Source organism: Thermobia domestica, chromosome 7, assembly GCF_964235325.1.
Source record: "Thermobia domestica chromosome 7, izTheDome1.hap1.1, whole genome shotgun sequence".
NCBI lineage: Eukaryota > Metazoa > Arthropoda > Insecta > Zygentoma > Lepismatidae > Thermobia > Thermobia domestica.
Window position 1 is genome coordinate 83,358,626 of NC_137460.1, and position 60,948 is coordinate 83,419,573.

General features: G+C 34.9%; 1 protein-coding gene across 1 annotated transcript; it reads left to right on the forward strand.

Annotated features, from left to right (window-relative positions):
* The first annotated feature begins 25,921 nt into the window (after positions 1 to 25,921).
* Positions 25,922 to 59,621, forward strand: Cog6 (conserved oligomeric Golgi complex subunit 6). The gene is made up of 11 exons (XM_081764966.1): positions 25,922 to 26,168; positions 28,691 to 28,801; positions 30,557 to 30,720; positions 36,675 to 36,903; positions 38,681 to 38,805; positions 41,283 to 41,503; positions 46,039 to 46,199; positions 46,714 to 46,941; positions 49,324 to 49,485; positions 49,977 to 50,138; positions 59,251 to 59,621. Exons 1-11 carry the CDS (start codon positions 26,058 to 26,060, stop codon positions 59,476 to 59,478), a joined length of 1,902 nt encoding a protein of 633 aa, XP_081621092.1. The 5' UTR covers positions 25,922 to 26,057; the 3' UTR covers positions 59,479 to 59,621.
* The last annotated feature ends 1,327 nt before the right edge of the window (positions 59,622 to 60,948 follow it).

Sequence of the window (60,948 nt, forward strand, 5' to 3'; positions counted from 1 at the left end):
ATAATTGTTCCGGATGTTCAGCTCCATAATGGACACTATTTTCACGTTCAATAACAAATTACAATTTATTGTAATGATATTTTCATGCACTAATGTTAACTAACTAAGTCTATGGCCTATGGAACCCGGAGGTTCAGTGCCGCGTTCACAAAAGCTCTCCACTGACTTCTATCCTTAGCTAATTGCATCCAGTTTCTACTTTGTATTCCTATCTCTGCGAGGTCCATCTTAATATTGTCCTCTCATCTGCGCCTAGGTCTTCCTAATGGTCGTTTTCCTATGGGTCTACCAGTCAAGACTTTGAAAGCGTTTCTACTTTCTTCCATTCTAGCTACACGACCTGCCCACCTAAGCCTCCTAGACTTGACGACCCTAACAATGTTGGGTAAACCGTATAAACTATGTAGTTCCTCGTTATGAAGCTTCCGCCATTCCCCATTCTCGTTCCTCTTGGGTCCGAATATTCTTCTCAGGATCCTGTTCTCAAATACTTTGAGTCTATGTTCTTCCCTCAGAGTAAGCGACCATGTTTCACAATCATACAGAACAACAGGCATGATTATCGTTTTATATATTTTAAGCTTCAAATTCCTCGACAGAATTCGCGACGACAAGAGATTTTGAACCGAAGAGTAACACGAATTCCCTGCTTTTAGTCGACATTTAATTTACTAATGTTATGATGCACTAATGTTATGATTCATTAATGTATGTTGTAACTGTTAAGGAAGAAAAGTCTATTTTATCTCTCTCTAAAGTAAATCTTTTCATATTGAATATTAACATGGTAATTTACGCAAATATCTTTCGAACTTCAAACTCTATTCTCTATCATCATTTTATTATAAGAAAAAATCTTCATATTATTGTAAAGCAATATGTAAAGTACCGAAACACAGTCAACACAAAAATGATTATAAAAATATTTAAGGTATCGAAACAAAATTACAACAGTAAGAACATGCTTTAGTCACACAATGAAACAAAGGCAATGTGGAAAATAATTAAAAAGCTCAAAAGTATCATGCAAACGCATGGTACTCATATAAGTAGCATAATTTGTGAGGGCGTTAATGTGACACATCCCAAGCAACATCGTTTTAAAAATATTTCATAAATGTAGGACAAACCATTATTAAAAGCAAAGGAACTAGTAAAACTAACTTGATGGAACTAAAAAATTTTAAAATGTGATAAATCGATATTCTTAAAAGCTCTAAGAGAAAATGAAATAATCATCATAATAAAACAAATGAAATATTTGAATACGGTCGGGACTGATGAAATACCTAACAAATTTGATAAAAAGTTGTTACAGATATTTACTTAAAGTATTATGTTATCTCTGAAATATTTCACTCGTTATATGAACTTTTCTCATAAAGTAAAAATTCTTAAAATTAAACCATTACACAGAAAAGATAAACGCAATGAAATAGAAAACTAGAGACAGATATGAATGCTATCCCATAATAAGTAAAATTCTGGAGAAAATATATTCAATCGTGTAATGAATTTCGTTTATAAATACTCTTTTTTACCCAACACTCAACATTGTTTCTTGAAACGTAAATCCGCTGAGAACTGTGGTGCTTCACATGCTGCGGATTATGAACAGTGTGCGGAACGACACAGACAGAAACAAATCATGCCAACTGATGGCAATACAACGACTTTCGTTCAATGAAGCGAATAAACTTTTTAGCAAGATCACCACAATAGCTTCAAATACTCCGTCCTTCTCCGCAATACTGCAGGATCCTTCTACCGAACCTAAGGAATATACCAACCTTCCTTCATCTCATCCCTCAGCTGGTAATAAAGTGTCTACCACACACATGAAAATATCTGCTTTAACATTTGATATTGATACACCCCCAGGAAAAAAGAGAAGAAGCTTGGATCATCCATCGGGATCTTCTGGGCCATTGGCTTTTAACTTTCCTACTCTGCATTTCTTACCTTCTTCATCCACTGTAACGCCATCTCGTTTCAAGAAGGATAAGCCATTTCAGCTCGATTTACCACAATCGTATAAAACAAGAAATAAACTGGCATCGAATTTCCACTTGCTTTATCCTCAGAAGCCTTATGCTCCTCAAAAAACCCCTAAGACCTCAGCCGACACTCGACCCTATTATATTTCCAGTGACCACGCTAATTTGACTTCTACCACTCTTATATCTGATACTACTAGTAACTTTAAATCTCTGAAATGTTCATCTTCCCCACCACAATTATCCCCTAAACATACCGAAGCATTGAAGAAATTGTTGGCTACTATATTACTCTCTCAAAATATAGACGCTTCGCATACGTTCTTGGAGAATTCGGTTACACAAATCTACAATACTTTAAATCTTTCATAGATACCCAGTATGGAAGTGAATGAATTTCGTCCACTCTTCATCATTCAATGGAATGTTCAAAGCGTCTATAACAAATTATACTTTCTATATAATCTTATAATCTTTTTTGATCCTGATATCATTATATTGCAGGAAACTTGGTTAAAACCAGACATACCTTTTCGTCTCAAGAACTATCATATTGTAAAACAAAACCCAGCAGATGGATATGGTGGCATTGCCTTCTGTATCAGAAACAATCTTTCTTACATCACCAATCAGCTTTCCATCCCGTGTCCGGATTCTGATATTCAACTTTTCTCTTTAAGTATTCAAGATATCAACTTCATGAATATCTACATACCTCCACATATTGTTCCTCATGCAGATTTTTGGGAAGCTATTTTTTCTGATACTCATCAGTTTGATTACATAACTGGAGATACTAATACCCACTGCAAGAAACAATCTTCTCCAAGCATTACCTGTTTCTTACTATATTGCAATGAATGATGGCACTCCCACACGCATTACCCAGTATGGGACGAGTGTTCCGGACATAACTCTTGTGAAAAATTCGTATTATATTCACACTATGTGGTCTGTATATTTTGATCCGGGGGGAAGTGATCATTATCCTATCTTATTCTCCACTCATCCGGTAGCCATCACACCTCCTTTTTATAATCCTATAGCAAAAGATTTTAAGTCGAAATTACAATCTATTACCCTTCACCTTGAATGGGATTCATATCAACTTACTATCGAAGATTCTTGTCACCTTATCAATAAAGAGTCTCTGTCAATACCATACATACTTTTATCAAACATGCTGTATCGGTCTCGAAGATAACTTCCACTACTCCTCCATCTAGGAAACTATCAAACCGTACCTCTACATCTCATCATCCACATTGGTGGAATGTAGAATGTCAACAAGCAGTCAATAATTGTCAAAAATCTTTGAAATTATTTTTAAGACCAGAACAAAAGACGATTTTCTTCATTACCGTAAATGTAAAGCCATTGTTAAAAGGATCACCTTATATTACAAAAGGAAAAGCTGGGAACATTTTTGTAATAATCTCTCCTATCTCACTCCCAAATATAAGATTTGGAGTTTCTTCAAACATCAAATTCATCGTTATCATAATTCACGACCTCAGCCTATGCATCACTTGGATGACCAGAAATGGATCACAGATTTTCATCAACAATTGGCTCCCTGCACTGTCAATAATTCTCGGCGTCATCTCTTACCTTTTATTCTGCCACAGGGATCTTCTGTTTTGGAAACTAGTTTTTCAGAAGTGGAACTCGACGTTGCTTTTCAGCATCTTCGCACCAACACCTCTCCTGGCATAGATGGTATTTATTATAAACATTTTACCACTCTTGCTGTTCGTGCGAAGGCTCTATTATTACAAATATATAATAAAATTTGGGACACTGCCCATATTCCATCTCAACGGAAGCAAGTTCTTATTGTTCCTATTTTAAAAACCAAACAACATATTGGCAAAGCAGCATAGACCAATAGCATTACTTCCTTGCTCTCTCAAGATATTTGAAGACTTACTTTTATCCAGATTACAGTGGTTTTTGGAAAATAATCAAATTTTTCCTCCTACTATCACCGGCTTTCGAAAAACCACCTCAACATACGACGCACTTGGGCCTCTTATTCTTGACATTTATCAGGCTTATCTTGAAAGACAATTTGTTATTGCAGTTAGCGTTGATTTGAGATAAGCATATGACTCAATTATTTTAGATCTTCTCATTCAAAAGCTATACCTGTTACAGATACCTTCCAAATTTATTACAATCATTCATAACTTACTTATCAACAGAACGATTTTTATCAAACTTAACAAACATTACAATAAACCTAGAACTACATCGGTTGGCTTACTCCAGGGTAGTAAGTTAAGTCCTACTCTATTCAATCTCTATATATTGGACCTCATAACAGAACTTAACCATGAAGTAAAACTGTATTCGTATGCTGATGACATTATATTCATACTAACTACGGATGATCTTGACCGAGGGACAATTCTTATTGAACAAACCTTACAGAAACTATTACGTTGGTCTATAAACAATGGTATCGACATCAACTGGGAGTAAACTGGATACTCCGTCTTCACGCGAAGACGTTGTTATACACGCCCTACCATTCATATCGACGATCGTACGTTACGCTATGTTCGACACTTCAAATACCTTGGGCTTTATTTGGACACAAAAATGACTTGGAAACCTCACTTAGCTATGTTGTCAACCGCATTGGATTCATACAACAACATTCCCAAAAGCTTAAGTGCAAAACGTTGGGGACTCAATCCAACTTGTCTATACAAAATTATTACACATTGTATGGTGGCAAAAACTCTTATATTTTATGAAGAGAAGATGAACTATTTTTTACCAGCGAATAAACAAACTTTTATATGATGCACTTAAGATCATCCTTTCTCAGCCAACCTTCTGCCCGAAAAATGCTCTCTTTGAGGAAACTGGTATGATTCCTATTGACTTACAAATTTCCAAATTAGCAGAAACTTTTCTTTTGTCACGAATGGCAAAAAGGAATAATCCTCTTATAGCACAGCTTCACCAGATTAAACATATATTGGAAAATAGACATCAGAAGGTGCCGTATAGAAATAAATCACCGTGGATAGTCAAACTTCACACGTATGAAGGAATGATCCTACAATCTCCATCACTGCCTTGCTACATATTTCACTATACAACGAGTTTGGTACAAATAAAGACAATTCTTCCCCACTACGTCTCTTCTTCGACTTCAGGACATTTACCAAATATCAATAGTTACATTTGGCAGTCTTGTGTGGATCAGCTATCTTCAAATTGTACACTTGTTTTTACAGATGCATCTAAATATATTCATCAAAATGTCGGCGCAGCAGTTGTTGTTCCTACTCTTCATATTATCAAAAAATTCAAACTTCCTCAATATTTTACCATTTATGAAGGTGAGGCTTTTGCCATTCGGCAAGCTCTTTTATTAATAAAAAAAAAGGTACAACTTTCTGATGCCTGTATCTGCTCTGATGCTCTCAGTGTTCTTAACGCTCTGAGACACACCCATTGGAATGTTAAAACAACTTGGCTTCTTTTAAATATAAAATTTTTATACCATCAACTTCAAGAACAAGGATATATAATACATTTTTTACACACGAAATCACATTCTAATATAAAATTCCATGATGATACAGACCTAGCTGCAAAGTCTGCAAGTAATGATGGTCAATCAGTTTTTATTAAAGTTAGTCACAAACTTTATTCCTATCATCAAACGAAATCAAGTCCAGATGTTACATGCTTGGAAATCTGAAAATAGGCTTGGACCAGGGCGACATTATTGGCAAATCATGTCTATCTCTCAACCCAAACCATGGCTTACTATACATAATTGGTCTAGATACAGAGTAATTCTATTATATCGCCTTCTTTTTGACACCGCCTTAACGCCTTATAAATTATATCAAATACATAAATTGACTACACCTATATGTTGGTGTCAGCGTGATATTGGATCCTTGAATCATTTAATTTTTGTTTGTGAACAATTTATTAAAGACAGATCTTATATGATCAATAAACTTCACAGAGCACTTGGTTATGGACCTTTTTTCTGTTGAACAAATTTTAACTACGACCTCTTGGAATCTCATCCAATTATTGATTGAATTTTTACAGATAAATGGTATCCCGCTCTAAAACTACTAAACCCGATGCAAATATATTCTTCATTTTTATATGGATACCTTAAAAGATGAATAAAATAAATAAATAAATAAAAAAGGAATAACTTCAAGGCATTTGATAATGTATCTGGCGAAAGTGCTACTATCGACTTCACCTGTGATTTTTTTCTCAGTTTTTACTTTTAAAGCTTATCAAAATACAAAAAGGAAAGAACACCAATGAATAATAATAATAATAGTGGTAGTGGTGGTGGTGATAATGGTAATAATAAACTGACTCAATCCTCAGTGGAAACATGATATTGCTTGACAACCTTCATGATATATATGTCCTGTTATGCATCACTCTCATCACCAGAGAACTGTTCGAAATCCATTTGACATTTTTCTTCTTCCCACTAGGATAATTTTCAAGATCATTATTAACATAGTTATCTAAGTTCAACTATTCTCTTGAGGTCTGGTCTTCAGTGCACGCAACATGTATCTTCTTCAAGGTTTTTACTGGACGCAACGAGTTACAAATGTACATTAAGTAATGACTTTAGTAGAGATTTATCATTTTTTATTTTTTCAGCAATTCCAGGGCCATAGCGGATTTAACTACTACAGTACAGCATCTCCCCCTATGTATAACCTCTATATGAGGTTACAAGAACAAGAAATCCGCTGAGACAGCAATTTTTCATTTTCTTGAACCCTGTAGAAAGTTAGTGTGTGGGAAAGAATTATTGGATTTAACAAAAGCCTCTGATTACGTAAATCATATATTGCTAGAAAAAATTTAGTATTATAGGTTTAGCAAATAAAAGTTTTGAATTATACCCTAAAGATGGGAGTCAGGTAACTGAAATAACATTAATAATTAATAATAAAATTCAGAAATGTGTATCAAGTGAATAAATTATTAATGGTTAAGTACCACAGGATTCAATTCAAGGACCACTTCTCTTCATTCTCTATATAAATGATATTTCTGAAAATATTAACAGTTCTGCCTTGGTATATGTAGATTATATAAATATAATAGTTTGGGGGAAAGATGGCGGAAAGGGGGGGAAGATACAATTAGCTTCAAATTAGTAAACGGCAATGAAGCAACTTTCAAGTGGATGCATAAAAATAACCCAATTAATAATGCAGATAAAATATGTACCTTAAATTTTCATAAAGTTGAAAGTAATGAATCCAATACAATAATAGGAATAGATAATAAAACATTTTATCTCTCTCGGAGTTAATGAGGCCGCGGTGGTTCAGTGATAGAGCGTTCACCTCTGGAACGTGGGATCCTTGGTTCGTTCCCAGCTCGCGCCAAGTGACTTTTGAGGTGGACAAACACAGCGTGTGTGTGTTTCCTCGGGGTTCTCAAGTTTCCTCACATTTTCTTTATTCCACAATTTCATTTATTTAACATTATCACCGTCTTCTTTAGCCTAGCTGGCATATAGGGATGCGCACGAGACGAGTCGAGACAGAATTTTTCTGACAAAATTCGAGTCGAGACACGGCTCTTCCAATAGAAAAATATATATTTTTCGAGTCGAGACATCACTTTTACAGCACATTTTCGAGAGGAGACAGTCTCAAATCTTGTCTCGTAAGCATCCCTACTGGCATGACGTGGGACGTAAAACTCAGATTTCCTTTTTATCGGAGTTAAAATATCTAATAAATTTAATTCGGAACCGTATGTAGAACATGTAAGAAATAAGTAAACTGTAGGTCTATTATGCAAATAGATGTAAGATATAAGATTAATGTAAAAGTAGCTAATTGTATGTATTACTCAAATTTCCATTCTATAATAAAATATGTCTTGATTCTTGCGGAGAACTCCTAAAAGTGTTGTCATATTTAAACTACAGTGGTAAGGTTAAGGATACTAGAAGGAATAGAATGGAACTCTCCTTGCAGAAATGTTTTAAGGAACTTGAAATAATGACTCTTCTCTCAATGTATTTGTTCGAAACAGTAACATATGTGAAAAATAAAGTACTGAATTTATTGTTAACAAAGACATTCACAGATACAACACAAGAAATAAAGAAGATATTCATTCGCATACACACAAAACATGCATATAAAATAAATGAGTTACTCACAAAGGTCTCCATTATAAGTCTTCCATCGTATAAAAAATCAGGTTCTCTTAAACAGCTTTAGAATCATACTTAAAAGGTACTTGATAGAACAATGCTTTACTCTGTTGAAGAATGTATTCAAAATAATTCTTATGAATAAAATTACATGTATATTAAGATAAATTAGTGAATCTAGGAGAATTCATAAGGAATAATTGTATATATGTTTATGTATGACGATGAACGGATGCACTAAATTGTGATTATGACTATAATTACAACAACTAAATTTCAAAATATAGAAATAGTTTAAAATCAATGCCGAGGGCAGGTCACAATCACTATTCTACATAAAATATGTCTCACAAAATTCTATACCATCATTACAACAAAAGAAAAACTCTACAGCTTTAAATTTACCAAATACGTTTCATGAATACCAACTCCTACGATACGGTCCCTTATTACATGTAAAAAAACAGAGCAAAAGAATTTGAAAAAGAATAAATACCCGGTGAGACCATTTCCTTTATATGATAGTCATGTTTTTTCTTCCTTCGATTCTCCATTTTCACCTTAACACAAACCAAAACAACAGGGGCAGGGGTAAAAGATATATGCAAATATCTCGGTCATCACAGGAAGTATGTTCAAAGAAGAGATTAAAATGATAGGATGCAACAAGAACTGGTCAGAGACGGAGTACAAGGATGCTATCCCATCTCTCTTCTATGAATAAATTGCATTCTTTTAAATCTCTTTCGTATGATAATAAACTTACTTCATGATCAAAATACTTGTTAATCAATGACAGCTTGTTCTTTCTTTCAGTAAAAGCAAAATCGTGATCAACATGTAGAGTAACATTTTACTTCTTTTTGTTTCTTACAGGATACATCTAAAAGACTGAAAGATTTTACGACCAGCTCTCTTGTTGTTACTCGTCTTCAGGATTTCGCGCTTACTACCTTTACAATCCTACGTATTGTATATAAAACAAATACTGTATGAAGAAGCAAATACTTTTCGTCAAAATACATTACGGTACTTCTTGAAACCCCTTTCCCGAAATAACAATAACACTGACTTTTCCTTTAGTTTTTAAATTCTTGTATGAAATAAATTTGTAATCTTTTGTTTAAAAAATTTGATTTCAAAGTACTCAGTGTGAATTTTTTAATTTGAAAATGTTTATTTCGATACTTTTGATTTCAGAATCTTTAGTTTTCCAAAATTGCTTTGAAAGTTTTCAGTTGGAAAATTATTTTGGAAATTCGTTGAAAATATTTGATTTGAAATTTTTGGTTTAAAAAATTTTTAGTTTTAATATTCAGTGTTCGAAATTTTGGTTTGATAATTTTTAGTTTTTTAAAATTTTGGTTTGAAAATGTTGAGTTGAAATTTTTCTTAGTTTGAAAACTTTGTTTGAAATAATTGTACTCATTGAAAAATTTACAACTGTAACAAAATAGAACCGGGGCAGTTTGGATAAAATCTGGCTACTCTGTACATTAAGTACATTAATTAAGCGTTTATTGAACTGAACAAATAAATGTTGAGCTTTAAAAAAAACGCTCAAACCATTAACAACGTTTCATAATTAAATAACACCTCATTGTTGTGTCGCGTGCTGAGTATGATTAGTCATTGATGTACAATTAAACTTGAGCAACATTTTCATAATTTCGCAAACGGTAAATGTGACGTCATAATGACGTACTCCTGTCCAATGAAAGACAATGGAGATAAATATCCATATATAATGTAACAAACTTTCATTGAAGAAGACAAAAACCTTCCCAATTTATATTTTGATAATTCTATACTCATGATCTTGAATAAGGTGGATCACGAAGTACATAATATGATTCTGTGCTACCATACCATGACAACATACGAAATTATTGATCGATCCAAACATTACCCTTCAAGATGAGTGATAATGCACATCTATCTTAAAACTCTGTATTCACTCATATAATATAAGGTAAGAAAACACCATAAAAGAAACAACCCTCTAAGTTCGTTCTTTTCTGACTCGGATAGATATTCTTGGATTCAGTGGGAACCCTGCACAGTACAACATTTGCTATCGCGCATCCTCTCTACGGACGTACTCTGTTCTGTCGCACTTGTTTCATCCTATTCTTACTCGTTTAAGGTTAATGTTCCCTCCCCCTTCTCCGAGTACTTCGCCTTTTCGCCACCAGATGCTCAATTTTTCATTTAGGAATCACTGCTGGCGCTTCTACTGGGAAGAACTGAAAGATCTAGCGCTCAGTTTGCCCAGGATATCCACACTTGAAGTGAGCGGGGAGAGGAATCCAACAGTATTTCTTTCGTAAACCTGCAGTCAGTCAGAGTCTATTTTTACAAGCCGTGTTGTTCAGCCGTGAGGCAAAACCTCAACCATTGACGGGTAACATAAATCTTTCCTTTTTGCAGGTAGGAATAGAGTTTTTGTACGAAAAACGGGAATTAGGTTGCAGAGAACGTCATTCGCATCGCATTTACAAATTTTCTTTCGTCCGTTTATCACATGAAGCTCTTTTTTTTCGATTGTTACCATAATATGAGATTAAAAAACCCTAAATGGTTCTTTGTATACAGAAAACAAACAAACAATACTAATATTTTCTTACTTATCAGTATTATGTGATTTTTTTCTGAAGTTTATGATGTATGAAAAATGGACAGAATGAATTTTGTCTTTTCTAGTTGTCGCTATCCTTCTGAGTAAAGAGAATGCTGTGGCGCAACTAAAGGGCCTGCAGGGCCCGCAACACTGAGAGGCCCAAAACAGAAAGAGATCCATTTCAGTTTCCAAGTTAAACTTTATAATGTTAGGATGTTATAAAGTATGTGATGTTCCAACTATATCTCATTTTTACCTGTGCAGACGGTAATACCTGAGCAATTATTTAGTAAATTAAAAGCCAACAAAACTTATACTGACCAGCGAAAACATTATGACCACTTGCTACATTTTGAACGAAATCATTGGGCTGAGATAAGTGCTACGAGACGTAACACAACCGCGCGTCAAACGTCACAAGAATCTCACTCGATTAGTCAGTGTGGTGCTTGTGCCTTGAATGGGGAAGGACGACCTTATATCAGGGTGACTAAATGGCTAGGAGCTTCATTTCGGAAACAGCGCTACTTGTCGAGTTTTCGCGATCTGCCGTGCTTAGTGTATTTCAAAGGTGGGAAAAGGACAGTGAAACCAGCATCGAACCAAACAATAAAAAGAAATGGGGCGACCACACCTCATTAAAAATGTCGGATATCGTAGACTCTCGAGGTTTTTTGATACAGCAGAATAAGCGAAACTATAGCACAATATAATAATAATAATAATAATAATAATAATAATAATAATAATAATAATAATAATAATAATAATAATAATAATAATAATGTCCATTTTTTGCATATGAGCAAGTAGGACTCACTAGATAGAACATAGAAAGTCAAAAACTGTTCTCTGCAAATTTTGCGTGACTCATGAATGTGGAAAGAGGGGGTCCGTTTAACATTTTTGTGGGGAGGCCCATTCGTCCTTACTTACGCTACTGAGGCGCAACAGTCCCTTGTGATCCGAGTCTGCAGCGGGCTTATGTTAGTGGTCAGCCCAACTACACCCAACATCACCGGCTGTCTAAATTGAAGTCCGCTATCTTTTAGTTTCCCAACTTTTCTCTCGCTGTTCGGTTAACACAGCAATGTTTGAGTGCCACACCGGGAATTAAACCCTGGACGACGCACACCGTATCACTTTCGCTAATCATTTGGTAAAATTCAGGTTAGGGTGGTACTGAATTATTTTTGGAATATGCCATTTCTCATAAGGTGAAGTTCAAAAGTATTATGACATAATTAAAAAGTTCATTATCAACCACGTATTCTTGCCTCTAATATCTCTAAAAGTTTTCGAGATATGTGTCAAAAATGGTTGAAACATTTGAAGTTAGTTTAGTAACTTGAAGAAGATAGTGGACTTATACATACATGATTAAAATTGCTCCAATATTTAGTTTTATTCTTCTTTCTCGTAAAGAAATACAAAATCATAATTTCAACCATTTTGGTACATTTTTCATAATTTGAAGCACGAACAGTCGATTTCTTTCCTTACGTTTTGAACTTGATTTATATTCTACTTGTCACTTATCGTGAAAGTTATATAATGACATCAGTCCCAAAACTAGGATATATTATGCGACAGAGGCAATGACAATTTTTGCCATTTCATCTCTCAAGATCTGTTAAATTTGACATTTATTGGACGACATTGCTTTTATACGAATAAATTTTTCGCATTAAGGTGCATATAGTGGTCGTAAGAAATGACAAAAGCTACCATTGACCTTTATAGTTTGACTGATGCTTTTCCAATCATGTTCTTCCACTTAAATTGTGTAGAGGACAGTATCATTTTAATTATCTTGACCTAATTTCCTAAAGCCTCTCATTCGTACGCTAAAAGAAGGATTTCTATTTTTTATGTACGAATTCAGGGAATGCAAATTTATTCAAAATTCCTTCACAATTAGAGTCAACTAAACAGATATTCCTTCGAGATTTCTGTATTTTGAAAACAAATTCGCGATTTCAGTTCTTTGTCTTTACTTGTTTACATATTTTTGTGTCAATACTGTATGATCAGTTAATAGAATTATTTTAGTTTCCCGGTAAATCCTTTTATAACAAGCTCCAAATACTGCTACAATTTTAATGTGGTTTCAGGAGGATCTGCATATCTCATCCTTTTTTTACTCACCTAATATGTAAACAAACATCGGTGAAAGAAAGAGGCTGAGAGCTAACACGTGCTCCGTGAGAAACGTTGTCATTCCTTTTCCTGTATATCTAGAGAGTCTAGTGTTGCCACGAGACGAGACGAGACAAGACGAGACTTCTGGCTGTGTTGTCTCTTCTAGAAAAGATGCGACCGTCTCGTCTCGTATTAAATGGTTCTGTCTCGTCTCGTGGCAACATCAGAAAGGCTGAGGCCCACAAAAAGAGCTGTTAAAATTACAACTCTTAACCAAGTTAGGTTTGGTTAACAGAGCACAAAACACAGCACGACTGCAATCTTCCAGCAACAACTGTTTAGTTTCGACTAACCAGTAATTATTTCGATAGGAACATTTGTCAATACCGTCAGTACAGTCGAAAGGCAAGATTTCCCCATTTATACTGATATTTTTTTTTCAGAACCCCTGGCGCCACTTCAACAAATAAGGAGACCTATGTAACTTTCCCATTTAAAAATGGTTTAGCTTCGAATAACATCATAAAACAATAAAAAAATAAATTTTATTGTCAAATCAGCATCTTTTCAAAATTCAGTATCGAAAAAGGCTGACACGTTTCTCTCTTGGTTCGGAACGAGAAAGACCATGAAACAATAGTTAGTTACTGATAAAATTGCCACTTCTACTTGTACTTCTAGAACAGGATTTTTATATGTAGATATCTCCACCAGCCCCCGGAATAAAATCTTCTGAAACACTGTTCTCAATGAATGCTTTACATTGTATTTGAATCTGGAGCACTATGACAGAATAATTAAACTTGAATCGGTTGAAAAATGGAAGTGAAAGCTGTTTGTAAGAATCATTTTTAAAAAATGCTTTAGTTATTCCGCGTTCTTTGTAGGATTTGAAACATTGAATCATTTGGATCATTTGAAATAATAAAAGATGATATACATTTCGAAGACAAATAATTTATTCCGAGTTAATAAATTTTTAAGCAAATTCAAAAAACTGTGTGTGTATTTTTCGAGACACGAGACGAGAAATTTCACAAAACGTTTCGCATTGTATCGTGTCTCACCTCAAATATTCGTGTCTCGTCTCGTTGCAACACTAAGAGAGTCTTACGCATTCTCTTTCCAACAAAATGAGCTAGAAACTTGAAAAGTACATTCAGTCAATTGTTGTCATAGAATATACTATGGACATAACCACTGATGTGTAGAAGGTGACACAGGCGGTATTTGTTCTTATGGAGCCCCTGGCGCATATATATACGAACATGTGTGTTACATATACTTTAATTAATGTGTGGACCTACAGACAAGGTCCGGTTCGCCCGCCCAAAAATACGCCTCTGGGAGGTGGGTTGGAAGCGCACCCCTGAAACATAGAATTATGCTAATCGTAATCTTCTGAGATAGACTACGCCCAAAGAATAAGTAAATAAATAAATAAATAAATAAAATAGTTTCGTAATGTTTATCTTCCGTATACGAGTAATTGAAAAATTTGAGTGTCTCAACAATGAGAGCCGTATACAGGTGATCCAGCGTTCCTGGCGGAAGTTCCCTAGTTGCGCCCCAAAATTTCACAGTGTTCCCTCTTTCGACCCTCTCCCCCACGGTAATTTTAAGAATTTTTATCTATTACCTACCCTCTTGGAGTAACTGTTGCTCTGCATTTTCACGGGCTTGCAACCGTCAGAATGAATATCCTGGCTGATTTCCCAGCTACCCATTCAGCATGCAATAGATACATGCAATAACAATCAAATCCCACACAAACTACTCTACCTATCAAATATTTTAACATGGAAAGTTCTTTTACACGACGTACTACGTTTGTTTAAAATGGAATTGACCTTAAATACAACTTCGTTTTTTTTAATGTTCTTCTGGAGATTCGATAGCGAGATCGCTCACATCAAGAAATGAGAGAATTAGTGCTCTAACAATCTGGTAGAAATACAACATCCCATATATACATTACTGTGATTACATTGCTATTTATTCAATGATTATTTCGCTTAGAGCTTTCTTACTCTCCAGGGTGCTCTTCAAGGGTATACAATTACTCTTCACTTATGTCGCGAAAAAATATTCAGCCTGTAAATTTATTTCGAGAACTTCTCATTCCCTAATAAATGTTTATTTTCTCAATTTGTACGTGCGTAATCTAGCCTAATAGCCGACAAACTTACACAGAATCTCAACAGAGTTCAAATGTGCTGTGTCTGCTGTGAAACAAAGGTCAGTTATATGGAAGGGGCTTTTAGAGTGCAATTCTAGGAACGCTGTAGGGAACTACGTGAGACAAAAGAAAATCTGGCGGCACATAACTAATTCACACTGGTTACAAAGCTGGCGCAACAAAGTGCTGAATGAAAGATTTTTTTCATTATTTCATTATCCGAACAATAACATTTACCGATGACCTGTTAGCCCTTCCACCACCGCCACCATGAAAACAAATTCAATCGGAATTTGGCCAGATCGTTTGATCACGAATAATTATCGTTTGATCCCAACGCATACTGACGTATTACACATGATTTGGCTAGGGGCTTGTTAGCTCTTGATAGTCAACATGTACCATTCCATAGATATTTCAACCTTGAATAGGTAAGCAAAGTTTGGTTAGATTCTGGTAGCAAGTATGGAAAATAAAGTTTATTGTTTATTTAAAATTGGTAGCCTCTAACAATAAAACTAACAAAAATATGTGAAATCGATATGTACCATCCAGTAGATATTTCAAACGTAAATAGTTACACCAAGCGTTGAAAGCTTCTGGTACCAAGTATGGAAGATAAAGTTGATTTTTTTATTTAAAAATGGTAGCCTCGAACAATGAAACTAACAACAACATGTGAAATTGACATGTACCATTAAATAGATATTTCAATTCCATATAGGTGTGCCACGTTTGGTCAGTTTCTGATAGCAAGTATGGAATATAAAGTTAATTGTTTATTTAAAAATGGAGGCCTCCAACAACGAAACTAACAACAATATGTGAAATCGACATGTACCATTCTCTATATATCTGAATTGTAAATAAATATGTCAAGTTTAGTCAGATTCTGGTAAAAAGTATGGAAAATAAAGTTAATTGTTTATTTAACAATGGTAGTCTACAACAATGAAACTAACAACAATATGTGAAATGGGCATGAACAATAGTATAGATATTTCAATCTTACATAGGTGCGCAAAGTTTGGTCAGTTTCTGGTAGAAAGTATAGCAGATAAAAATGATTGTTTATTTAACAATGGTGACCTCCAACAATGAAACTAACAACAATATGTGAAATTGTCATGTAGCATTCCCTAGATATCTCAGTAGTAATTCGATGGGTGTGCGAAGTTTGGTCAGTTTGTGTTATTAAGTGTGGCAGATAAAGTTGATTGTTTATTTAACAATGCAACTAACAATAATATGTGAAATTGATCCATACCATTCCCTAGATATTTCAATCTTAAATGCGTGTGCAAAGTTTGGTCAGTTTCTGGTAAAAAGTATGGTAGATAAAGTTGATTGTTTATTTAACAATGGTGGCCTCTAACAAAGAAACTACAACAATAAGTGAAATCGACACGTACCGTTCTATAGATATCTCAATCGTAAATGAGTGTGCAAAGTTTGGTTAGTTTGTGGTAGAAAGTATGGCAGATAAAGTTGATTGTTTATTTAACAATGGAGAAATCCAACAATTGTTTATTTAACAATGGTGACCTTAAACTATGAAAGTAACAATAATATGTGAAATCGACAAATACCATTCCTTAGAAATCTCAGTGGTAATCTGATGAGTGTGCCAAGTTTGGCCAGTTTCAGGTTCAAAGCATAGCAAATAAAGATGATTTTTTATTTGACGATGGTGGCTTCCAACAATGAAACTAACAACAATCTGTCAAATCGAGTGGTACCATTCCGTAGATATCTCTGCGGTAATCCGATCCACAAGTTTGTTCAGTTTGTGTTAGAATGTGTGGTAGATAAAGTTGTTTGTTTATTTAACAAGGTCGCCTTTAACAATGAAACTAACAACTACATGTGAAATGGGCCATACCATTCCATAGATATCTCAATCGTGAGTGTCCAAGTTTGGTTAGCTTGTGGTAGAAAGTATGTAAGATAAAGTTTATTGTTTATTTAACAATTTAGAAATCCAACTATTGTTTATTTAACAATGGTGGCCCTTAACAATGAAATAACAACAATAAGTGAAATCGACATATACATTCCATAGATATCTCAATCGTTCATGAGTGTGCAAAGTTTAGTTAGCTTATGGTGGAAAGTATGGCAGATAAAGTTGATCGTTTATTTAACAATGGAGAAATTCAACGATAGTTTATTTAACAATAGTGGCCTTCAACAATGAAACTAACAACGATATGAGGAATCGACACATATCTTTCCCTATAGATATTTCAATCTCAAATAACGTGTGCAAAGTTTGGTCAGTTTCTGGTAAAAAAGTATGGTAGATAAAGTTGATTGTTTATTTAACAATGGTGGCCTCTAACAAATAAACTACCAACAATAAGTGAAATCGACACGTACCGTTCTAGATATCTCAATCGTAAACGAGTGTGCAAAGTTTGGTTAGTTTGTGGAAGAGTGTATGGCAGATAAAGTTGATTGTTTATTTAACAATGGAGAAATTCAACTATTGTTTAACAATGCTGGCCTCCAACAATGAAACTAACAACAATATTTGAAATCGACTGGTAAGTTTACCATACCCTAGATATCTTTGTGGTAATCCGATGGGTGTGCAAAGTTTGGTCAGTTTGTGACGTGCCTGAAGTTGGCCCCCCCACCTCTCCCAAATTACATCAAACATTGCACATCGTTAGTGCATCGTTAGTGCACATTAGTGCACTCAGAACTAACGTTAGTGCTATCAGCGTTTACGAGATATTGCAGATTTTTGGTGGGGGGCCAACTTCATATGAAGTTAGCCCCCACACCCATCTTTATGCAGACAGGTTTTCACAAAACTTAGCACATCGTTAGTGCATCGTTAGTGCACTTAAACACACTAAGCACCACTGTTAGTGCTAACATATTTTGGGATTTATTCAAGATTTTTGGTGGGGGGCCAACTTCAGAAATATCAAATTCTATACAAATAGAGGTAGAAACATAGAGTTAACGGCAATCGTTAGTGCATCGTTAGTGCAACTAAACGCACTAAGCACTAACGTTAGTGCTACAATATTTTGGGATTTATTCAAGATTTTTGGTGGGGGCCAACTTCAGAAATATCAAATTCTATACAAATAGAGGTAGAAACATAGAGTTAACGGCAATCGTTAGTGCATCGTTAGTGCACCTAAACGCACTAAGCACTAACGTTAGTGCTAACATATTTTGGGATTTATTCAAGATTTTTGTGGGGGGGCCAACTTCAGAAATATCAAATTCTATACAAATAGAGGTAAAAACATAGAGTTAATGGCAATCGTTAGTGCATCGTTAGTGCACCTAAACGCACTAAGCACTAACGTTAGTGCTAACATATTTTGGGATTTATTCAAGATTTTTGGAGGGGGGGCCAACTTCAGAAATATCAAATTCTATACAAATAGAGGTAGAAACATAGAGTTAACGGCAATCGTTAGTGCATCGTTAGTGCACCTAAACGCACTAAGCACTAACGCTAGTGCTACAATATTTTGGGATTTATTCAAGATTTTTGATGGGGGGGCCAACTTCAGAAATATCAAATTCTATACAAATAGAGGTAGAAACATAGAGTTAACGGCAATCGTTAGTGCATCGTTAGTGCAACTAAACGCACTAAGCACTAACGTTAGTGCTACAATATTTTGGGATTTATTCAAGATTTTTGGTGGGGGGGCCAACTTCAGAAATATCAAATTCTATACAAATAGAGGTAGAAACATAAAGTTAACGGCAATCGTTAGTGCATCGTTAGTGCACCTAAACGCACTAAGCACTAACGTTAGTGCTAACATATTTTGGGATTTATTCAAGATTTTTAGTGGGGGGGGCAACTTCAGAAATATCAAATTCTATACAAATAGAGGTAAAAACATAGAGTTAATGGCAATCGTTAGTGCATCGTTAGTGCACCTAAACGCACTAAGCACTAACGTTAGTGCTAACATATTTTGGGATTTATTCAAGATTTTTGGAGGGGGGCCAACTTCAGAAATATCAAATTCTATACAAATAGAGGTAGAAACATAGAGTTAACGGCAATCGTTAGTGCATCGTTAGTGCACCTAAACGCACTAAGCACTAACGCTAGTGCTACAATATTTTGGGATTTATTCAAGATTTTTGATGGGGGGGACAACTTCAGAAATATCAAATTCTATACAAATAGAGGTACAAACATAGAGTTAACGGCAATCGTTAGTGCATCGTTAGTGCAACTTAACGCACTAAGCACTAACGTTAGTGCTACAATATTTTGGGATTTATTCAAGATTTTTGTGGGGGGGCCAACTTCAGAAATATCAAATTCTATACAAATAGACGTAGAAACATGGGGTTAACGGCAATCGTTAGTGCATCGGTAGTGCACTTAAACGCACTAATTACTAACGTCAGTGCTACAATATTTTGGGATTTATTCAAGATTTTTGGTGGGAAGGCCAACTTCAGAAATATCAAATTCTATACAAATAGAGGTAGAAACATAGAGTTAACGGCAATCGTTAGTGCATGTTTAGTGCACTTAACGCACTAAGGACTAATGTCAGTTCTACAATATTTTGGTATTTATTCAAGATTGTTGGTTAGGAGTCAACGTCAGAAATATCAAATTCCATACAATTGATGCATAAATATGGGGTAACGGCAATCGTTAGTGCATCGTTAGTGCACTTAAACGCACTAAGCACTAACGTTAGTGCTACCATATTTTGGGATTTATTCAAAATTTTTGGTGGGGGGCCAACTTCAGAAATATCAAATTCTATACAAATAGAGATGGCAACAGGATTAACGGTAATCGTTAGTGCATCGTTAGTGCACTTAAACGCAGTAAGCACTAATGTCAGTTCTACTGTATTTTGGGATTTATTCAAGACTTTTGGTTAGATGTCAACGTTAGAAATATAAAATTCCGTACAAATTGATGTAGAAACATGGGGTTAACAGCTATCGTTAGTGCTTCGTTTGTGCACTTAAATGCAGTAAACACTAACGTTAGCATTACCATATTCTGGGATTTATTCAAGATTTTTGTTGGGCGGGCCAACTTCAGAAATATCAAAGTCCATACAAACCTTTAGTGGTTTCTAGAAGCACTAACGATCCATTAACAAATGGCATCAATTTTTTGTTAGTGCTTGAAGTTGGGGCAAGTTCCCGTGCCCTCCAAAGATATTATACTTGTAGCACCTACACTATTGATGTACTAACGTTAGGGGTTGGTGCACTAAGAACCACTAACAATTGCACTAAAAGATATCATCAGTGCTTTGGACTTTGGCGGAAATTTGATGCAATTAAAAATTCCCAATAAATTTCTTATGGGAGTTTCGTGACATGTAATTGTCCATAGCTACCCTAATATTGAAGTACTAACGAAACTGTTAGTATTTTCTAGAAGCACTAACGATTGCACTAGAAGAGATCATTAGTGCTCTTGAATTTGACGGAAATTTGATGAAATGTAAAATTTCCCATAAATTTATTATGTGAGTTTCGTAACATGTAATTAGCCATAACTAAATAGTGAAATATTAACTAAACTGTTAGTGTTTTCTAGAAGCACTAACAATCCACTAACGAATGGCACTAAGTTTTTAGTTAGTGCTTGAAGTGGGGGCACTAAGTTCACTCTGGCCTCAAAAGGTATTTTAATTGTAGCACCTATACTAATGAAGCACTAACCTTAGGTGTAGATGCACTAAGAAGCACTAACAATGCACTAACGATTGCTCTAGAAGAGATCATTAGTGATTTTGAATTTGGCGGAAATACGATTCAATAAATAATTTGCCATAAATTTCTTGTGAGTTTCGTGATATATAATTGGGCATAACTACACTAATAGTGATGCACTAATGAAATTGTTAGTGTTTTATAAAAGTACTAACGAATGGCACTATTTTTTCCGTTAGTGCTTAAAGTGTGGGTGCGAAATTCACGCTGACTTCCTCAAAGGTTTTTTTTTACTTGTAACACCTACACTAATGAAGCACTAACGTTAGGTGTTTGTGCTCTAAGAAGCTCTTACAATGCACTAACAATTGCACTAACAGAGTTAATTAGTGCTTTTGAATCCGATGGGAATTTGATACAATGAATAATTCCCCATGTGTTTCTTATGGGAGTTTTCTGACTTATAATTGGCCATATCCTCACTAATGGTGAAACACTAACGAAACTACTTGTATCTTCTAAAGGTACTAACAATGCACTAACGAATAAAACTATTTTTTTCGTTAGTGCTTGTAGTGGGGGCGAACTTCATGCTAATTTCGAAAGTTTTTTTTACTTGTAACATTAGTGCTTCCTAGTGCACCAACACCTAAGTTGAATGCTTCATTAGTGTAGGTGCTACAAGTAAAAAACCTTTGCGGGCAAGCGTGAACTTGGTTCTCACTTCAAGCACTAACGAAAAATAAGTCCATTCGTTAATGTATCGTTAGCGCTTCTGCAAAACACCCATAGTTCCGTTAATGCTTAACTATTGATGTAGATATGGCCAATTATATGCCACAAAAATCCCATAAGAAATTCATGGGGAATTTTTCATTGCGTCAAATTTCCGCCAAAATCAAAAGCACTAATGACATCTTCTACTGAAATCGTTAGTGCTTCATACCACACTAACACCTAACGTTAGTTCTTCATTAATGTAGGTCCTACAAGTAAAAAAAAAAAAAAACCCTTTGGTAGCCTTCATGAACTTGGCACCTCTACTTCAACCAATAACGAAAAATTAAAGCCGTTCGTTACTGCATCATTCGTGGTTCTAAAAAATACTTTCAGTTTCGTTAGTGCTTCACTATTAGTATAGTTATGACCAGTTACATCTCAGGAAACTCACATAAGAAATTTAAGGGGAGTTTTTCACTGTGTCAAATTTCTGCCAAATTAAAAAGCACTATTGATCACTTCTAGTTCAATCCTCAGTGCATCGTTAGTGCTTCTTCGTGCACCAACCCCTAACATTAGTGCTTAATTAGTGTAGATGCTACTAGTAAAATATCTTTGGTGGTCAGCGTGAATTTGCGCCCACTTCAAGCACTAACAAAGTAATTGGTGCATTCGTTAGTGCTTCCTGAAAATACTGACACTTTGTATGGAACTTGATATTTCTGAAGTTGACCCCCACCAAAAATTTTGAATAAATCCCAAAATATGGTAGCACTAACGTTAGTGCTTAGTGCGTTTAAGTGCACTAACGATGCACTAACGATTGCCGTTACCCCATATTTATGCATCAATTGTATGGAATTTGATATTTCTGACGTTGACTCCTAACCAACAATCTTGAATAAATACCAAAATATTGTAGAACTGACATTAGTCCTTAGTGCGTTAAGTGCACTAAACATGCACTAACGATTGCCGTTAACTCTATGTTTCTACCTCTATTTGTATAGAATTTGATATTTCTGAAGTTGGCCTTCCCACCAAAAATCTTGAATAAATCCCAAAATATTGTAGCACTGACGTTAGTAATTAGTGCGTTTAAGTGCACTACCGATGCACTAACGATTGCCGTTAACCCCATGTTTCTACGTCTATTTGTATAGAATTTGATATTTCTGAAGTTGGCCCCCCACCAAAAATCTTGAATAAATCCCAAAATATGTTAGCACTAACGTTAGTGCTTAGTGCGTTTAGTTGCACTAACGATGCACTAACGATTGCCGTTAACTCTATGTTTCTACCTCTATTTGTATAGAATTTGATATTTCTGAAGTTGGCCCCCCACCAAAAATCTTGAATAAATCCCAAAATATGTTAGCACTAACTTTAGTGCTTAGTGCGTTTAGTTGCACTAACGATGCACTAACGATTGCCGTTAACTCTATGTTTCTACCTCTATTTGTATAGAATTTGATATTTCTGAAGTTGCCCCCTCACCAAAAATCTTGAATAAATCCCAAAATATGTTAGCACTAACAGTGGTGCTTAGTGTGTTTAAGTGCACTAACGATGCACTAACGATGTGCTAAGTTTTGTGAAAACCTGTCTGCATAAAGATGGGTGGGGGGGCTAACTTCATATGAAGTTGGCCCCCCTACCAAAAATCTTCAATATCTCGTAAACGCTGATAGCACTAACGTTAGTTCTGAGTGCACTAACGTGCACTAACGATGCACTAACGATGTGCAATGTTTGATGTAATTTGGAAGAGGTGGGGGGGCAACTTCAGGCACGTAAGTTTGTGTTAGAAAGTGTGGCAAATAAAGTTGATTTTTATTTAACAATGGTGGCCTTCAACAATGAAACTAACAACAATGTGTGGAATCGACACGTACATTCCCTAGATATTTCAATCTTAAATGGGTATGCAAAGTTTGGTCAGTTTCTGGTAGAAAGTAAGGCAGATAAAGTTGATTGTTTACTTAACATTGATGGCCTCTAACAATGAAACTGACAACAATATGTGAAATCGACAACTACCATTCCCTAGATGTCTCAGTGGTAATCCGATGTGTGTGCCAATTTTGGTCAGTTTAAGGTTCAAAGTACAGCAAATAAAGTTGATTTTTTATTTGACGATGGTGGCTTGCAACAATGTAACTAACAACAATATGTGAAATCGACTGGTACCATTCCCTAGATATCTCTGCGGTAATCCGATGGGTGTGCCAAGTTTTTCAGTTTGTGTTAGAGTATGTAGTAGATAAAGTTGATTGTTTATTTAACATTGGTGGCCTTTCACAATGAAACTAACAACAATATGTGAAATCGACAATTACCATTCCATAGATATCTCAATCGTAAATGAGTGTCCAAGTTTGGTTAGTTTGTGGTAGAAAGTATGTAAAATAAAGTTGATTGTTTATTTAATAATTTAGAAATCTAACGATTGTTTATTTAACAATGGTGGCCTTCAACAATGAATCTAACAACAATATGTGAAATCGACACATACCATTCCATAGATATTTCAATCGTACATGAGTGTGTAAAGTTTGGTTAGCTTGTGCTAGAAAGTATGGCAGATAAAGTTGTTTGTTTATTTAACAATGGAGAAATCCAGCGATTGTTTATTTAACAATGGTGACTTTTAACAATGAAACTAACAACAATATATGGAATCGACACGTACCATTCCCTAGATATTTCAATCTTAAATGGGTGTGCAAAGTTTGGTCAGTTTCTGGTAGAAAGTACGGCAGATAAAGTTGATTATTTACTTAACACTGGTGGCCTCTAAGAATGAAACTAACAACAATATGTGAAATCGGCACGTACCATTCCCTAGATTTTGAAACGTTCATGAACTAAATTATATCCGTTTTTGCTTAACATTTGAATTATTCATTTTATTTTTGATTGATAGCCCGACTATATTATTCTCATCCCCACAAACAAGAAAAAAATTTCTTGAAACTTGATTTCCGGAATGCATTCAACGAAATCAACAGAGACTCAATGCTTACAGCTGTAAAAACGCACTTCCCTTATATATACGCTTTCATACATCAGTGCTATTCACACCCTAGTCATCTATTCTTTGGTGAAAACATCATTCTCTCCCAGCGAGGTGTTCAACAAGGCGACCCCCTAGGACCTGCTTTATTTGCGTTAACACTTCAATCTATTGTCAGCAACATCAATACTGAGTTAAACATTTGGTATCTCGACGATGGAACTATAGCTGGGGACAAGGAAGATGTTCTGGAAGCTTTGACAAAGATCTATAATCAATCTCGCGAGATTGGATTAAATCTCAATTTCAACAAGTGTGAAGTTGGTTTCCTGGAAGTCTCAAACGAACAGGCTAACACCCTGCACACCCTCGTCAACGAAGTCGCACCTGGAATTCAACTTATATCACCAGACAGAGTTTCCCTTTTAGGTGCAGCACTAAACACTGACACTCGACGCACCATGTTACTGGACAAAATATTCAAATTAGATTTCTTTTTCACTCGCCTATCTAAAATTTCTGCACACTCAGCTGTCTATCTCTTACGGGCCTCATTAGCAATATTTAGACTGTTATATTTCCTTCGTAGTTCTTCATCTTGGCGCGAGACAGATCTTCTGAATCAATACGATAATTCCATCCAACTTGGCCTAGAATCTCTTCTCAACTGCTCTCTTACGGATAGGTCATGGCTACAGGCATCTCTCCCAGTGGATCACGGAGGTCTAGGTATTCGTCGAGCCCTTGATTTGGCCACTCCATCTTTCCTTTCTTCCATTCATAGCTCTATGCCATTGATCACTTCTCTTCTTCCCCAGGATATTCATCAAGGTTCTGAAGCTGAGATTAATAGTTGTATCTCCCAGTGGAGATCGTGCGGCGGACTTGCTCTACCTGATCTTGAGAAGAGAAATTTACAATCTTGATGGGGCGCTTCTCTTAAACTCCACATTTTCTTCTCTTCTTCAGTCCTCCGGCAATCCTGAGGATAAGGCACGTCTTCTAGCTACTCACGTAACAAAAAGAACAACCAAAAATAGGAAAAGTAACAGCTTAATATTTAATTCGAGTTAAATCAGTACGAACGGTGAATTGTCAAACAGTCGTGTGATCCATTGGACCCCATTGGGAGTTCTAGGGTTAAATGATATGTTCGGTTTCCGTATTTCAAATGCTAGAGATATTTCATAGATTTCTGCTATTGTCATTAATTACAGACAAAAAAGATGAAATTCCTTCCGCTTTCTAGCTGATGAGGTTCGTCATGCTTCCAGGTTTTGACTAAACCTAGGGGATTGTCAGGGTGAAGACGAGGTTTACTAATATCTGATAATCCGCTGTTTCTTTATTAAATACTGCCCAAAAGAATTTCAGTGATTCGGTCGACATGGCTGTACAACAGCGACCGTCAAATTTCTGATTTATTCATTTTTTTCTTCTGCTCGCTGAGTTTTATATTTAAGTAATATAATTAATTCATACTTAAAAACATATGAAAGTAAATTAATATGTCATCAAATACAGAGCCATTAATGCCGAATCAACATGCTGACAAAAGTAGTAATTTACTTTCTAGGCGCTTAAGTAAAATTTTGGAAACTCGTTTGGAAAATGATAAGGTGAGTGACACGTCTGCTAATCTAGTTCAATGTTTATCTTATACAATTTTATAAATTGATGTGGCATATTTTTGAAATTTGTGGCGGCCAGAATTCTTGAGTTAAAATTTCTTACTTGGTATATACTCTGTATTTTTTGTTGGTTCAGGTTTATATTAGATTAGATTATGTTAGGCTAGGTTAGCTTACTTTCTGTTAGGTTAGGTTAACTTTGCAGGTGTAGTTTTGGCGCACCAGTAGAAATAATTGTTGAATGCAGATATATAGTACAGGTACGTTCTTTTTTATTTTCGTATCAGTCGATAAGTAAATAAAAGTCGCTTTGTTACCCCCTTTGTAAATTCGTACATACTCAACGAATAATCCTTGAAAGTATGAGCGTCCTGCTCCTCCGGGAACTGATGCAGCTTCATGTATACTATATCCTTGTCGGTTCTCCTAAAAAAAAAATTGCGACATGAAAATATCTCACGTGGCACAGATAAAATTCAAGGGTGCCACCAGATATAATTGGTGAAGAATTAAAATTCTTTTTCGATTTGCGTGTAAATACGGTTTCCGGATGTACGGCATAAGAACGACAGTGCAAAAGTACAAACCAAGCTGTGCTAGGTGGCCATTAAATGCACGAATGCTGTCTAAACGAGTCAAGGTAGGGCGAAGCTGGTGGTCCCGTGCGGGATGCGTCCGAAGGGAGCAGGCGCGTCAGCGATGGTAACTCGGCAAGAGTGCACTTTGTACAGAATAAGTGATTTTCTCACATTGTTGACATAACGCAAGGTAGGAATAAGTAGGGTAGCGTCGGGTTAGGGAAGTTTGGGCCCTTTTCGTTAAAATTAATAGAGTGTAATTTCTCGTATTACAATTTATTGTATTGGTTCCTATGAATGTTCTGCACAAAGTGCACTCTTACCGGTAACTATATATGCACAAGCGAGGACAGTGAAAATGATGTAGATTTTCACAAATATACGAATCTCAGTAGAACTTGTCATGGCTTAACACTAGTAACGTTCCACTTATAAAATACAGCTTCTGTACACTGTGCAGTAATACACCGCCGGCGGAAAATAGCGTCTAATAGAGTCATCTTTCATGGGCACACTTATTTTATCCACGTGGTGAAAGAAAACTTAAAAGCCGTTTCTTTGTTCTCTGAGATCCAAAAATACTTCGAGCAGAATAAAGAACCAGAATTAAATTTATTTATTCCAAGTGAAAAGAATTTTTGAAACTCGTGTACTTTAATAGATGAAAAATAAAAAAATTAAAAATATAGTGTATCTTGTATTTTCTTTAACTTTATTGAATTTTCTGTAAGGTCATCGCACTTATGATCTAGATTGCCTTCATCGAGATTTTGTTCAGATGAAACAGGACTCAATCTCGATTCTATTTTCGTTCGTGGAAGAAAATTGAAGTAACAACAGTGAACCGTCATGTTTAAAAATCTGTAGAAAAATAATATCGTACCTATGTTTCTTACCTGAAAATCACAGTAAAATTGTTAAACTTGATTACAGAGAACTGTTGAGAAAGATAGGCGTCAATAAGTATCGATATAATTTAAGCAATATTCACAAATTACCACTGGAATAAATAAATAAATAAGCGCAGATCATGCGGTGAAAAATGACTTAAGCTATTGTGTATCCCTGAAGATGATTGTCCGAGTGTCTCACCAAAACTATTGGAAGAGAGGTTGACGAGCAACATTACAAGGCGATTGATTTGAGATATTACAATGTGTTTCATACGCCCAATAAGTAATTACGTCAGCAAAATACTAGATGGTAGAGTATTTTTAACTTGTAGTTTGCGTTATGCTGCTCATGAATACCCCATATTTTCGCTGTGAATGAACAATTTATGTTAGGAATGTTGTACTCTCACATTATTAAAGGGATTGCACTACAATGCTTTAAAAGAAGCAAGAGAAAAAATAACAAGCGAGTGCTTATTTTTAAGTCACTGTCTTGGATTGACTGGGAAGTCTTATATGGAATGATCGCTAGTTTTAGAATTTGTGTAACTATTTCTTATATTAAATAAATTATTGAAGTTTCATGGTGTAATAACAACAAATGGACGAATGATGAATTCAGATTAATGAAGTGATATACGATAATTTGTGGAATTATAAATCGGAAGAACGTTGGTGATATTAGCTTCACAGAAGCGAATCGACCACTATTAAAAGCCATGTGTAATCAGGTTTCCAACGTACTGTTTAAAAATAGGTGCTTTTCTACTTAAACGGTTAACTACTACTACTACGGTTAACATCCGGTTATGACTGATTAACCTGCTCAGCATGTAAATTCTCAATCGTAATGTTTATACGTACGTACACACCGGGTTGTGTTTGATTTCGTCTTTTCATTGTTTTGCATGAATGGTGAATATTAAATTTATGCCTAGCAGTAGGCAATATATTTCCTCATAGTTGGTACTGAGTATACGTCTACTGAATTTCTCACATACTTCCTGATAATTACTTTTTTTTTTTTTTTTTCCTCTAGGAAACTCTGGAAGCGCTAAAAGAGCTTTCTACATTTTTTACTGAAAATACTCTTCAGTCCAGAAGAAACTTAAGAAGTAAAATAGAGAAGAGAAGTTTGGCTATAAATGAGGTAAGATTTAAGTTTGTATGTGAGTTTTTATTTATTTATTTATTTATTTATTTTTAATTAACGCAGAGTTTGTTAAACTACATTGTCAAAATAGGCAAGTAAAAATAAATGCTGCCCCCATGTCGGGTAGCCAATGAGTATAGCCATCCGATTTATACGTAAATTTTCACTAAGATTAGAATAAAAGGTACTACATGAAAGAGGAAAAGGAATGAAAATATATAAAGATACAATAACAAACATCATAATACCAGTACTTCTGATTTACATCAAGCTTTTTAAAGGAAAAGTTCCAATAGGTTAATTATTAATAAATGTTCGAAAATACGAGATGAATATCTCAAATATGAACAGTCTTACCTTGTATCATGAAGTAGTTGTACGTTATTCAAACTGTCAGGTGTCCGCTTACTACACCTTTGTCATTTACTTATAGGAGCTGCTAAACTGAAAACATATGAGAACGTTCCTGCCTCCTTGTGGAACCTTTCTTAGAAAAGAAAACAACCTCGTATCGAATTCTGCTTCTTGGAAAAATACAATGCACACTTCATAGGCTTAGCACTGAGTTTAATGTTCTTGTTCTTGTCGTAGATCGATACTTATAATTTTGTCATTTTTCCCCTATTGTTAAGAGTAAATACAGTGGTGGTTTGTGTGTTTTAGAATTTGGCTTAATACGAGTATGTGTATTATGTCATTTTATGGTATGTGTATGTGTGGATTTATTCATGCAACGAAAATTCTTTAAGAAAATCTGAGTGTGGACATTTTAGTCCCCATGATCTAAATTCATTACATTGAAATCTGAAAGTCATCGTGACTCATCTAGCCTACTTAACGTCTGAGGATGATAATGTTAGGTTATTGAAACTGTTACGATTTATTTTAATTTTAATAAATAATATATACTCTGGTCAGAAAAGTATTAATTATTTAAGAAGTAGTTAGGGAACTCTTTTAAATTTTTTAGTCTTATATGCTATCCCTTTAGAGTGTTCTGCGGAGGTTCGACTACCGAAATTCGTTATTATTTTCGAGATACGGAATAAATAAATGATTGGGTATGAACTCAAAGGTAGCAACTCTCAAGGATCACGTCCTCCGAAGATGATGACAGATTGCTGAAATAGGCATCGAAATAATTAGGATTTAAATAGAAAAAAAGATACGCTATGTATATGCAATTTATTTTCTTAAATTCTTCACATGCTTAGTTGCAACGCCGTTGTTTGATCCTGATGAAGGATACTCGACTGAAGTATCCGAAATATTGACGTTGAAATTACATTCTTTATACTCAGGAATACAAAGATGATTATTGATTTCTATATGTAATCTAAATATTTCTTTGATGAATGAATCATACTGCTTCTTATTACTCGAAAATGTTATTTAGAATATAGTTTAATGTGTTTTGAACTTAAATAAAGACAGCTAAATGAAGATTATAGCAGTGAGCCTCGAAGAGCTGGCGTATCTTATTGAATATAGAGTTTCCTTATAGAATGGGATAATGTATCAAAATTCAGATCTAGCCATTTATTATAAAGATGTATCCATCCATCTATAAAGTTATGGACACAAGAATAACTTTAAAGTGTCTCTCTTTCCCACCGTACTCACATTTTTGTGTTGAATTGTATAAAAGAAGCGAACTCCAAGTTATCTAGCTCATTTTAGAATGATTACCAATGCCATTAATATAAGCTATACATGAATTTGTTAATCTGATAAATACATATTTTTTCACAGGAATTTTTGCATGCATTTCGTGAAGTTAAAGAAGTTCTTGACAATATTTATGAAGATGTATCTGCAATGAATAATATGGTACAAGATATGAATTTAAGGCTGCAAGCAACTAAGACACAGACACATCATTTGATAGACCAGACCACAAAATTGCAAGCAGAAAGGTTTGTAATTGTGTCTCTGTTATAGTTTATTGAAATAGAAGTTTTATTCGATTTTGAAAGTCATATAGCTATAATTGTAGTTAAACGGAGTGACGACAAACCTGTGAAATCGAGAAATGTCAAGGAATTTGTGAAAACAGGGAAAAGTCGTGAAATTCTCTTAAGAGTCAAGATTTGTTGATTTGCTAAGAATGAGATTTAAAAAAAAAAAGAAAAAAAATCAGATGTGGTGTATTTTGTGCTTGTATTTTATTTGTCAGCTGCTTATCTGTGTTTACCACTAACAGTGTCTAACAAATTTATGTTCTACAGCTGTGTGTCTTATCTTTTGCTTTTCGCTTGTGCAGTGGAGTATCATATTGGTGAAACATTCGCAAACCACAGCTGGATCAACGATGCAATGGTAAATCCATTTTCGATGCACGCATAATTCGAATCTTTTTCCTTTTTCGTCCTTATTAATTTCGATTTCATTGGAGTGTCTTGTGCCACATTAAGTGAAGGTAGCATATTATAACATGTTACAAATAAAAGGATTATGGTTCTGTGTTCCCATTGTAATGTATTTTAATTCGCAAGGAAGTTCATTTCTGAAGTGCATTCGAATTTACAAATATCGTTGATAAAGTTGCGTATGCATTAAGTCAATACTCAGTGAATAGCCGGAGGGGGCGCGGTGGCTCAGTGGTAGAGCGTTCACCTCCGGTGCTTGGGGTCCTTGGTTCGATCCCAGCTCACGCCGTGTGGACTTTGTGGTGGACAAACACCGTGCTCGTGGGTTTCCCCGGGGTTCTCCCACTTTCTTCATTCCACCATTTCATTCATTTCTCATCATCACCGTCTCCTTTAGCCTAACCAGCATAACTAAGACCTAAAACTCAAAGATTTCATTTCTTCATTTGAATAGCCGGACTAATTTCATCGGTTCCTGAATCCTTAAATATGGGATATGTTTTCGGATGCCAAAGTGTACTTTCTACTTTGTGCTTATAATGCAACATTTATTACCTGTTATACATTACTTGATACATCTTTAATCGCAATACTGTGATATACATTTGTTATACATTTCTAATGATTTATTAGTGATGATGCGTCTCAAAGTTAAAAGGATATTGCTAATTCTCATTTTACAATTATTCTCACATGAAAAATGATGAAGCAGTTTGCGAATAATATTTATGATACATTTGTTCAATATAAGTTTCGTTCTCTCTCTTAATCATTCTTTGAGCCAATTTTTTCTATGCTTTATTAGTGCCAATATAAAATGTTCAAAGTTTTATAAAACAAGATTCTTTCACACAAGACGTGTAAATATATTTTGTAATTGGAATGCAGCTTTTGAAATGCAGGTACAGAAACTTGTTCTTGGGAGTTAGAGAGCATGCCCTCATCGGGACACTCCTATTATCCCTCCTCCTCAAAAATACGTAACAAAAACTGGATTTCTTCAGTTAACAATCTGCAGCGAAATTAAAGAAAATAAAAAAAGGGACGGTTAGAATTTACGATTCAAACTAACTTAAAATAATATTACTTTGTTTTTAGTATACAATGGAAGTAACAAAGTTTCATTATGTGCAATTCCTGTTTTAATGTTGATATATTCATACCTTTACCGAGGAAAAAAACGTCGTAAATGAGATCTCCATCGTGTTCATATGTTACTGTTCTTTATCTTGTTTCTTGCCAAAAATCCATGGACTTTGGAAAGCCATGAGTGCGCGGTATGCGCGTAATAAACACCGGGTGAACGGGTTTTCTCAGGGTTCTCTCGTTTCCTCCCTATTCACTTGATTTAATTTTTAACTCGTTAATTCAGTAATTGGAACCGCAGTGGCTCAGTGGTAGAGAGCTCACCTCCGGCGGCGTGGGTCCCTGGTTTGATCTCAGTTCCCGCTAAGTGGGCTTTGTGGTGCACAAACACTGTTTGCGTGGGTTTTCTCGGCGTTCTCCTGTTTCCTTCCTTTTCGTCACCCTACGATTATCACCCATCTGATCATCACAGTCTCCCTTAGCCTTCTTGCATTACTATCTCTTCCTTGCTGATCTAGTGACCAGCGCGTGCACCTGTGGTGTACGTAGTCTCGGGTTCGATTCCCGGTGGAAGAACACTAAAAATTTACTTTCACAATCATCCATCTCGTTTAGTCCAAATTGCATAACCGTGGGACATTAAATTAAGATTTTATTCATTCTTAGTAATTACCAGTTCGTTTGTGAGAGGTTAAACTAATAATTTAATGTGAAGTATAAAAGCAAAGGGCTTTTGTCTGTCAATAACCATGAAACGCCTTCGGAAATAGTGAAATTACTAGGATGTTATAAAATAGAGGATCTGCCCATACTTATTTTCATCATATGAACTCAATGAACCCAAAAAAACAACCGAGCATCGTTTGAACCGGCACGTCTGATTGGCTACGCTTGTTTCTGCCATGATTGTTGGCTCGAATCATTGCGATATTAGCGGCGCGGAGTGGGCAGAGTAGGTGTGGCGAAGCTGTGACGTATGATTTCACGATTTTGTTGTATGGGCAGATCCTCTATTTTATAACATCCTGGAAACTACGAATTTCCAATGATTTTACTTCAGTCAGCCGTGTAAATAATGTTTGGGGACACAGTTTTATTTTTCTCAGGAATAAGCTGTTCTCTACTCGCTTTCTGGCGTGGGATTTTAGTTTAATTTCGCTGTAGTATTCGTTGCTGGAAAATAGAATTTTGTAAACACCGAAATGTACGAACATAATAGTTAGCAGATTATCACAAGAAATTCCAAATAAATAAAATAAATAGTAACCTGAGAATCAGTGTATACACTTCATTATCGTGTATTAAACACGCGATCGTGTTTCATTGTTCACGTGTTTGAGTTCATTTTTATTTCTCATTCGTCGAAACTTAACATGTTTACATGCCTAGACTAAGTACAAAAACTAGCTGCATCAAAGAGAAAAAGAAGCAGCAAATGCAAGTTGATTTGATACAGTGGATCGAGGCGATGTACGTGGCAAAAGAAACATGTTTTATACAATTAACTACAAATTTTTATTTAGGACAGCATATTGTATAGGAAGGCGGTCTAGAAGCAAAGGCTAGGGAGGTGCATAATAACAGCTTTCTGATAAATTTATGGCCTTTTATTTATTTATTTATTTTTTTTTTTTTAAACAAAACTGCTAGTTTAACAAGGTTGTTCAAGTTTCACAGGCAGGATCGGAAGGGAAAAGATGTTGTAGTGGTGTTTGGTGTTCGTTGTATTCGGTGTTCCTGTGCAGATAACAAGAAAGTCATTTTCTAAGTATTACAAGACCCCGTTTGATTTTTTCTGGTTGTTAGATAGTTCTTTATGTGATGAGGGAAGTACCAGATTACAAACTTTCTGTTTCTTGCAAAATCTCCCAGAGCTTCTTTTCGCTAAATGACATGGGATGGCAAGCGGTAACAAGTCACATGAAAGGTAAAAGCATAAATCGGTACAGAATTTAAAGGTTTATGGCGATGCGTGCTCAAATATGGATTCTATGATGCAGATAGGTTCGAGTTCGAGGACGAAAAAAAGTAGTTTGGGGAAGGGGATTTTCTGCCAACATAAGAGTTTCACTTTTTATATTAGTGTTTTACCATACATTTAATCAAAATCAGGGGAGGGGGAATTGCACCCTTCTGTCCTGTCCAAATGACGCCCCTAGAATCTTTGCTTGGAATTACTGAAAAAAAGGAAAAAAAAAAAAAAGAAAAGAAAAGAAACTAATCATTGAATAAGATTCATTTCTGTCAATAGTTTTTAGAGCTCTGCACCCGCATTACAGACCTTGGGAAGCACCAAACCTACCGCCGTGATTGACAGTTTCCGTAGATTTCACAAGAAGCGTCTTCCTAGCTTGATGTGATATGCAGTCTTTGAACAAGGGAAAGAATGCAAATAACTGCGTTTATGAAGCTATGGGATCATTTTGTGACATTTTTTAATTCAAACTCTAAAAAAACATTTCAGAACAAACGAATGAAAGAGACTGTTTTCGAGGTATAAAGCTAGTAAAATTTCTTTCTTTCTTTCTTTTTTTTTTTTTTTTTTTTCGACTGAGTGGAAAGTGTATATTTTGCACACAGACTGTTTTAGAAAGGAGAGGAGGAGGGTGAGGAGGCCTAGATTGAATACCAGGAACAGGCAGTTGATCGAATGCATAAGCACACGGTGCAAGAGTTCGTTAGTAATTTGGACTTAAAACTTTTTGTAACACTTTCATTGCTTCGGTCTGTACCGATACAAAAGTTGAACAAATGAGTATCATTTCACAGTGTGAAACTAAGACTTCCAGACTGTGCGAGGTCAATACACAAACTTTGTATAATTACTTGTACATCTACATCTATAATTACTTGTTCTAATAAAGTAAAAAGGTCAAAGATAGAACCGGTTTCTCGGACGCTGAATCCATATAAAAAATTCATTACTTACTGTCTCCTACTGTTTTTCTTCTATGGTGATAAATCAGGGGTATAGAAGCAAAACCTGACAAATCCATTTTTCAATTTTGTCAGGAAACGAAACAAAAGTGATCCACTTACGTTTCAGAATTGTTGAACATTTTTTTTTATGGTACATTTCACTTATCTGCATTAAGTAGTGACCACTAAACAAAACAAACAAACAAAAAAACAAAAATAATAATGATAATAAATAAATAAATAAATAAATAAAATAAAAAAAATCAATAATTCTGAAAGATAAGGGAGTCACTTTTGTTTCGTCTCGTGACAAAATTGAAAAATGGATTTAGCAAGTTTTGCTTCTGTATCCCTGAAATGTTCAAAATAAAAATCGTTAATTTGAAGTACTTGAAGGAGATAAAACCTATTCTTGGCACGCTAAATCGATGATTGATTATTAAAAAAAAAAAAAAAAAAAAAAAAAAAAAACTCTTCGACAGTTTTTGCTCTACAAAATTCTAAAACCAGAATTATTAGTAAATTCAGACACTTCCGGTTTCGATATAGTGTTACGGGTTGTGATATGTATATATAATTGAGAGGTTGTGTCCATTGCATATACCATTTGTCGCTGTCTATTACCATTTCTGTTCTATCTTGATAAATTTTGAAACCAGAAGTGGTTTATTTGAAGCACTTCTGGATTGAACAGAGAGTTCATTTTGGAAACACTAATCCGGCGCAGATTTTCACCGCCATCCTTTCTCACGGAACTGAGTGTTGCACAGCACGCGGAATGATGTAGTATTGCACTTTCTATTATTCACGACCTCTATAACTCCTTACATTTTTTTTTCAGACGTTTACATTAAATTGATAAACATCTGTATATTTAAGTTGGAATTTTATTTCACGCTAATCAACAAATTATTCATTAGTAAAAATAAAATCAGGAATATTTTAATCGTGGGATCATTCTTTTTAATAAAAATATTGATCAGTTTACGAAAATTCGTTTACTTTGTAGAAGGGGAATTCGTAGTTTATCTTTATCTCTGCAGATTTCTTCTTGAGTGTAATTAACTATTAGTATCGTTATAATATATCAAACCTTCCTCATAAACACACTTTAAGAAATCATTTCAGATTGAATGTTCTGTATTGATTTTGATTGTGACTTGCAAAAACTAATATAAGTATTCTTCTAAACGATCTTCAGCTGATCATAGTTACACCTCCATAGCTGATCATAGTTCGTGACAAAGTAAAATTCTTTCGTATCAACTTCACTTTGCAGCTGTTGTATAATGACGTTCTTCTTAGTGATATGTTTGCAATAGTTTGATATTTTTAAAAGAAAATTCTGGAATTGAATGGACGGATTAAAGACTTTGTGCTTAAATTAGACCATTTGTGAATTAAATGATTGTATTGCTTAATTTGTATTGTAGAAATTGACGTTTAAATTGCCATGACACTTTCAATGATTTCTTTCGTGCTTTTTTTATTTTCAGCCAGAAGTTGTCGATGGAACAGGATGTCGCTGCAGCTTTTCTTCGTAGTTTCCAGTTATCACCTGCAGAACAAGCAGTTTTGAGAGGGACGCGAGACGGTGCAATTACTGGTGAATTTTTTACTGTACTGAATCGTGTCCAGTCGATACATCATAACTGCCGAACTCTTATGCAGTCTGGTCATCAGACTGCTGCTCTTGAAATAATGGAACAGATGGCATTGTATCAGGTAAAGGAAAAAGTATTCTTCAAATGTTCGAATTCTTCAATGGAATTTAAAATATTTCATTAAGAATTTCTTTTGTTTAGATGCAAATAAGTGGGTAACCTACTACAAATCTGATATATACGCTGATTAAATTAGAATTTCGTAGCCAAGCTGTAATAGTTTTGGTTTGATCATCAAAGAAATACGCAGTCTTAGGTTCTCTTGTCGGAAGATTGTGTTTTTTCTATTTACTAATTCTTTATGCTTTTTATCGAATACAGCTTTTGGTTTATCTAAATGGAAGCAGTACTTGTTTTAATTAATTATTTGCTTCTCCATCCGCTGATTTTATGTTACGTTTGTACCTTGCTTGCAATAATGAAAGATGACATGCTTTAAATGTTGCTTATTTTCTTCCATTTTCAGTTATAAACTTGCTATACAAAACTGATCAATCTCGACAAAATTTTGTCAACGTGCTTGCTAAAATAACAGCTGTCACAATCCAATTTAATATAGTTTTACAAATGAGGTTTAAAGACAATTAAGCGCTCTAAAGTCATCATAAGGAAACCGGACGAACTTTTCGGCTAACACAGTACATAACTTAGAAATAACTTCAGAAGATACCATCTAGCTCGTTTCTGCAAATCTCATCCAGCTTGTACTCAAATTTAGTTTTTTTTCATCCTTTTTCAAATTTTCTGCATATTTTCCACATTATCATGACCACAAGTAGCCCTGAGCTTAACACAGCCGATAGTTATTTGTGGTGAATTATCAGAAAAGTGCTTAAACAACAACTACTACTACTACTACTATAATAATAATAATAATAATAATAATAATAATAATAATAATAATATCTTGTTAAGATAATCAAGGTATAATGTGCTTGCCTTCTGTTGTTGGAAATTGCAATAATAAAACCAATTATCATGGCGAGTGAAATAAAAAGGGTGAAGAAAATGCACGATTGGACTGGGTCTCCGGCTTACCGTGACAATGCGTTAACCACTGTATTATCTAGTCTGCTTTCTGCACAGCCATACATTCTTCCATTCTTGTTGTTCGTGCTCAGCCACTCAAATTACATGGATTGTATCACAACTTGTGCTGTGCTTGGACAAGTCAGTGTCTATATTACAGAATACTTCTGTTGTTATTATTATTATTATATTTGATACGTTTCATTTACGTCCTCTCTTTCACAAGTAGCAATATAAAAATGGTATTTAGTGTGGAGATTATCTTCTTCCTATCCTTTGTTTTGCATTCATTTCAAAGAAATACTAAAGTTCGAGACAGGTCCCTATAAGCCGTAGATATCGAAAGTACGCATCATATTTAAAGAATATTATAACAAAATTAGTCTGAAGTATGAATCTTTTTTTATGTCAAGTATGTTTGCTTTCTTTATCATGTGTGTTTGAAGATTCATGTAATAATAATAATAATAATAATAATAATAATAATAATAATAATAATAATAATAATAATAATAATAAAAATAATACATGGAGATGACTTGATGTATTTTTAATTTGTTTTGTTTTGTTTGTATTTCTCTCGTAATCTTTTATTGTATATTATTGTACATATGACCATTTTGGCCTCGGCTGTGGTCTTTATCATCATCAATAAATAAATTTATTATTATTATTATTATTATTATTATTATTATTATTATTATTATTATTATTATTATTATTATTATTATTATTATTATTATTATTATTATTATTATTGTACTTTACATTTTCTGTTACAAGTTATTAATGTTTCCCGTTATTTTTAGGAAACAGCTTTGGAAAGATTATATCGTTGGACGCAAAGTCACTGTCGAAGCATAGAGTCCCCGGAAATGAGCATACTTCTGACACAAGCTATGTCTTGCTTGCAGGATAGACCAGTTTTATTCAAGTATGTGTATAGAAACAATAACAAAGTAATATCAAAAATAGTTTATTTATTTCAAGTGAATACGTGATGAAACATGGTGTAGCAATAATATTAAGTATAATTTTCTAAAGTCTCAGTGAGTTTTATAACTACAGTCAATTGAAATGGTCCTTATAAATTTTTAAGACACATGTGTGTTCATACTTAGAATGTCATTTTTCATGTTTAGGATAAGATCGTTCCATCTTATTCAGTACGTAGAAATCAAATAATAAGATTATTTGTGACTAGATAGTTTAGACATTTGTCTAGTGCGGGAGACCTAGATTTTATCCACAGTAGAAGTACGTGTGGTTCTTATGCCTCATTATGTACCAGGCCTACGCCTCATATAAGTAGATGGAGTAAGGATAAAAAATAAATACCGAGCGAGTGTATGTAAACAGTTATTCAGTTCGCATTTCGCAGTCAGGAAATTTCGGCTTGAAATCCCGCTGCCAGCCATCCTTGTAGGTTTTGCCAGGGTTTTCTCCAGTTCGTCAATTAAATGTTCAGATAGACATTTTAAGTCCTAGCTGCCTTCCTTCCAAAATTCCTTCCTATGATTTACTGTTAATTTTCCTAATACAAAGTGGTTCCATTTTTTTTCTTTCTTTCTTTTTAAAGTTTAACTTACCTCAAGTACGAGGGTGACAGAAAGTTTTGGGAAACCAGCAGAAAGACAATAACCAGAATGCCATTTTTTAAAATTGGTTTCCAAGGTACTCGCCTATAACGGCAGTATATTTGACTGTTCGGATAAACCAATCGTTAAAGCAGTTACGACACTTAGCAGTAAGTACTTCAGAAACCTACATCTTTGTATGCTTGTACGCCTCTTTTGGGCTTAAAAGTTGCTGCCCACGCATTTTACTTTTGAAGGTTGGAAATAAGAAAAAATTATTGGAGGATAGGTCTGGTGACTAAACAAGGTAATACAGAATTGAACATTTTCACTGTTCAGAAACTCCAATGTTGAGCTGCTGTTTGAAAACTTGCACTGTCACAATGCAAAATGATGCAGCCTTTGGGGTTGAGAGATTTAAGTGTATTGACTACTTCTGGGAAACAAATGATAGCATCCACTCAGCATTAACTGTTCTGCGACTCTCGTAGGCGATAGTAGAGAGTGTCCAAATTTCCCGAAGAATGAAGCAACCATTTGCTTCGCACCACTGCGTGAACAAACAACTTTGTTGGTTTTGACTCATCTTGGAACACCTATACAGTACATTATCGTTTAGTTTCGGGTTCATATGAATAGGTCTGTGTTCATCAGAGCTGGCACTTCTGTTTTGACTCGTGTGAGCATACTCTTGCACCACATCACATTGGCATCTTTTGCTCTTGGTTAAATTATGGGGGATCCAATCAAGAACATAATTTTTCCACAGATAAATAATCATCACAAAGAAGTGCTTCTATTTGACTCATGCCAATATCTAAATGTCCCCGAATTTCACAGCATGTGACATGTCGATCATATTCAGTTAGTTCGTGCACAATATTGATGTTCTTTTGTACTATGTCTGTCGCTGGACGACCTCCTCGAGCTTCGTCACTGAGGCTGTCGCGGCTAAACCTAAATTCCTGACGCTAGTGATAAATGGCTGTTTTAGATAGGGTATCGGCTACATCACCAAACGTAGCACTCATTCGACTGACATATTGCGTTCGGTAGAAGGGGGCAAGGGTCGTTCCCCTGGTGGCATCGTCCGACTTCCACCCAACTTCCCTGACTTCCCCCAGCTATGTTGTATGTAATGTAAAATTATTATTTTCGGTATACAAAAAAGAAACAAAAAACAGCTGCCCTCCAAAGAAATTAAAGCTGGTGTCGTCACTGGAAGCCCTGTCGATAGTCTTAATAAATCTTTGCACGAAAATGCTCTCTGGTCAGACTCATTTTTTGCATAGATTTTCTCACCTGCTCCTATAAAACAGAAAGCAATTATTATTGGTTGGGAAACTACATGTATATAGAGGACATAATACTTCACAAATGTAACAACTTCCAATATATTGGAAGTTTCCTAATACTCAATTCCAGAAACTTTCATTGCAACCCTCGCATGCTCCGAGGCTTAAAAAAACTGCGATGATGATGATGAATGAACTGTTGGAATGAAGAAAGTGGGTGGGAACGGGAGAACCCAGAGAAAACCCAAACACACGGTGTTTGTATATCGCAAAGCCAACTTGGCGGGACCTGGGATCGAACCAAGGATCACATGCACCAGTGGTGAGCGCTTTACCACTGAACTGCCGTGGTCAATAGTTTCACAAAAATCTAAAATTGTTAATAGTAATTAAATCTTCACTGGGATTTTAACTGCTACGAAGTAAACTGTGTAAAATGTAAATCAGTATATGATTATAGTTTTCTACGTTTAATTATAACTTTTACAGTATAACCTATATATTTTTCCTTATCATAACCGTAGTTATTTTACTTTCAGGTACGTATTAGACGAACATTGCACTGCAAGAAGATCTGTGTTGGTGAGAGCATTTATAGACGCATTAACGCAAGGTGGTCCTGGAGGTACCCCACGTCCGATTGAAATGCATGCTTACGACCCAAAGCGTTATGTGGGTGATATGCTGGCTTGGCTTCATCAAGCCATTCCAAGTGAGAAAGAAAATCTACAAATTCTTTTGAAGGACTGCGAAAAAGCGGGTGAGTTGTTGTTGTGGGAATAGCTGTTCATATTATTCGCAAAGTTTAAGCGGGAAGTTCATAAAATTAAGATATAACTTTGTGTGTGTTACGTAAGAATGCATTGTAAAAAAATGTTTATAATAATAATTGTTTTTAGTGAACAAATAAATATGATAATGTAGGTACATTTAGAATAACTCAATTTCAGTGAAGTAGGCGCTATTTACATCTCCAGGATTTCGACTTAGGAGATCTTTGGATTAAAAGTATTACTGAACTTGAAATTATGTACAGTTCTTACAGAGAAAAGATTTTAGCTACTTATATTTCTTTCTTTCTTTTTTTTTTTAAAAAAAAGAAAGAATTTTCTCGCTTAGCTATATGGATAGCATACTGTGAGTTCGATCTTAAGTGGAGTCATAGAATTTTTGACATTTACCCAGCAACTGGGGAGCTATTGAATTGAAGGCTAGTTCCTCAGAAACATATTAATGGTGAAATTGTCTTGCTGTTCAGAAGTACACCAGCATTATATTTACTTTCGTCTTCTGAATATTTTCTTTTCTTTTTGGTGATGATAATGACTTCTATTAAGTACTTTAACGTTTAGTGTTGATGAAACCCATAGCCAGGAGGGGGGGGGGGTAATAGTACTAGAGCAGTGGTGCTATTCTGCCCGCTCTCTAAAACCCGTTGTTAAAATATTTCGAGTTCGCAGAACCGTTTATTATACCTAGATATAACAGTAAATTTTAGCCAGTTATGCATAAGAATGGTAAATTGTAGTTTGTTTTTAGAAATTCTTACGGCTACAGGGTTAAACATATGATCTCTCAGAACAAAATATGAGCGTTTATTTCTTAATCTCAGATGCTCGGATATCAAGAATGAGAACTGGGATCACATAAGTGTATTGCTGAGTGTTATTTGTATTTGAAACGCATACATACCATTATCAACAACTGTCTATCCATTGCTGGATTAAGGTCTCTCCAATACTTTTTGACAACCATCTGTCCTAGATAATTTGTTTCCAAGATATTTGCAGTGGCATCTAATTTCTCACACCTCCTTGTATTAGGATGCTGTGTAGGTATCTACTTGTGTCTACATGTGTTATCCCCATAATTGTTCTTTCTTTCTTTTTTTTTTCTTTTTTTTTAAACCTTGTATGGTTTGTTTCATATGAGATTTATATCCATCAACCAACTACCTCTCTCTCTCTCTTTCTCTCTCTCTCTGATATATACACATTAGGGTGGTCCAAAAATTAGGGAAAAATATTGTTTTCCGAATTTCACTTGCGGCATCCCTAACATTTATTACACTACGTTTATTACACAATTACACATAAAATCACATTATTGCTGATTATATTTGCATTATTAAAACTTTGTAAAGGTTGTTTGTTCACTCTATTTTTAGTGCCTAAAACTGCAGACAAAACTATCTCCAGTATGTGGTGACAAACTGAATACAAAAGATTTTTCTTAATTTCCCACACCATCGTGACACAAGCGCCAGTGTAGAAACCAATATTGGGAACAGTTGTATCAAAACACATTGCATTTACCTGGTCAGTAATATTTCATGACCTTAATGCACCTAGAACGGCATCGCCTTGAGCTTGTCCAATTCCAAATTTTAGTTTTCCAAGTCAACACTGCACCACCACACTTCTAGCTTTGGTTCTGGTAAACAAATGGAAAGAATCAGCCGCTACAATTCGATATTATCAGCTTACTGCCACCAAATGTCACAACGAGTGCGGTGTTCCTGGATTATAATCGTTAAGCAAATGAAATGCGAGTTCCAACACCGGAAGAGAAATGAATGCGACTGCAACTTATCAATTGAGACGAAACAAAATTATTTTTTGCTGAACTTGTAATGTAGATGGGAACAAATTCGTCATTGCAGTGAATATTGTTTAAAATTTGTAAAGTTTTTATTGTTTCTAATTGCATGATAAATACAAAACACAATGGATGCATCAGAGGGAATGATATACCCAGAGGTAAAAGTGGATCTGAAAAGATAGGGGGACGGATGGCGTCACACCGTTCCCCTTGCCTATCTTTGCCCATTGCAATTCTTTCTTTTTCTTTCTTTTTCTTTTTTTTCTTTTTTTCTTTTTTTTTTAGGAAATGGGAGGACTCCATAGATATTTTTTTGGAAGTGGGGTAACGGCGTCCTCCCGCGTTCCCCCTCACTTTTACCGCGTTACCCCCTGGATATACCAATATAACGTGATAAAACAGCTTTTGTTCATCATTGTTGGAACAACATCTTCTACAGTGGTATAGTTGGTTTGCAATATATAATGACATGAACTGGATATAGAAGAACGCATGCACGAAAGCAGTGTGTGTCAGTAGAATGATAATAAACCACTAATTTTGTTAAACTTTAAATCGATTGCACAACCTCTAAATATTGAGCTATTGATTTGAAATTTTGCATGCAGTATTTATTTGTAAGGGAGAATAAATTTAGGGGTGCCACGGTAAAATTTCAAATTTTCGAAATTTTGGACCACCAAATGTAAAGGTTGTTAAAGAATTAAAATAACACCATTGGACTATAGTTGACGATGTCTACCATGAAATGTTTGTTGCCCCATCTAAAGCAGAACAATGTACATAATTTTTCAGCTTTTTTTTTTTTTGTTTGTTTATTTTGGTGTAAAATGACGTACTTTTTGATAAATGCACCAAACATCTCCGATAACACATAAAAATGTGTAATTGAATTGAATTATATATCATTTTTTTAAAAATACAGAGACAATATTAATGTTGAACCTATGAGGTTTTGGATTTGTGTATCGTAATACGAGGGAGGTTCAGAAACTAAGGTTAGAAGGCCGATATTTCTGGATTTTTTTTCTGTCGTAGAGCAGTGAGGAGTATGCGGTAATTTTGCTACATGTACTTGGCACTGTTCAGAGCTTCAGCTACCCGCCACCTGTCGCACTAGTTGTAGGTAAACGCAAATGGCGACTCGTTTGGAAAACTGGTCTCGCGAAGAAGTGAATTCATTTATTCGATTTCTGTGAGCGAAGCATGTATCCGCTGCTGAAATTCACCGACAGCTAGTAGAGGTTTACGGAGAGACAGTAATATCTCGTCAGCATGTCTCAGAATGGTTTTGAAAGTTTGCAGTGCTGGAAAAAACTTTACCAATAATAATCGCAGTGGCCGCCCAAGCACATCATCAACATATTTGAAGACAGCTCGTGTGTAGGAACTGATTTAAGACAACAGGTAACGACATCTGATGGCAGAATTGGGAATGTCGTTCGGAAGCGTTCGTCACATTGTGCACGATATTCTGCAGTACCGGAAAGTTTGTTCCTTTGCTGAACATGCAAGGACAGAATTTTTACCGGGAGGAAATCTTCAAATTTATCCCACGATAAGACAAGTGCCTTAACCGATATGGATATTATGTCGAAAAATAACCTAATGTATGTACTATCTGTTGGCTGTATTCGTTGTATGAAACAATATATACATGTTTCACTGCAGGTTTTGTAACCTTACTTTCTGATCACTCCTCGTATTTACGTTACAGTATATGATTTGTAAAGTGTATACAAGTGCTTTTATTTTATTTATTTATTTATTTATTATTATTATTATTATTATTATTATTATTATTATTATTATTATTATTATTATTATTATTATTATTTTATTTATTTATTTATTTATTTATTTTTCGTCATTGCTCGCTCAGTGCTTATTTCTGCACGCCCTAAGAAAATCGGGCTGGCTACAGGCCTGGCGTGGATCATAGCGAAAACAGTTTTATTTGGTGCAGCAGTCGAATTTTAGAACTTTTTTTATTTTTACGAGCAGTTTGAAGTTTTTTTGTATTCTGAACAAGCATGTGTTTGTGGTGTAAACCTGGTAGAGATATTCTTCTTGCTCAAATATTTCACTAAAATCAGACAAATCGTCTTAACAGTTAACGCAAAACTCATGTATCATCTTCACAGTCAAACATCGGTGATCTTGTATCCTTTTTGACTTTCAAAATCAGTTCAGAAGTCGGACGTCCGGATCTAGGTTCAGACCAGTTTTGAACTATATATACCACCTGGATGTCTATGCACGAGATAAACAATTACTCCCTATACTCTTATCTTATCAATTGCACTTCTTAGTTACTTTTACCAAGTTTAAAACAGAATTACTGTTCAGTCTTGCTTCATGCAGTTGCTGCAATAACGGTATCTCACTAACTAAACAAAATGGAAGGATATTTCGCACCATACTCGGCAAGCCACATTGCATTGTTGTAGCATTGTATATAGTTATCCACCTGAACTATGTGTTTTGTGTTATGAATGACGTTTTTTTTTTTTTTTTTTTTTTTTTTTTTTTTTTTTTTTTTTTTTTTTTTTTTTTTAATCTTGTAGCCATAATAAAAACAGTATCATTATTTAATTGTTGCATTACGCACAAATATAGTATCCAATTCATATAATGTGGATAGCTTATTCTACTCTTTGCATTTCTTGTAATATGTTATCTTTGTCTTCCTAGATGTTTCAGATCAAATCCAACAAGCGTTGTCCAACATCACGGAAGGTGTTTGTCACCCTTTGAAAGTGCGTGTTGAACATATTCTAGCATCGGACATTGGAGCTACAGTATTATATAATATTACAAATTTACTTCGATTTTATCACTCTGTAATTGGGCAGGTAATTTGAGAATTGTAATTTTTTTTTTTTTTTTTTTTTTTTTTTTTTTTTTTTTTTTTACTTCATTAAGATACTATTATAGTTAGTAATCTTTGATTCCAGTATTTTCGGTTACAATATTTTCGGTTTTTTTTTTTTTTCTTTCTTTCTTTCTTTCTTTCTTCGGTTTGTTAGTTTGTAGATAACATTGACATTTACTTTTAGGTATTTTGCGATTCATTTTTGAAATTCGTAGCACATTCTTTGAAGAAACACTAGATTAGTCAGTGTCCAGTTAATGAAATGTCTGGTGATGGAAGTTTTTATTTTTTCAACAAAAAGTATTGAACTTTGGAACAGAAAGGAATGAATCACAATGTTTTTTAAAGAGTTCACTAATTAACACTTCATGCAAGGAAAAATAGCATAATAGCATTTAATTTTTTAACATACTTGTGTGAAACTCCCCTTATGTATAATCATCTTTGCCAGTAGATTAATATAATTATTAATGCTCTGTCTGTGATATTTTTAGGTTGTTCCTGGAAGTATGTTGCAGCAGACGTTAGATGAGTTACAGCAGTTGAGTAACGAAACATTTCTTATAGCCCTGCGGAATCTAGTGCGACAGTTAAGTGAGCGTGTGGAAGCTCCACCAAATGATCTTTCACCATCGCCAGGGGTTTCGTTGTTGCTTAATGTTCTTAAAGAGGTTCTGTCTGGAAGTAATGTGGTGGAAGATAGACAACAAGATCTAGTCAAGGTAAGTGTTAGTTCCTGTGTTGGAATTTTGTACTTCGTAAAATTTTAAGAGATAACAATGATTATTGTTCTGTCAAACAAACAAAATTTAGTGTAAAAATTTAGCAAGTAGTAGATGATGTATTTCCATGACAGAGGTAGAAAATATACTTGATATCCACAGTAGCGAAAACATTAGAACTGTAGTTACGATAAGAGGGTGCATCAAACTCCAAACAACAGAGATACTATATACCCCTAAAAACTTTTCTCGGAAATACAGGAGAGGTTGAATAAGAGATAAAATCATCAAAAATGTAGTCATCCAAGGAGGAGGAGGAGGAAGAAGAAAAGGTGGTGAAAACTCGCATAAGGCATCCTTGTAAAAGTCACCTACATAGCCCATAACAGCCTCAGATCATCTCAAAAATAGACTGTGTGCAATGTGTCTGTTTCCTCATTATGAGAATGGTACTGTGTATGTTTCAAGAGACAATAATAGAATGTCTTCACAAATTGATCCTGTTTTATATATATAAAACAAAGGTCTGGAGATGATAAAAGTTAAAAATCCTACACACTGAAGTATCCAAATGTTTAAACGGTGTACCGACGCTTTGTTTCAATGACATTCTGAAATGACTAACAAATACCTGTGTCATGTTAAACGTGGTAATAATGCTGTTTATTCTGTTTTATATATATATATATATATACAGCCTATAAGACTGTAAATTGACAAGAACTACATCTGTATTTCAACCTTATTGTAACTACTTCATTGTTCTGTAGAGTTGAACGTTGTTTGTTGTTCACGTATAATTGAGAGCCAAGGAAAAGCGGAGTGAAAGTGAAGAAAAGATACAGTGACACTTAATTGGAAGTATTCGCGATGTCCGTATTTAGAAGAGAGAGATAATGTTTCAGTGAAAACAATATTTTTATTGTGGTCGCTTTATTGAATCGATACAAATACGAGGCGTGTTTTTAAGTAAGGACTGTTTTGATTTTTTTTTTTTTAATTATACTTTTCGCAACAATTTTATTCTTACATGAAAGCCTATACCTTAATCTACTTTTCTACATATTTTCCACCAACATTAAGGCACTTTTAAATACTATCCTGATAGAAGTCTGTCGCTTCATTTGACAACCAGCGCAACACGGCCGTTTTGATCTCATCATCGTCATCGTGGCGCTGACCACCGAGATGCTTCTTCAAATGTAGCAACATTTCTTCAAAGTTGAGGAATCTTATTAGTTAACTACGAAATCGTATAGCATCTGTTCTCTTTCACTTGTTCGTCAACTTTCTGCATCAGGTCTTCAGTGATGACAGAAGGTCGGTCGCCCACTTCGTTCCTCATCATGAACATTCGTGCGGCCATCTTGAAAAGCTCTAACCCATTTCCGTACCATTCTATCGCTCATAATGTTTTCTCTATACGCTTTACTAACCTGGTGATGGATTTCAGCCACTTTCACGCCTTTAGCACCAAGAAAACAAATCACACCGCGTATTTCACAGTCAGCGGGACTCTCAATCGGCGGAGGCATTTTAACTAAACACAAACGTAAACACGGTCGAATGTTTCCGTCATGGCGTCTGTGGCTTGCCAGCATAGGCGTACAGCGCACATGTGCAGGATGGCGATCGCAGCGCTGCAGCGGCCGAATTTCAAAATGGTACTTAGTTTAAAAAAACACGGATCGTATTTTTATTATTGTCGTTTTGTACATAATAGTGCATTTAAGGTAGATAAAAAAGATAATCAAATTATTTATGCTGTTATATGTTCAAAATTTTACATACTAAAACATATATAAGAGAGAAGTCCTGACTGACAGACTAATCAACGTCTAGGCTAAACTACTTAAGCTAAAAGCTTGAAATGTGGACATTGCATAGGATTTATGACGTAAGATACCACTGAGGAAGGATTTTTGGAAATTCGACGTGGATAGGTATGAAATGAGAGTTGCATTTATTATAATATGCAAATTTTATGTCTCTATAACGTTAAAGGATTCCAAGGTTACAGACATAAAATTTTGCGGACTTTTCATTTAAAATAAAATCATGTGTTTCGGCTTTTTTTTTTTCTTTCTTTTCTTTTTAATTTGACACAAAGGAAAAAAAATAGGGCTTGGAAATTCAACGTGGAAGTACTGAAATGAGGATTGCAATTATTGTAATCATTAATGCAATAAAATATAAATCACTTAAGTTCAAACATAGGAGGACAATATTGATCAATCTCTTACATTGTGATATATTTTTACTGAATGTACAAACGTTGTGTAGGTTTTATTATGTTTTAAGATTCATATATTTTTTAAGATAGTAATTTAGTGAATTTTATTATTACTGTTATTCTCAATATGTCATTTCTAACATTCTCAGATTGTGTCGCACGTTGTGGACCCATTACTTCAAGCAGTGAATGAAAATGCCTCCAGATTACCTACAGTTGATATGGCAGTTTATCTTCTAAATTGTATATACCAAATGCAAACCACACTTTCATTATATGAGTTTATGGACGAAAGATTGGAAAGGCTACAGGTACAGTCATAGATGTAATTAATTAGTACTGACGTAGAAACTTACGGAGGATCAGAAAGTGCTAGGGAAACTTTTTCAAAATGCTGTTAGGAATCAAGGAAGCTTCCTTTCCTTACTATGAATAGAAAAGAAAAAATGCCGAATAAAACCCAACAAACCAATAACTATACTTTAAAAACAAATACTTTGATTTCCTATAGTATAGGACTTTTCGGACTCAATGTATAATTTTATGTTGCATTCATAAACATTGTATAGTAACAGTTTTTTTTTTTTTTTTTTTTTTTACATTAAATCCTATCCGTCAGCAAAATAATTAAGTTTAGAAGTAGGCTTGACTCGACTTGTAAAAATTAGTTATTCTGTAATGCTTACTTCTTAAATTCTTGTGGATAACAATTGTTAGCAATTCTGAAATTATTGAATCAGTTAAAGATATTCCTTTCGAATTTTTAATAAAATTATAGCATTCTATCAAATTATGATTTCAGGCTCAGTCAGATGCACAGTTGGATACTTTAACATCAGAACAGGCAAGTTCTTTAGTTGCCAACCTGGGACTAGGATCTATTTACACTATTCTTCAGGAACAGGGCAGTGGTCCACTTTCCTCAATTCCTGGAATGGAACCTTCTTGTTTAAAGAACTTCCTTGTAAGTGCGTTTTGTTTCACTATAATTTCTGTTTGTTTTTGAGTTTGGTTTAAGAGGAACTTTGGGAAAATAAATCAAGTTACATGACAAAACAATAGAGGAAGGAGAAAATCAAATTTATTTGCATTTAGGTAGAAAACAATGGTGATAAGAGTACTCAAGTAATTAATAGATAGTAGTTATTAATATTAATGCTGCTAATATTCCAATAATTTCGTATTCGAATATTATTATGCAAGCTGCTTGAAGAGCGATCTTATCAATAAGCTCAAAGGGTACTCACCTTACTCTTATAAACTATTATAAGTTGTTCAAGAAACTGTTTTAAAACGTCGAATTATCACAGATGTCTATCAGCATTGTCAAGACATTGACAAGAAAAGGTTTTATGAGAGGTAGAATGTGTAGGAATTAGTTACATATGGTATAAGAATTTTAAATGTTTACTCTAGTAGATAAAAACTTCTTCCTGCTCTGCTTTACAGAATATACATCTTAAATCTCTGTTCTGCTTTTTCAGTGATGATGAACGATGAAAATGTTAATGCTTTTATTCGACCTCTCGTTCAAATTGCCCAAGTCGTAATTTAATTTTGATCCCTTCGTTAAAATGAAAAATCTGACAGTATATTCACACTAATATTTTAAGATTTTTATATACATTTTTTCTAAATGTTGTTTGTAACCACCTAACAAAACAAGACATTATATATATATATATATATATATATATATATATATATACAATACTAAAGCGATCTTAGTGAGAATATTAGTCACTGGTCAAAAATAAAATACATAAAATATTTTATGATCTTGTAGGTGATCGAATCACGGGAAAATTGCTGAACCGCATAAAATGAAGTTTTGAATATAGTTATTACGTACCTCGAACTGGGTTTATCATGTTAATTTGATTGAAATGTGTATCTTAAGTATATAGGTGGGGAGGGGAAATGCGAAAAATTGATTCGCTAATTCCTTTTTTCGTGTACTCCACAGAATTATATGGGAAACTGAAATAGTTTGGCATTGTACGTTCATAAAATGCAGATGATTTCTTCAGGAAAATGTATATTGAAGTATTATGTTGAAGATTTCATTTGAAAATATATCAAGAAATAGAGGTGTAAATAGTTAGAAAGTAGCGTACACTGAAATATTTTATCTGTTGCTCCTCATGTACAAATGGAACAACTGCTTATTCAACGCTAGCCGAAGTTCTTTGTGTAGTAGCTAACAAAAACAGAAAATAAAAATTCCCTATAAAAATTTCAGAGAAAAATATTTGAAAAAATTAACGTCTTGCTTCTAATATTGGAAATTTGTTAATTCAAGTTGGAATCCTTTGGAATTTTGGAACTTCAGTGTCCTTGCGTCCATAACATTAAATTTGTCTAAATGAATGATGTATCATATTTATTCGATTGAATCCCCTCCCCCAGGAAATCAGAAACTGAAATGAAGGATAAAATTTATTAATGAAGCACAGAAAGCATGAAGGAAAAATCTTTTCTTCCATTTGATTGTTTTAGTCATCACCATCAGACGATTCAGATTCATCGTCTCATTTCTTCTTAATAAGTGCTGCTAAACTAAATGGTTTTTACGTAAAGAAGTTTAATTTTCGTGCTGTGAATACTTAAAATATCTGCTAAATCCAAATATGTGAAATATAAAATTTGCATTTAGGGTGAGATTTCAACTTGAGACTACAGAATGTCTGCAGAAATAAGCATCACACGAAAAAAAAAAAAAGAAAAAAGAAAAGAAAAGAAAGAAAAAAAGAAAAGAAAGAAAAATCGAAATAAAAAATTAATATTTTGGAGGCATTTTCTCCTATTATAAAATTACCACCCCCTGGCGGTGGCACGGGCCCGAACTTTAAGAACTTAAAATGGGGACATCCGTTTTTTATTGCGGATTCGGATTCTACTAGAAAGAATAAATTTTAACGAAACTTTTTTCGATTCATGATGGTGCACTAATCAGTTAAAGTAAGTTTCACTATGGTTTCTTCAATTGAGAGCACCCATTTCATTCCAGAATAAAAAAAGAAGTGGGAGCCAAAGTCATAAAATGTTGTCTACAGAGAATGGCAGCGAAATGTAATCAGAGTTTTCTTGATTTTTTTTAAAAAAAAGTATAAAGTTAGAATGTATAAACCGGCATCATCAAATGTTAGTTCTTCAAGGAGAACCGCGTAAACCATACCGATTCGCCTCGTTCAGATCGACCTGTAGCCGCTTCAATACCAGCTATTGTTATAATCATTATGGAGGAATTGTAAATGATTGACGAATCCATCTGCGAACGTGGCACAAAAGTTCTATATCTGGTACGCTACAGTATATATATTGTGCATTACAAATTTGATTTTTTAAAACCAAAGTGAATGCGTGGTATGTGTCCAAGAATCTGACAAATGAGCAAAAGGGCCAGAGAATGATGCCATTCTTGACTCACTGCGTTACGCCTCAATGAACACGACTTGCAAAACAAAATAGTCCAATATGGCGTGGAGACATCCTACTCCTCGCTTCCCAAGAAATTCAGTCACCCACTCTGCTCTAGTAATACTGCTCATAGTATTCTGAGACACGATATGCGTTTCTCTTGTAGAGATTCGTTCACCAAGGACCAACATGACTGAAATCACCTAAGCTAATTACAACAACAACGGATATGGTTCAAATGCCAGATGTGTTCACAGTATTTGCTTCATGTTGTTCAAAACTTTTGTACTAAAATTGCTTAATTTGTTTTGGTTTGTTACGAGTGTTCCTTTTCAGCATCGAGATTATATGAGACGTGAATCTAAATTTAAGATTGAATCCAAAGGTACAGTTTAAGGTGCAATGCGTTCAAACTTCAGGCTCTCCCCGTGTGTTGGAAGGTATTCCGGAACTTACCACATACCCGTACCTGACATCATACTACTTGTTTTGGCCCCCTTGAAAGAATTCATTATTAATTTATACCTATTTCTGGTCATTACCGGCATTTGTGGCTTTAAGTCCGTCACCACGTCCTTCTGTGAGCACGCTATCCGGAGAAAGGGAAAGGAAGAAAAGAATGGAGGAAAAGGAAGTGACCTGGGATCTGCAAATATCATCTCGCATTCTGGCATGTTAAGTACCATTCCGGTATTTGCTGGTGTGAATAACTCAGGAAAAATCTCCCTCAGGATGTCTGGCCCGAAAAAGCTGTTACACTTTTTCGACCGAATGCCCCCACCGGCATGAAAGAATTCATGGTTTGACAAAGATTGAATTCGACTGAAGAACCTCAATTACTTTTGTGTAAGGTTCTGGCTCAGAAAGCTAATTTTCGTAAGCAACGTATACCAAAATTAATGTCATGCAGAAAGAAATGTCTAGTTCTTTAATGGAAAATAGGTACGACCTATAGTTTCATTATGTATATGCTGTATTTTGCCGTTTTACAGGGAAAAAAATAATTTGCTTTACTTCTTGATGTTCCTATCTACTACTAATCAAGAACTTATGATCATTTCTTGCCTATTGGTCAGTTCCGTTGAGTTAAAGTAAGGTTCCAGCTTATAACCTGGAAGAAATTTACTTCTCAAAAGGGAATAATTATCCAAGGCCTGTTAAATACTTTACAAAAACTCACCAACTTCTCTGCTTATTTTTTTCTTTCTTTTTTTATATATATATTTGGTCTAGGAATTAATTCGTGCGGTTGGTACGCACACATTGAAGCTGTAGTACAAACACAAAATACATAAATACCTTAAGAAAAATATTGTCCATCGCTAGCCACCACTTTCGCCCATCTGTCAGGCAATGTACGGATTCCGTGGCGAAAGAAGTCCTCATCCTTGGAAGCGATCCAGTCAGAGACCCATGTTTCGATATCTTCTGAAGAAGTAAACCGCTGTCCAATCAAATCGTTGTTCATGCAATCGAACAAGTAGTAGTCCGAAGGAGCAACGTCTGGTGAATACGGCGGGTGGGGTAAAACTTCCCATCCGACATTTTCTAAATAGGTTTTGACCGGTTTTGCGACATGTGGGTGAGCGTTATCATGTTGAACAATAAGTTTATCATGTCTGTTCTCCCATTCTGGTCGTGTTCTGGCCAGAGCTTGCTTCAAACGCATTAATTGTCGTCGATAACGTTCTCCATTCATAGTTTCACCCGGTTGCAGCAGCTCATAGTACACCACACCTTTCATATCCCACCATATGCACAGCATAACCTTTGCACAGTGAATATCTCGTTTTGGTTGTGATGGACCTGGTTCACCTGGTTTCACCCAGGCCTTTTTTCGTTTAGGGTTCTCGTAATGGATCCACTTCTCATCACCCGTAATAATTCGATGCAGAAACCCCTTTCTGCTCTGTCGTTGAAGCAGCAATTCGCAAATGGTTTTTCGTCTTTCAACGTCTCTGTCTTTCAATTCATGTGGAACCCAATGTGACATCTTTTGAATCATTCCCTGGCTTTCAAGCGTTTGGAGACTGTTGTTTGATCAACGCCTAATGCTGCTGCAAGTTGTTCCTGCGTTTGACACGAATCCTGCTCGAGCAATGCTGTCAATTCTTCGTCTTGAAATTTTTTTGGCTGTCCAGCTCGCTCTTGGTCTGCCAAGCCGAAATCACCACTTCTAAACCGTGCAAACCACTTCTGACACGTTCGCTCAGCTAGAGCATGGTCACCATACACTTCCACCAAAATACGATGACTTTCAGTCGCACTTTTCTGCATGTTAAAGTAATGCATCAGGACACCCCGCAAAAACACTTTATCAGGCACAAATTGCGCCATGTTCACTTAACTACAAACTGGTGTTGTTGACGCTTTAATCCACTGCCCTATACTACGAACGATACGCGATGACAGGGGTTTGCAACACATGTGTGGATACACGGAACTGTGGGACGCTCCGTTCGTTGCGCCATCTCTTGTCCACCCGCACGAATTAATTCCTAGACCAAATATAAAAATAGGTATGAGATAAACCTTAGTAATAATTTAAAACAATAAAATTGCGAATAGAGTGGACATTGTAATTTTAAGATGAAGTTTGGTTTTGACATGTATTTGCGTCGCTTTTTACGCTATTAGATTCTGGAATCTGAACGTAATAAGTACTTTATAACCAATTTGAGATTTCGAGAAAGTAGGTGAAGATTTCATTGATGTCGGTCTACTAGTTTTTTGTTATATATATATATATAGAATGGCTCATTTATTTCGAAACACTCTTGTATCGCACATAGAATTCAACAATGGCATTGTATGTCGAATTCTAGATGCATTGCCCTGTTCGTTTCACCTGCGTTATCCGAAATTTGGATGATTGTGATAGTATAGTGTCCTTAATTTGTAACACTGTATAATAGATGTGGTATTTTAAGTTATCGTTTTACATATTGATTTCAAATACATAATAATATGACGTAGTGTCATTTGAAAAATAGAACTTTCTGTGCGTTGCCGAGTTTCAAACAATTTTGCTATATTCGTATCATCCAAATTTTAGCATTTTATATCTATCTATTAAAATGCTACAATAGCAATTAAGAGCGACTGAGCTCCAACCTATAACTTTAGCTTTCAATCCTTTGATTTACGGTTATTTGTAATTTCACGTTTATAACAAAGACAAATATTTTTAAAAAGGTGTACTTTAAATAAATTACTTAAAGAGATCTTTTTTACAAAGTTTATCCTTTTAAATTATTGTTCAAAGCCTTCTCCGAAACAAATGCAAATGAATTGTGCTGCCATCTCTGGAGTTTTAAACTATACGTTTGTGGACTTTATATGTTTGTGGCAAATACTTTCGACAGTGAGATCTCGGATCTACAGGCTCTAGAAAGATGACATTTTCACTGATCGATTGCAAATTTTGCGTAGATTGTGCAGTTCTAACTCAATATTTTAAAAAACATGGCCATTATTTCTTTATTACATTTTTACGGGTACACTGGAAGTGTTGAAATTAAAAGAAAAAAAATCTCAAGCATCATATCCTACCTATTATACATTCCAACACCATATTATTGTATATAGGGGCTGCATATCTCTCAGGTGTTCGTTCCATGGCCAAATTATAATGAAACGAAGGATAACCATTTCTGCAGTCTAAGTTGAATCTTTATTGTTTGGAGTGTTTTGCCCAATGAACACCATATATCATTGACATTATAATTGATGGTATGTGTAATGTATTAGCTTATTTTAAAATGTATAAAACGATAATCATGCTTGTTGTTCTGTATGGTTGCGAAATATGGACTCTTACTCGGAACGAAGAACATAGATTGAAAGTATTTGAGAACAAGATCCTGAGACGAATATTCGGACCCAAGAGAAACGGGAATAGAGAATGGCGGAATCTTCATAACGAGGAACTACATAATTTATACGGTTTATCAAACATTGTTAGGGTTATCAAATCTAGGAGGCTCAGGTGAGCAGGTCATTTAGTCAGGATGGAAGAAAGAACGAACGCTTTCAAAATCTTAACTGGTAGACCAGCCGGAAAACGACCATTAGGAAGACGTAGGCGCAGATGGGAGGACAATATTAAAATGGATCTCGCAGAAATAGGAATACAAAGTAGAAACTGGATCCAATTGGCTAAGAATAGAAGTCAGTGTAGAGCTTTTGTGAACGTGGCATTGAACCTCCGGGTTCCATAGGCCTTAGAGTTACTTAGTTTATGTATTTGCTTATTACATACTACATGCAAGAAGAAAGAAAACACAGATCATACATGAATTAAAAACTCCAATCGGAAGTAGGCTCAAACCTTGCAAACGGTACGATATATTGAAAAAGTAATCGAGAAAAATCTCCCCTTTATGGTATCTGTTGCCAATTTTTATGAAGACGTCTTTCACTTGTGTCTGCAAAGGGACATGTACAGATGTGAGGAATAATAAGGAGATTCATGCTCATATATGAATGATGCGCTGTGTAAAGAGCGCAGGCTCAGCTAATATATATTTAAAAGTTAAAAGGGCTTTTCGAGATAAAGTGTGCACCAACCGTCAGAATTTTATTAGTATAAAATAGATGAGGATAATTAATGCTTTAATATATCTTTCTTACCGTTTTTGACAGTTTAGAACATTGTACAAAAATGCATGTATTGTTTCTTATCTCTTTGAAGCACGATGGTTACTTCTGCTAACCACCTATTTCTATCTGTAACTGACGCGGTGGCCTAGTGGTAGAACGTTTACCTCTAGTGCATGGTAGCCTTGGTTCGAGCTCAACTTGCGCCAAGTGAGCTTTGTGGTGGACAAAGACCGTGTGCGTGGGTTTTCTTGAAGTTGTCCTGTTTCCTCCCACTTTCTTTATTCTACCATTTCATTGATTTCTCATCATCACCGTCTCCTTTAGCCTTGCTGTCATAACCGTGGACGTAAAATTTAAGATTTCATTTCATTTCATTTCTATCTGTAACTGAAAGATAACTTACTGGCATTTTTCTGTTGCTTGCTAGACGTTGAGTCAATCCATTCTAAGTGATCAAGCATGTGCCGCTCGACCATCTCCAAAAAATCTAATTCTTTCGTGAATGTTTATCCTATATCAGGGTACTTCAAAACCTGCTCCCAAAGGCGAAAAAAAAAAAAAAAAAAAAAAATCGTAAAGTTGGGGAATTATGCCAATTTAGCATATTTCAGTGTCCAATATCTCCAATGGGCCTGGATAGAAGAATCTGAAATTTTGGGAATAGTTAGTCTTTTAATATACCATAACACAACAAAGCGCGTTTTGTGTTTTTGAGCAAAAGGGGTCAAAGTACTAAGTAATAACGTCATACTCTAGGAGGTGTTTTGTTCATAAAATCTACTGGAAATTTGTCAGTGTTTACAGCGAGTAAGTGTTTACTGACTTGAGAATGTAGATCAAAAGAAAGGATAACAGTCTCCTACATGAGTTGACAGTTAAAACAAGAATAAACATGATTGAGTATCATTGATATAGCAAGCAGCAAGAGCAAGGAATACTTACGGACTTTTTTGTCAAGGGTGCATTTTGACTTTCCTCGCCTTCTGCTGATAGCGGCATTCTTTACCAGTGCTGCTGTGGGTCTGATAAGACAGTGTTACAACTAGAGGAAAGAAACGAGCTTGAGAGCCATGACTGGACTAACCATTCATCCTACTTTATTTTACTTCATAACAACAAATTTCAAGTAGATTTTATGAATAAAACACCTCCTTTTGACTCCCTTCTGCTCAAAAATACAAAACGCGCTTTGTTATGTATTTCAGGTGTTTTTTATCCAGGCCTATTAGAGATCTTGGACAGTGAAATATGCTAAATTGGTATAATTCCCCAACTTTATGATTTTTTCAGGCCTTTGGGAGCAGCTACAGGTTTGTAAATTTTTGTATATTAACTTATGACCCCGGACTACATGCATACACAAATTCAGACCTCTACGTCAGTTGTTTCCTCTTCCGAAACATATTTTGAATGTCCAAAAATGTTGCTACTGTAGACCCTGATTTCACCCTCTTCAAATGGTTTTAGGCAAAAATGTTAAGCGATCAAAGTTTTAGCTCTGCACGAGTTGGAGACGTCCAGCAATTTTCAATTTGTTAGGACAAATACATGCTGAGATATTCAAAACAACATAAATGCCTAAAATCGAAAAAACGCAAAATGGCGGCAGCCATTGCGTCGCCATGGGATGTTGTAAAAAAATAATGAATTGTGGTTTTGAAGTACATTGATATAGGATAAACATTTATGAAAAAATTAGATTATTGAAAAGGTCGAGCTGCAATTTTTCTTTTTTCTCGATCACTTTGCATGGATTGACTCTTTACAGCATGCTATTATAAATATACCAAATAATTCCTACAGAAGTTCTTTTCTTGGTGCAGTATAGCAAACTGTTCTTATTTGTAAATTCATTTTAAAATATTGAAACTTGTTTCATGCATAGGGTGCTCCCTGCCCCTATATATATATACACACACACAATGCTTGAAAGAATTTAGATCATAGTTGTTAGGTAATTTGTATTTTTTCCAAACACTAAATTCTACAAAATTTATTTACTTATTTTATTTATTTATTATTGTTTATTTATTTATTTATTTATTTACTTTCAGAGCAAATTGGACAGCTTCTTAACAATGCCGGACATCCTTATGCTTCCACAAATCAAGTTGCTCACGTGCAGCAATCACAGAAGAACGATTCAGCGCCGAGCATACGAAGTAATCGGTGCCATATATCGTCAGCTGTATGAGGCTGTTAATAATCCTGCTAATCAGTATCAAAATCCTAGCAGCATAATGCCTCGAACTCCGGAGCAAGTATTAGAACTCCTTTTGTGATAGTAACTTCTTACTTTCACTAACTAAACATTAAAGGAATCCAGTGGTTAAAATTCAATAATAGTTTTATATGATTTCGTATTGAATGTATTGCGTGTTTGTTTTGTTTAAAAGAATAAATAAATATATTTAAGTGAACCTTAGTGGTAAGGTGCAGTTTTTATTGCTTTATATGAACATATTGTGTGCTATAAAAATGGTGCAACAGAAATGATTAAGATTAATTTTCAGTGAATCAAATTCATTTATTTGACAACATACCTTTTAAGTTACGTTATTTTAAGTTACACAGCAAAAGAACTAGCAACAGCCAAGGACGAGAGAGACTTGGTGGTGGTTAAATATTAAAGAAGTGTTAACAACATTCACGAATTGTTAATTAATCGTTAATTAATCGTGAATCCACGAATGGTGTACTTGCAAGAGTATCGACTCAGTCATCAACATGCTTGTTTACGACGACTTCGACGTCATCTTCCTGGAACTGTCATGTGTGCCTGTTTCTTGATATTTGAACCTTACTTCTGTTTTAAAACAGTGCTAAATATTTTATTAAATTTAAACATGAAATATGTATACTTTATTGCAAAACATCATTTTCTTTATTCTGTGAACTCGAGAAGTTCGCAATATTCCATAACATTACCACTGTGTATAGGATACTATAACACAAACGTCAATCCTTAGTTATGAATTGGGCAACTTTGTACAGTTGTCATAACAAAAAGACTTTAAGGAACGGGACAAAGATGTTATGTTTTAAAATAATCTTTAACTTTTTCTTTTTCTGAATGATAAAGTAGAACCCAATAAGAGTTGAAGATAGAATGTGATCGTGAAAACAATATCCAATTAAAAAACCTAGTGGAAGAAGGATCTATTCTGTCCCTCCACAGATATTGTTTTTCATACATTATGTGAAAGCTGGTACCATTTGTTATCTGCAATTAAACTACTTTGCTGTAGAATATGCGAAATTTTATCTAATTTATTTAAAATGTGTAGAACCTTACATTGTTACCTTTCTTGAAAACCAACTGCTTTGTTCTGACGAAGTTATATAATGTGGGATATGCCCTTCCACAATTGCCTTCAGTAGGTATTGTACATAATTTATTTTTGAAAACAATAAAAATGTTCAACTTTTAAAAGGGGACTTACTTATTCGAAAAAGGGGGGGACTGAAGTTGAAATTTCCAGCAACGAATAACCGTTGCACGAACATTAGTTAGCACTTGGAGAAAGCGGAGTCTTTTATTCCACTTCTATTCAAATAAATAATATAAGGGGAAAGGTTTTCAAATATATATATCTTTCAAATTTTCCCCCTTAGCCTATTCCCCTGCGAAGAACGGACATTTCAGCTAGTATGTATATTCTAATTCTTAATGGTCTACAGTGTCTTTCTAAAGTTACTTAGAAGTATGTCACCCCTATAAATTTACCAAGCCAGCGGAGTGAATTTCTATG

Excerpts from the sequence above, each read along its gene's own strand:
- Cog6 (XM_081764966.1), top strand. The coding sequence starts at position 26,058 with ATGTCATCAAATACAGAGCCATTAATGCCGAATCAACATGCTGACAAA. Across the intron at positions 28,802-30,556 it reads GAAGTTTGGCTATAAATGAG|GAATTTTTGCATGCATTTCG; the intron begins GTAAGATTTAAG and ends ATTTTTTCACAG. Across the intron at positions 30,721-36,674 it reads ACAAAATTGCAAGCAGAAAG|CCAGAAGTTGTCGATGGAAC; the intron begins GTTTGTAATTGT and ends TTTTATTTTCAG.